General features: G+C 45.5%; 2 long non-coding RNA genes across 2 annotated transcripts; both read right to left on the bottom strand.

Annotated features, from left to right (window-relative positions):
- Positions 1-25,916: 25,916 nt before the first annotated feature.
- LOC148225152 (uncharacterized) lies at positions 25,917-27,160 on the bottom strand. Its single transcript, XR_015803288.1, has 2 exons — positions 26,858-27,160; positions 25,917-26,300 (listed from the first exon to the last, which is right to left on the bottom strand). It is a non-coding gene; the product is annotated as an uncharacterized LOC148225152 (long non-coding RNA).
- A 12,298-nt stretch (positions 27,161-39,458) lies between these two features.
- On the bottom strand, positions 39,459-58,339 carry LOC148225151 (uncharacterized). Its single transcript, XR_015803296.1, has 3 exons — positions 58,165-58,339; positions 50,946-51,184; positions 39,459-43,318 (listed from the first exon to the last, which is right to left on the bottom strand). It is a non-coding gene; the product is annotated as an uncharacterized LOC148225151 (long non-coding RNA).
- Positions 58,340-72,089: the final 13,750 nt, after the last annotated feature.

Raw genomic sequence — 72,089 nt, 5'->3', positions numbered from 1 at the left:
TGCGGCGGCAGCAGCGGTGCTGACATTGCGACAGCGGCGTGAGGACAGCGGTGGCAGCAAGAGCTGCACGACTGGCACAGGGCAAGGCACCATGGCCCTTGCTCTGCGCCTCTTCCTCCTGCTCCTCCTGGCACTGGCCCTGACTGACAGGGCTGCCCAGGCAGCTGCACGGCGAGCGAAGGGAGCAGGTGAGCCGACGGATCCCCTTTCCTGGCACAGCGCTCCCTTCTCCCCAGGAAGCGTTGGGGATGGTTTTCCATAGGGCTTTAGGGAGGCTTTCCTCTGGGAGAGGGAGAGAGCCCACAGGGGCCTTGGGCTGCCCCGCTTTCCTCTCCACGCATGTCGTCCAGGGCCAGCAAACAGTGTGGACAGGGACCAGAGGCAGCCCACAGCTCCCCAGGCCCCTCCGCAGCTTTGGCCATGTCCATTCACATCTGCCTCCCACAGCCTTAGCCGACCCCCTTGCAGTGCCCACTTCCCTAAGGCAGAAGGTGATTCTCGTCTCTCCTCCCTTCCAGATGAGCGCGTTGCAAAGGTTTCACCAACACCTTGGCTTTTGGAACATTTCATGCATCTGGAGCCTCCTGCAGGTATGTTGGAAATGTTCCTAAAAGACTCATCAGTGACAACCTGGCAGGAACCGGGTGACAGGAGCTTCCGTGGCCGTTGAGTTACAGGTGTGTCTGCAGAAAAGACTCCTCAGGGGCCCTTGCTGGTTGAGTCGCACAAGCCCAGCTCCCATCCCAGGGGTGAGTAGTGTCTCCCTGCTGACCTCACAGGCTGAGCGCTGCTTCGGTGGCATCCTTTCATCTGAAATGGAAATACTTTCTCTTAAGGTCCGCCGAGAGGGAGGAACAAACCTGAAGGGCACAAGAAGTCCCTGAAGGGATCCAAAAGCCTGAAAGAAATCCTCAGTGATGTGGAGAGACGTCGTGGTGGGTGCATTTCCCTCAGCCTTCCCCTGAGAATCAGCAGCTGGGGCCTTTCTCTGCACATCTGGACACGCCGTGCCCGGCACAGAGGGAAGGGATCCATGGCAGCCTCGCTGCCGCACTGCTGCTGTCACACCGTGCAGGGCTGGTTCCCAGGCTGGCCTGGATGCAGCTCCTCCCCAGGCTCTGCACGAAGGCATTTGGCATTGGCTGACAGGGAGCCCAATCTACACCACGGGCAATGCACACCCTGAGATCCCCAGAAATTTCCCAGTCTCGGGGTCCATCAGGTGTAGGGGCAGCTGTTTGGAGGAGGGAGGGGCCTGGCCCAGCTCCAACGCTGGACTGACTTCCTGAACCTTAGACATGACTTCAACAAGCATTGCCTCCTCAAGATGGCATCTTCCCCTTGGGAAACAACTCCATCGGATGCAGCTGTCCCTTTTCCTTTGTCCAGAGATGCAAGGAGAGACTGTCCTGAAGGAAGCATTTCCCGGAGGAAGCAGTGGCTCATTGGGAGCCTCTGCTGCAGGAAGGGAGGTGATGCCAGGACCAGTCACAGCAGGTAATTGCTGTGCCACTGGGCCTGAGGCCTGCTGAGCCTTCAGCTGCCATCTCTGCTGCTTGGCAGTGCAGACACAAAGCATTCGCTCACCCCCCTGAAGTGCTCAGCTCCCTGTAGAAGGGCATGCCAGCACACCATGGAAATGGTTCTCACCTGTCCTCCCTTCTAGATGAGCGGGCTAGGAAGATTTCTCCAGCACCTTGGCTTCATGAAGATTTTCAGCCTCTGAAGCCTCCTGCAGGTATGTTCTCAGCATCCCACCAAGAAATAATCCTTGACATAATGGCAGGAACCAGGTGACAGAAGCTTCCGTGGCTGTTGAGTTACAGGTGTGTCTGCAGAAAAGACTCCTCATGGGCCCTTGCTGGCTGAGTCACACAAGCCCAGCTCCCATCCCAGGGGTGAGTAGTGTCTCCCTGCTGACCTCACAGGCTGAGCGCTGCTTTGGTGGCATCCTTTCATCTGAAATGGAAATACTTTCTCTTAAGGTCCGCCACAATGGAGGAGCAAACCAGAAGGACAAAAGAAGTCCCTGAAGGGATCCAAAAACCTGAAAGAAATCCTCAGTGATGTGGAGAGACGCCGTGGTGGGTGCATTTCCCTCAGCCTTCTCTTGAGAATCAGTAGCTGGGGGCTTTCTCTGCACATCTGGACACACTGTGCCGGGCATAGTGGGAAGGGATCCATGGCAGCCTCGCTGCCCCACTGCTGCTGTCACACCCTGCAGGGCCCGTTCCCACCCGCTGTAGGAAGGCATTTGGCATCAGCTGACAGGGAGCCCAATCTGCACCATGGGCCACGCACAACCTTAGATGCCCAGAAATTTCCTGGTCTCCCAGCACATCAGGAGGGGCAGCTGTTTGGAGGAGGGAGGCCCTGGCCAGCCCCAATAGCCTGGCCTTCCTCCTGATCCTTATACGTGACTTCAGCAAGCATTGCCTCCTGAAGATGGCACCTCCCCAGTGGAGAACAAGTCCATCTGATCCACCTGTCCCTTTTCCTTGCTGCAGTGATGCAAAGAAAGACTGTGCTGAACACTGAGTTTCCCGGACAAAGCAGTGGCTCACTGGCAGCCTCTGCTGCAGGAAGGGAGGCGAAGCCAGGCACAGTCACAAGAGGTAATTGCTGTGCCTCTGGGCCTGAGGCCTGCTGAGCCTTCAGCTGCCATCTCTGCTGCTTGGCAGTGAAGTGCTCAGCTCCCTGGTGAAGGGGATCCCAGCACACCATGGAACGCTTCCCATCTGTGCTCCTTCTAGACTGGGGTCGTGACTTGCAGCATTTGCAAACGCTGGTAACCCGTGGTTTCAGGTTCTCGGAGCTTGGTGAAGGTCAGTTTTCAGCAACTCTTTCCTAACACAATCATCATTGTCCAAGTGTAAACAGTGTCCAGAGCAATATTCATGTGGCGTTGCCCTTAAGATCCTCTGAAGTTGGATGGATTCTGGAAATCTTGGCCTGGAAATTTCTACTCTTGTGTCCAGGATGGCTCTCAGTGGGAGGAAGGAGCATTTAGCTGTCAATCCTCTTCCCATGTGCAATGCCAGTGTCTCCTTCCATGTGCTCTGTGCAGCCCCGGAGAAGAGCAGAGAGGGAAGGGGAGGGAAGGGAAGGGAAGGGAAGGGAAGGGAAGGGAAGGGAAGGGAAGGGAAGGGATGGGATGGGATGGGAAGGGCCCAGGCCTGTGCCTTGCGTGGCTCCTTTGCCCGCCCCAGGCAGCCTGAGGATCTCCTGCAGTGCTGGGAGCTGTTCTGTCCTGCCTTTCCTTGTAGGTCAATCTGTTGATGAAGGTCATCGGGAATCACAACTCAGATCCATTTCTAAGCCTGATGATGAGGAAGATGAGGAGGGTAGGTGAAGGCCTTTGCCCCTGGGGGACCTGCCAGCTCAGAGCCCAAAGCTGGGCCAGGACAGAGCTGCGCCCTCGGCCTGTGCAATCCCCTCACAGCTCCTGCAGCTCAGTGCTGCCCGTGCAGATCAGCAGAGATGACAGAAGCTTCTCTGGCTGTTGCATGACAGGTGTGCTTGCAAGGAGGACTTTCCCGAGTCCTTTGATGGATGTTGCACGCAGGCCCAGCTCCCCTCACAGGCGTGAGTAGTGCGTTCCTGCTGACCCCACAGGCTGAGCACTGCTTTTGTGGCACCCATTCATCTGAAATGGAAATACGTTCTCTTCAGCTCCCCTGAGAAGGAAGAACAAACCTAAAGGAAACAGGAAGTCCCTGGAGGAATCCAAACACCTGGAACAAATCCTCAGTGAAGTGGAGAGACATCAGGGTGGGTGCATTTCCCTCAGCCTTCTCCTGAGAATCAGCAGCCAGGGGCCTTCTCTGCACATCAGGAGGCGCCATGCTCGCCACAGAGGGAAGGGATCCATGGCAGCCTCGCTGCCGCACTGCTGCTGTCACACCGTGCAGGGCTGGTTCCCAGGCTGGCCTGGATGGTGCTTCTTGCCAGCCTCTGCACGAAGGCATTTGGCATCGGCTGACAGGGAGCCCAAAGTGCCCCACGGGCCATGCACGGCCTTAGATCCCCTGAAATTTCCTGGTCTCCCAGATTATCGGGGGCGGGGGGGGGGGGCAGCAGTTTGGAGAAGGGTGGGTCCTGGAGCAGCTCCAAAACCCTGGGCATTTTCCTTATCCATGTCTGTGGGACACATATTGCCTGGAGAAGACCGGCATAACACAGAGCAATTGTCGCACGCAGTCTCAGGGCTTTGGGGAGTGAGCAGCCCTGTGCCAGGACGTGGCAAGGTGCCTGCAGGCCCCAGCTCTGGGGGAAACAGAGAACGTCCTGGCCGTATCCACCGTGCTGCCAGCTGAGCAGTGGAGCACGGCACGGCCTCACACTCCTCATTGCCCCCACAGACGCAGTCAGCACGTCAACACGTGCTGAGAAGACCTCGGAAAGCATGAGAAGAGTTTTCTGCTGGGGAACACCGTGCTTGATGAAGTTCATGGCCATCGTGGCTGGTGGAGCACTGTTCCTGATGATATGCTGTGCCGGAATCTGGTATTGCTGGAAGAGGAAACGGTGAGTGTTTTGCTGATCTCTGCCTCAAACAGCTTCTTTTAAGGGCTGCTGATAGGAAACACTCCCAGTCAGGCTGCTGTGGAGTTGAGGATGGTCAGCGCTTGTCCAAATAACTCTGCTGAGGCTTCTGCTGCTGCCCGGTGCCTCTTCATTGCTGGGCCTTCTCCTGGGGAGCCCACTGGGGCTGCAGCCAATGCTGGCTCCCACTGAGGCTGCGAGGCCAAGAGCAGCCCCACGAGCAGCGGGCAGAGGCAAAGCAAGGTGGGGAGGAGAAAGAGCAGGGACCAGATTGGCCTTGAAAGGCAGACGCGCTCTGGGGCCCGCTCCTGGCCAGGGAGCCTGCCCAGAGCCATGCCCTGCTCGCCGGGGCCTTGAGGAGCAGCTGTCCAGCTGGGCCAAGCTGGGCCTGCAGCTCCAGCCGTGCTGGGGAGCCTCGCCAGCTCTGGGCCCTGTGTGCCAGCGGCAGCTGGAGCCTCAGACACTCCTCTCTCCACAGGTGCTCCTGTGAAGATTCAGAAGACCAGCCGAAGAGCTCAAGCACTGAGAGCTTGAGCCATTGCAGCTCTTCACGGCTCTCCCCAGCTGCCCTGGCGTGGATGTACCCCCATCTTCAGCACATCCCAGTACTCATGCCTCCAAAACGAGAACCCCTGCCCCCAAGCCCCCTGGCCCTGCTCTCCCACCCCCACTGAAGTTGGACAGCCCCTGTCCACCAGGGCAGAGGTTAGCCCTGGTTTTTTGTTCAAATAAAGAAATTGAGTTCTCACAGCTGTGTCTCAGTGGTACCACCAGCAAAGCCCACACGGCACCGGCACCAGCACCAGCTGAGCTCCATGTCCCCGAGCAGCCGTGGATGCCCACGGTGTGGGCAGGCAGGAGCCAGGCAGGGGCTGCTGTGACCAGCAGCGAGGCCTCTAGGGGCTGGGGGAGCCCATGCTGAACGTCCCTGGGCTGAGCGCACATCTCCTTCAGTGGCATCATCTGGGCCTGGACCTCCTCCAGGGCCATGGCCAGGAAAAGAGGCAAGCACTCACTAAGTGCTTGCCTTGAGGAAGATGCAATGAGGCTGGGCTGCGCACCACAAGCAAGTCCTTCATAGCCTGGCGTCGCTTCAGTGGAACCCATATACAATGCTGACATCTGAACATCTCACACGTGAAAAGCAAGGGGATTGATCATATGGGCTTTACCTCACAGTCATCTCTCTAATGTACAGCAACAGAGATGAATTGAAGTTTTGTCTATGTTTTCCTTTGCTTTATTTCCATGTAGTTCCAGCAGGCCGGTATTTATAGAATCTGTCACTTTCTGATGCTTGTTTGATACAGTCATAACATATACCTGGTACATTTTTTATTTCTTTCAAGACAGTATTTAGATAAGTTACTTCTGTAACCACAAACTAGTTGAAAGAATATCACTTGGATTCCCTCTGAAAACATAAATCAGCATTTCCTTCAGGAGTGGACCACTCACTTTACTCCAAAATGCATAAGCATATCCGTTGCAGACACTGTTACACTCTTTGACATTTTAACACTGTTTTCAATTCTTTGATTCACCATTCAATATTCGTCAGTGGCGTATACTTCTCTGGTTCCCTATTTTACTGAGATCACAGCGGAACAAGTCTCCATTCTTGTTTTACTAAGGAAATTCCATTTAGGTATGCTTTGAAACCAAGCTGTACAGTGACTAAATTTAATTCCTCAACACATCTCAAGATTGAAGGAACGATTCAGAATCCCACCTTTTCTTACATGGAATAAAGTAGACTTCTTGCTACAATTTTTATTTATAGCTAGTCATAAAACAACACACACACACAAAAAATAAACCCGGAAAAAAGACCCCCACCAAAAATACGCAAAACAATTTAGAGGCCAAGGTAACTATGAGAGAGCAGGCATTCTATGACTTAGGAATACTGTGCACCTTCCATCTAAATGCTGGTACTAATGCAGCTCACTCTTCCTATGACCTGCATAAACAAATGCAAGGTGCCAACACTGCTAGGTCAGTTTATGCTCCAAGTCCACACCTAAGAGAGTGGGAGGTAAAGAAAGGGAACAAATGCTTCAAATGATGAGAATTATTCCTTCAAATGAAGAGAGGTTGAAAATTCCACCATTGCCGAACTCTTTTCTACTGAAGCTTTTTAAAAGAAGCACTTAAGGCAACATAAGTTACTTTTGTCTCCAAGTTCAAATCTTGTATCCTCTTGGCTTCCTTCTTTTAAACACCAACGCTCTTCAAGTCCTTTCATCCACACCTCTTCCTTTTATGTCGTATGAAGACAGAAGCCATTCTTCTTCAATCCCCAAGTCAACCAACAAGACACAATCCCAGTGGAGCTGCTGTGCCACATGATACTTTCCACAATGTAAAATCTTAGCCCAACGATCAGTTTTTTCCCCTCATTTAGGCTAACTCCAAAGGTGTGCAGGGGCCGAGGGACACCTCGAAGTTAAGCAGGGCTCTGGGGTCTCTCGTGAGGCACACAGGGGGATTTTGGGGTGGCTGAGGACACCCATAAGGTGTGCAGTGGGTTTGGGTCTCCTCTAAAGCATGCAGCTATGCTGATGGCCAGTGTTGCATTCCTTTTAAAACTTAGGACATCAAGTCCTTCACTTTTTAAATATGGGCCAAAGGCCAGCAGAGTGCACGGCACGGAGTCACTCTTGGCATGGGGCTGGTGCTGCCTGCAACAGTGGGAATCAGCAATGCGAGTTGAATTTTGGACTTGACATTGCTATTGCAGGTAGAACCATGAAATATCTCACTTGGCCAATGTCAGATAACTCTGGTCTTGGGAAACAAAATAGAGATTGCATGCAGCTGCCTGCAGACACCTACTCTCCTCACTGGAAGGGCAGCTCTTGAGATCCATTCTCACAAAATCCTGGCCCAGCCTTGACGTCACAGCAGGCTCTGAGGTCACAGAGGACCCAGAGCCCTGTGCTTGCACAGCACCACAACCACCAAGCAGTCAGTCCTTGCCCACAACTGTTGCGGCGGCAGCAGCGGTGCTGACATTGCGACAGCGGCGTGAGGACAGCGGTGGCAGCAAGAGCTGCACGACTGGCACAGGGCAAGGCACCATGGCCCTTGCTCTGCGCCTCTTCCTCCTGCTCCTCCTGGCACTGGCCCTGACTGACAGGGCTGCCCAGGCAGCTGCACGGCGAGCGAAGGGAGCAGGTGAGCCGACGGATCCCCTTTCCTGGCACAGCGCTCCCTTCTCCCCAGGAAGCGTTGGGGATGGTTTTCCATAGGGCTTTAGGGAGGCTTTCCTCTGGGAGAGGGAGAGAGCCCACAGGGGCCTTGGGCTGCCCCGCTTTCCTCTCCACGCATGTCGTCCAGGGCCAGCAAACAGTGTGGACAGGGACCAGAGGCAGCCCACAGCTCCCCAGGCCCCTCCGCAGCTTTGGCCATGTCCATTCACATCTGCCTCCCACAGCCTTAGCCGACCCCCTTGCAGTGCCCACTTCCCTAAGGCAGAAGGTGATTCTCGTCTCTCCTCCCTTCCAGATGAGCGCGTTGCAAAGGTTTCACCAACACCTTGGCTTTTGGAACATTTCATGCATCTGGAGCCTCCTGCAGGTATGTTGGAAATGTTCCTAAAAGACTCATCAGTGACAACCTGGCAGGAACCGGGTGACAGGAGCTTCCGTGGCCGTTGAGTTACAGGTGTGTCTGCAGAAAAGACTCCTCAGGGGCCCTTGCTGGTTGAGTCGCACAAGCCCAGCTCCCATCCCAGGGGTGAGTAGTGTCTCCCTGCTGACCTCACAGGCTGAGCGCTGCTTCGGTGGCATCCTTTCATCTGAAATGGAAATCCTTTCTCTTAAGGTCCGCCGAGAGGGAGGAACAAACCTGAAGGGCACAAGAAGTCCCTGAAGGGATCCAAAAGCCTGAAAGAAATCCTCAGTGATGTGGAGAGACGTCGTGGTGGGTGCATTTCCCTCAGCCTTCCCCTGAGAATCAGCAGCTGGGGCCTTTCTCTGCACATCTGGACACGCCGTGCCCGGCACAGAGGGAAGGGATCCATGGCAGCCTCGCTGCCGCACTGCTGCTGTCACACCGTGCAGGGCTGGTTCCCAGGCTGGCCTGGATGCAGCTCCTCCCCAGGCTCTGCACGAAGGCATTTGGCATTGGCTGACAGGGAGCCCAATCTACACCACGGGCAATGCACACCCTGAGATCCCCAGAAATTTCCCAGTCTCGGGGTCCATCAGGTGTAGGGGCAGCTGTTTGGAGGAGGGAGGGGCCTGGCCCAGCTCCAACGCTGGACTGACTTCCTGAACCTTAGACATGACTTCAACAAGCATTGCCTCCTCAAGATGGCATCTTCCCCTTGGGAAACAACTCCATCGGATGCAGCTGTCCCTTTTCCTTTATCCAGAGATGCAAGGAGAGACTGTCCTGAAGGAAGCATTTCCCGGAGGAAGCAGTGGCTCATTGGGAGCCTCTGCTGCAGGAAGGGGGGTGATGCCAGGACCAGTCACAGCAGGTAATTGCTGTGCCACTGGGCCTGAGGCCTGCTGAGCCTTCAGCTGCCATCTCTGCTGCTTGGCAGTGCAGACACAAAGCATTCGCTCACCCCCCTGAAGTGCTCAGCTCCCTGTAGAAGGGCATGCCAGCACACCATGGAAATGGTTCTCACCTGTCCTCCCTTCTAGATGAGCGGGCTAGGAAGATTTCTCCAGCACCTTGGCTTCATGAAGATTTTCAGCCTCTGAAGCCTCCTGCAGGTATGTTCTCAGCATCCCACCAAGAAATAATCCTTGACATAATGGCAGGAACCAGGTGACAGAAGCTTCCGTGGCTGTTGAGTTACAGGTGTGTCTGCAGAAAAGACTCCTCATGGGCCCTTGCTGGCTGAGTCACACAAGCCCAGCTCCCATCCCAGGGGTGAGTAGTGTCTCCCTGCTGACCTCACAGGCTGAGCGCTGCTTTGGTGGCATCCTTTCATCTGAAATGGAAATACTTTCTCTTAAGGTCCGCCACAATGGAGGAGCAAACCAGAAGGACAAAAGAAGTCCCTGAAGGGATCCAAAAACCTGAAAGAAATCCTCAGTGATGTGGAGAGACGCCGTGGTGGGTGCATTTCCCTCAGCCTTCTCTTGAGAATCAGTAGCTGGGGGCTTTCTCTGCACATCTGGACACACTGTGCCGGGCATAGTGGGAAGGGATCCATGGCAGCCTCGCTGCCCCACTGCTGCTGTCACACCCTGCAGGGCCCGTTCCCACCCTCTGTAGGAAGGCATTTGGCATCAGCTGACAGGGAGCCCAATCTGCACCATGGGCCACGCACAACCTTAGATGCCCAGAAATTTCCTGGTCTCCCAGCACATCAGGAGGGGCAGCTGTTTGGAGGAGGGAGGCCCTGGCCAGCCCCAATAGCCTGGCCTTCCTCCTGATCCTTATACGTGACTTCAACAAGCATTGCCTCCTGAAGATGGCACCTCCCCAGTGGAGAACAAGTCCATCTGATCCACCTGTCCCTTTTCCTTGCTGCAGTGATGCAAAGAAAGACTGTGCTGAACACTGAGTTTCCCGGACAAAGCAGTGGCTCACTGGCAGCCTCTGCTGCAGGAAGGGAGGCGAAGCCAGGCACAGTCACAAGAGGTAATTGCTGTGCCTCTGGGCCTGAGGCCTGCTGAGCCTTCAGCTGCCATCTCTGCTGCTTGGCAGTGAAGTGCTCAGCTCCCTGGTGAAGGGGATCCCAGCACACCATGGAACGCTTCCCATCTGTGCTCCTTCTAGACTGGGGTCGTGACTTGCAGCATTTGCAAACGCTGGTAACCCGTGGTTTCAGGTTCTCGGAGCTTGGTGAAGGTCAGTTTTCAGCAACTCTTTCCTAACACAATCATCATTGTCCAAGTGTAAACAGTGTCCAGAGCAATATTCATGTGGCGTTGCCCTTAAGATCCTCTGAAGTTGGATGGATTCTGGAAATCTTGGCCTGGAAATTTCTACTCTTGTGTCCAGGATGGCTCTCAGTGGGAGGAAGGAGCATTTAGCTGTCAATCCTCTTCCCATGTGCAATGCCAGTGTCTCCTTCCATGTGCTCTGTGCAGCCCCGGAGAAGAGCAGAGAGGGAAGGGGAGGGAAGGGAAGGGAAGGGAAGGGAAGGGAAGGGATGGGATGGGAAGGGCCCAGGCCTGTGCCTTGCGTGGCTCCTTTGCCCGCCCCAGGCAGCCTGAGGATCTCCTGCAGTGCTGGGAGCTGTTCTGTCCTGCCTTTCTTTGTAGGTCAATCTGTTGATGAAGGTCATCGGGAATCACAACTCAGATCCATTTCTAAGCCTGATGATGAGGAAGATGAGGAGGGTAGGTGAAGGCCTTTGCCCCTGGGGGACCTGCCAGCTCAGAGCCCAACGCTGGGGCAGAGGAGCATCGCTGCAGGTGCCAGGACAGAGCTGCGCCCTCGGCCTGTGCAATCCCCTCACAGCTCCTGCAGCTCAGTGCTGCCCGTGCAGATCAGCAGAGATGACAGAAGCTTCTCTGGCTGTTGCATGACAGGTGTGCTTGCAAGGAGGACTTTCCCGAGTCCTTTGATGGATGTTGCACGCAGGCCCAGCTCCCCTCACAGGCGTGAGTAGTGCGTTCCTGCTGACCCCACAGGCTGAGCACTGCTTTTGTGGCACCCATTCATCTGAAATGGAAATACGTTCTCTTCAGCTCCCCTGAGAAGGAAGAACAAACCTAAAGGAAACAGGAAGTCCCTGGAGGAATCCAAACACCTGGAACAAATCCTCAGTGAAGTGGAGAGACATCAGGGTGGGTGCATTTCCCTCAGCCTTCTCCTGAGAATCAGCAGCCAGGGGCCTTCTCTGCACATCAGGAGGCGCCATGCTCGCCACAGAGGGAAGGGATCCATGGCAGCCTCGCTGCCGCACTGCTGCTGTCACACCGTGCAGGGCTGGTTCCCAGGCTGGCCTGGATGGTGCTTCTTGCCAGCCTCTGCACGAAGGCATTTGGCATCGGCTGACAGGGAGCCCAAAGTGCCCCACGGGCCATGCACGGCCTTAGATCCCCTGAAATTTCCTGGTCTCCCAGATTATCGGGGGCGGGGGGGGGGCAGCAGTTTGGAGAAGGGTGGGTCCTGGAGCAGCTCCAAAACCCTGGGCATTTTCCTTATCCATGTCTGTGGGACACATATTGCCTGGAGAAGACCGGCATAACACAGAGCAATTGTCGCACGCAGTCTCAGGGCTTTGGGGAGTGAGCAGCCCTGTGCCAGGACGTGGCAAGGTGCCTGCAGGCCCCAGCTCTGGGGGAAACAGAGAACGTCCTGGCCGTATCCACCGTGCTGCCAGCTGAGCAGTGGAGCACGGCACGGCCTCACACTCCTCATTGCCCCCACAGACGCAGTCAGCACGTCAACACGTGCTGAGAAGACCTCGGAAAGCATGAGAAGAGTTTTCTGCTGGGGAACACCGTGCTTGATGAAGTTCATGGCCATCGTGGCTGGTGGAGCACTGTTCCTGATGATATGCTGTGCCGGAATCTGGTATTGCTGGAAGAGGAAACGGTGAGTGTTTTGCTGATCTCTGCCTCAAACAGCTTCTTTTAAGGGCTGCTGATAGGAAACACTCCCAGTCAGGCTGCTGTGGAGTTGAGGATGGTCAGCGCTTGTCCAAATAACTCTGCTGAGGCTTCTGCTGCTGCCCGGTGCCTCTTCATTGCTGGGCCTTCTCCTGGGGAGCCCACTGGGGCTGCAGCCAATGCTGGCTCCCACTGAGGCTGCGAGGCCAAGAGCAGCCCCACGAGCAGCGGGCAGAGGCAAAGCAAGGTGGGGAGGAGAAAGAGCAGGGACCAGATTGGCCTTGAAAGGCAGACGCGCTCTGGGGCCCGCTCCTGGCCAGGGAGCCTGCCCAGAGCCATGCCCTGCTCGCCGGGGCCTTGAGGAGCAGCTGTCCAGCTGGGCCAAGCTGGGCCTGCAGCTCCAGCCGTGCTGGGGAGCCTCGCCAGCTCTGGGCCCTGTGTGCCAGCGGCAGCTGGAGCCTCAGACACTCCTCTCTCCACAGGTGCTCCTGTGAAGATTCAGAAGACCAGCCGAAGAGCTCAAGCACTGAGAGCTTGAGCCATTGCAGCTCTTCACGGCTCTCCCCAGCTGCCCTGGCGTGGATGTACCCCCATCTTCAGCACATCCCAGTACTCATGCCTCCAAAACGAGAACCCCTGCCCCCAAGCCCCCTGGCCCTGCTCTCCCACCCCCACTGAAGTTGGACAGCCCCTGTCCACCAGGGCAGAGGTTAGCCCTGGTTTTTTGTTCAAATAAAGAAATTGAGTTCTCACAGCTGTGTCTCAGTGGTACCACCAGCAAAGCCCACACGGCACCGGCACCAGCACCAGCTGAGCTCCATGTCCCCGAGCAGCCGTGGATGCCCACGGTGTGGGCAGGCAGGAGCCAGGCAGGGGCTGCTGTGACCAGCAGCGAGGCCTCTAGGGGCTGGGGGAGCCCATGCTGAACGTCCCTGGGCTGAGCGCACATCTCCTTCAGTGGCATCATCTGGGCCTGGACCTCCTCCAGGGCCATGGCCAGGAAAAGAGGCAAGCACTCACTAAGTGCTTGCCTTGAGGAAGATGCAATGAGGCTGGGCTGCGCACCACAAGCAAGTCCTTCATAGCCTGGCGTCGCTTCAGTGGAACCCATATACAATGCTGACATCTGAACATCTCACACGTGAAAAGCAAGGGGATTGATCATATGGGCTTTACCTCACAGTCATCTCTCTAATGTACAGCAACAGAGATGAATTGAAGTTTTGTCTATGTTTTCCTTTGCTTTATTTCCATGTAGTTCCAGCAGGCCGGTATTTATAGAATCTGTCACTTTCTGATGCTTGTTTGATACAGTCATAACATATACCTGGTACATTTTTTATTTCTTTCAAGACAGTATTTAGATAAGTTACTTCTGTAACCACAAACTAGTTGAAAGAATATCACTTGGATTCCCTCTGAAAACATAAATCAGCATTTCCTTCAGGAGTGGACCACTCACTTTACTCCAAAATGCATAAGCATATCCGTTGCAGACACTGTTACACTCTTTGACATTTTAACACTGTTTTCAATTCTTTGATTCACCATTCAATATTCGTCAGTGGCGTATACTTCTCTGGTTCCCTATTTTACTGAGATCACAGCGGAACAAGTCTCCATTCTTGTTTTACTAAGGAAATTCCATTTAGGTATGCTTTGAAACCAAGCTGTACAGTGACTAAATTTAATTCCTCAACACATCTCAAGATTGAAGGAACGATTCAGAATCCCACCTTTTCGTACATGGAATAAAGTAGACTTCTTGCTACAATTTTTATTTATAGCTAGTCATAAAACAACACACACACACAAAAAATAAACCCGGAAAAAAGACCCCCACCAAAAATACGCAAAACAATTTAGAGGCCAAGGTAACTATGAGAGAGCAGGCATTCTATGACTTAGGAATACTGTGCACCTTCCATCTAAATGCTGGTACTAATGCAGCTCACTCTTCCTATGACCTGCATAAACAAATGCAAGGTGCCAACACTGCTAGGTCAGTTTATGCTCCAAGTCCACACCTAAGAGAGTGGGAGGTAAAGAAAGGGAACAAATGCTTCAAATGATGAGAATTATTCCTTCAAATGAAGAGAGGTTGAAAATTCCACCATTGCCGAACTCTTTTCTACTGAAGCTTTTTAAAAGAAGCACTTAAGGCAACATAAGTTACTTTTGTCTCCAAGTTCAAATCTTGTATCCTCTTGGCTTCCTTCTTTTAAACACCAACGCTCTTCAAGTCCTTTCATCCACACCTCTTCCTTTTATGTCGTATGAAGACAGAAGCCATTCTTCTTCAATCCCCAAGTCAACCAACAAGACACAATCCCAGTGGAGCTGCTGTGCCACATGATACTTTCCACAATGTAAAATCTTAGCCCAACGATCAGTTTTTTCCCCTCATTTAGGCTAACTCCAAAGGTGTGCAGGGGCCGAGGGACACCTCGAAGTTAAGCAGGGCTCTGGGGTCTCTCGTGAGGCACACAGGGGGATTTTGGGGTGGCTGAGGACACCCATAAGGTGTGCAGTGGGTTTGGGTCTCCTCTAAAGCATGCAGCTATGCTGATGGCCAGTGTTGCATTCCTTTTAAAACTTAGGACATCAAGTCCTTCACTTTTTAAATATGGGCCAAAGGCCAGCAGAGTGCACGGCACGGAGTGACTCTTGGCATGGGGCTGGTGCTGCCTGCAACAGTGGGAATCAGCAATGCGAGTTGAATTTTGGACTTGACATTGCTATTGCAGGTAGAACCATGAAATATCTCACTTGGCCAATGTCAGATAACTCTGGTCTTGGGAAACAAAATAGAGATTGCATGCAGCTGCCTGCAGACACCTACTCTCCTCACTGGAAGGGCAGCTCTTGAGATCCATTCTCACAAAATCCTGGCCCAGCCTTGACGTCACAGCAGGCTCTGAGGTCACAGAGGACCCAGAGCCCTGTGCTTGCACAGCACCACAACCACCAAGCAGTCAGTCCTTGCCCACAACTGTTGCGGCGGCAGCAGCGGTGCTGACATTGCGACAGCGGCGTGAGGACAGCGGTGGCAGCAAGAGCTGCACGACTGGCACAGGGCAAGGCACCATGGCCCTTGCTCTGCGCCTCTTCCTCCTGCTCCTCCTGGCACTGGCCCTGACTGACAGGGCTGCCCAGGCAGCTGCACGGCGAGCGAAGGGAGCAGGTGAGCCGACGGATCCCCTTTCCTGGCACAGCGCTCCCTTCTCCCCAGGAAGCGTTGGGGATGGTTTTCCATAGGGCTTTAGGGAGGCTTTCCTCTGGGAGAGGGAGAGAGCCCACAGGGGCCTTGGGCTGCCCCGCTTTCCTCTCCACGCATGTCGTCCAGGGCCAGCAAACAGTGTGGACAGGGACCAGAGGCAGCCCACAGCTCCCCAGGCCCCTCCGCAGCTTTGGCCATGTCCATTCACATCTGCCTCCCACAGCCTTAGCCGACCCCCTTGCAGTGCCCACTTCCCTAAGGCAGAAGGTGATTCTCGTCTCTCCTCCCTTCCAGATGAGCGCGTTGCAAAGGTTTCACCAACACCTTGGCTTTTGGAACATTTCATGCATCTGGAGCCTCCTGCAGGTATGTTGGAAATGTTCCTAAAAGACTCATCAGTGACAACCTGGCAGGAACCGGGTGACAGGAGCTTCCGTGGCCGTTGAGTTACAGGTGTGTCTGCAGAAAAGACTCCTCAGGGGCCCTTGCTGGTTGAGTCGCACAAGCCCAGCTCCCATCCCAGGGGTGAGTAGTGTCTCCCTGCTGACCTCACAGGCTGAGCGCTGCTTCGGTGGCATCCTTTCATCTGAAATGGAAATCCTTTCTCTTAAGGTCCGCCGAGAGGGAGGAACAAACCTGAAGGGCACAAGAAGTCCCTGAAGGGATCCAAAAGCCTGAAAGAAATCCTCAGTGATGTGGAGAGACGTCGTGGTGGGTGCATTTCCCTCAGCCTTCCCCTGAGAATCAGCAGCTGGGGCCTTTCTCTGCACATCTGGACACGCCGTGCCCGGCACAGAGGGAAGGGATCCATGGCAGCCTCGCTGCCGCACTGCTGCTGTCACACCCTGCAGGGCTGGTTCCCAGGCTGGCCTGGATGCAGCTCCTCCCCAGGCTCTGCACGAAGGCATTTGGCATTGGCTGACAGGGAGCCCAATCTACACCACGGGCAATGCACACCCTGAGATCCCCAGAAATTTCCCAGTCTCGGGGTCCATCAGGTGTAGGGGCAGCTGTTTGGAGGAGGGAGGGGCCTGGCCCAGCTCCAACGCTGGACTGACTTCCTGAACCTTAGACATGACTTCAACAAGCATTGCCTCCTCAAGATGGCATCTTCCCCTTGGGAAACAACTCCATCGGATGCAGCTGTCCCTTTTCCTTTGTCCAGAGATGCAAGGAGAGACTGTCCTGAAGGAAGCATTTCCCGGAGGAAGCAGTGGCTCATTGGGAGCCTCTGCTGCAGGAAGGGAGGTGATGCCAGGACCAGTCACAGCAGGTAATTGCTGTGCCACTGGGCCTGAGGCCTGCTGAGCCTTCAGCTGCCATCTCTGCTGCTTGGCAGTGCAGACACAAAGCATTCGCTCACCCCCCTGAAGTGCTCAGCTCCCTGTAGAAGGGCATGCCAGCACACCATGGAAATGGTTCTCACCTGTCCTCCCTTCTAGATGAGCGGGCTAGGAAGATTTCTCCAGCACCTTGGCTTCATGAAGATTTTCAGCCTCTGAAGCCTCCTGCAGGTATGTTCTCAGCATCCCACCAAGAAATAATCCTTGACATAATGGCAGGAAGCAGGTGACAGAAGCTTCCGTGGCTGTTGAGTTACAGGTGTGTCTGCAGAAAAGACTCCTCATGGGCCCTTGCTGGCTGAGTCACACAAGCCCAGCTCCCATCCCAGGGGTGAGTAGTGTCTCCCTGCTGACCTCACAGGCTGAGCGCTGCTTTGGTGGCATCCTTTCATCTGAAATGGAAATACTTTCTCTTAAGGTCCGCCACAATGGAGGAGCAAACCAGAAGGACAAAAGAAGTCCCTGAAGGGATCCAAAAACCTGAAAGAAATCCTCAGTGATGTGGAGAGACGCCGTGGTGGGTGCATTTCCCTCAGCCTTCTCTTGAGAATCAGTAGCTGGGGGCTTTCTCTGCACATCTGGACACACTGTGCCGGGCATAGTGGGAAGGGATCCATGGCAGCCTCGCTGCCCCACTGCTGCTGTCACACCCTGCAGGGCCCGTTCCCACCCTCTGTAGGAAGGCATTTGGCATCAGCTGACAGGGAGCCCAATCTGCACCATGGGCCACGCACAACCTTAGATGCCCAGAAATTTCCTGGTCTCCCAGCACATCAGGAGGGGCAGCTGTTTGGAGGAGGGAGGCCCTGGCCAGCCCCAATAGCCTGGCCTTCCTCCTGATCCTTATACGTGACTTCAACAAGCATTGCCTCCTGAAGATGGCACCTCCCCAGTGGAGAACAAGTCCATCTGATCCACCTGTCCCTTTTCCTTGCTGCAGTGATGCAAAGAAAGACTGTGCTGAACACTGAGTTTCCCGGACAAAGCAGTGGCTCACTGGCAGCCTCTGCTGCAGGAAGGGAGGCGAAGCCAGGCACAGTCACAAGAGGTAATTGCTGTGCCTCTGGGCCTGAGGCCTGCTGAGCCTTCAGCTGCCATCTCTGCTGCTTGGCAGTGAAGTGCTCAGCTCCCTGGTGAAGGGGATCCCAGCACACCATGGAACGCTTCCCATCTGTGCTCCTTCTAGACTGGGGTCGTGACTTGCAGCATTTGCAAACGCTGCTAACCCGTGGTTTCAGGTTCTCGGAGCTTGGTGAAGGTCAGTTTTCAGCAACTCTTTCCTAACACAATCATCATTGTCCAAGTGTAAACAGTGTCCAGAGCAATATTCATGTGGCGTTGCCCTTAAGATCCTCTGAAGTTGGATGGATTCTGGAAATCTTGGCCTGGAAATTTCTACTCTTGTGTCCAGGATGGCTCTCAGTGGGAGGAAGGAGCATTTAGCTGTCAATCCTCTTCCCATGTGCAATGCCAGTGTCTCCTTCCATGTGCTCTGTGCAGCCCCGGAGAAGAGCAGAGAGGGAAGGGGAGGGAAGGGAAGGGAAGGGAAGGGAAGGGAAGGGAAGGGAAGGGAAGGGAAGGGAAGGGATGGGATGGGAAGGGCCCAGGCCTGTGCCTTGCGTGGCTCCTTTGCCCGCCCCAGGCAGCCTGAGGATCTCCTGCAGTGCTGGGAGCTGTTCTGTCCTGCCTTTCCTTGTAGGTCAATCTGTTGATGAAGGTCATCGGGAATCACAACTCAGATCCATTTCTAAGCCTGATGATGAGGAAGATGAGGAGGGTAGGTGAAGGCCTTTGCCCCTGGGGGACCTGCCAGCTCAGAGCCCAAAGCTGGGCCAGGACAGAGCTGCGCCCTCGGCCTGTGCAATCCCCTCACAGCTCCTGCAGCTCAGTGCTGCCCGTGCAGATCAGCAGAGATGACAGAAGCTTCTCTGGCTGTTGCATGACAGGTGTGCTTGCAAGGAGGACTTTCCCGAGTCCTTTGATGGATGTTGCACGCAGGCCCAGCTCCCCTCACAGGCGTGAGTAGTGCGTTCCTGCTGACCCCACAGGCTGAGCACTGCTTTTGTGGCACCCATTCATCTGAAATGGAAATACGTTCTCTTCAGCTCCCCTGAGAAGGAAGAACAAACCTAAAGGAAACAGGAAGTCCCTGGAGGAATCCAAACACCTGGAACAAATCCTCAGTGAAGTGGAGAGACATCAGGGTGGGTGCATTTCCCTCAGCCTTCTCCTGAGAATCAGCAGCCAGGGGCCTTCTCTGCACATCAGGAGGCGCCATGCTCGCCACAGAGGGAAGGGATCCATGGCAGCCTCGCTGCCGCACTGCTGCTGTCACACCGTGCAGGGCTGGTTCCCAGGCTGGCCTGGATGGTGCTTCTTGCCAGCCTCTGCACGAAGGCATTTGGCATCGGCTGACAGGGAGCCCAAAGTGCCCCACGGGCCATGCACGGCCTTAGATCCCCTGAAATTTCCTGGTCTCCCAGATTATCGGGGGCGGGGGGGGGGGGCAGCAGTTTGGAGAAGGGTGGGTCCTGGAGCAGCTCCAAAACCCTGGGCATTTTCCTTATCCATGTCTGTGGGACACATATTGCCTGGAGAAGACCGGCATAACACAGAGCAATTGTCGCACGCAGTCTCAGGGCTTTGGGGAGTGAGCAGCCCTGTGCCAGGACGTGGCAAGGTGCCTGCAGGCCCCAGCTCTGGGGGAAACAGAGAACGTCCTGGCCGTATCCACCGTGCTGCCAGCTGAGCAGTGGAGCACGGCACGGCCTCACACTCCTCATTGCCCCCACAGACGCAGTCAGCACGTCAACACGTGCTGAGAAGACCTCGGAAAGCATGAGAAGAGTTTTCTGCTGGGGAACACCGTGCTTGATGAAGTTCATGGCCATCGTGGCTGGTGGAGCACTGTTCCTGATGATATGCTGTGCCGGAATCTGGTATTGCTGGAAGAGGAAACGGTGAGTGTTTTGCTGATCTCTGCCTCAAACAGCTTCTTTTAAGGGCTGCTGATAGGAAACACTCCCAGTCAGGCTGCTGTGGAGTTGAGGATGGTCAGCGCTTGTCCAAATAACTCTGCTGAGGCTTCTGCTGCTGCCCGGTGCCTCTTCATTGCTGGGCCTTCTCCTGGGGAGCCCACTGGGGCTGCAGCCAATGCTGGCTCCCACTGAGGCTGCGAGGCCAAGAGCAGCCCCACGAGCAGCGGGCAGAGGCAAAGCAAGGTGGGGAGGAGAAAGAGCAGGGACCAGATTGGCCTTGAAAGGCAGACGCGCTCTGGGGCCCGCTCCTGGCCAGGGAGCCTGCCCAGAGCCATGCCCTGCTCGCCGGGGCCTTGAGGAGCAGCTGTCCAGCTGGGCCAAGCTGGGCCTGCAGCTCCAGCCGTGCTGGGGAGCCTCGCCAGCTCTGGGCCCTGTGTGCCAGCGGCAGCTGGAGCCTCAGACACTCCTCTCTCCACAGGTGCTCCTGTGAAGATTCAGAAGACCAGCCGAAGAGCTCAAGCACTGAGAGCTTGAGCCATTGCAGCTCTTCATGGCTCTCCCCAGCTGCCCTGGCGTGGATGTACCCCCATCTTCAGCACATCCCAGTACTCATGCCTCCAAAACGAGAACCCCTGCCCCCAAGCCCCCTGGCCCTGCTCTCCCACCCCCACTGAAGTTGGACAGCCCCTGTCCACCAGGGCAGAGGTTAGCCCTGGTTTTTTGTTCAAATAAAGAAATTGAGTTCTCACAGCTGTGTCTCAGTGGTACCACCAGCAAAGCCCACACGGCACCAGCACCAGCTGAGCTCCATGTCCCCGAGCAGCCGTGGATGCCCACGGTGTGGGCAGGCAGGAGCCAGGCAGGGGCTGCTGTGACCAGCAGCGAGGCCTCAAGGGGCTGGGGGAGCCCATGCTGAACATCCCTTGGCTTCAGTGACATATGGTATATGTTTATACTGGCAAAAAATTTCTTCAGAGGACCCAGTATTTATTGGGCACCTCTGGAAACAAGCAGCTCTGAGGATTCACACCCATACACCAGAAGTCACTTGCTTCCTTAAAGATTCTCAAATGCCTACCACCTCCAAGTCTCTTTAAGAAATGTTTGGAGGAACCTCACACAAAAATAAAGCAACCTCCATGCTAACTGTCAGAGTAGCTAAGAAAAGTTCACAGTATTCTTAAATCCACTTTGAACTGCAAGATGGAAGTTCATTTAACAGAATATTATGGGAAATGTTTTAGGATATTACATAATAGGAAACTAGAGCTAATTGCACCGAGGAAAATATTATGGAAAAACAAATGTCACCCCAAAATCCACTAGATACAAACAAACGTCATATAAATTAGTTCACAAATCAAGTATCCAGTAACCTTAATCCCATGGATGCACATTGTATCATCACTATTGCCTCTTGAAAAATCAGAATCTAGTAAATACAGAGAATAATAAATAGAAAGTGAAAAAGTCTCTATAAGCACATATACGTAGTCCCTGGCCCTCAAATTTGGTTCAACAAAGGCAAGCAATAAAATAGGCTATTCCATTAAAATTGCTACAAATGAAGACTACAAGCTTTAATCCTTTCAGCATAAACACAGCTGATACATGAGACTGAAGGGCCAAGTAAAATACTATATATAATGACTGTGTTACTTTTTCCAGTAATAGCGGCTGTACCACCTGTCATCGTCCTAGGTGACACCTTAGCCTCGAAGAGTACATCATCTTACACGAAACAAGAAAGAAAAAGTCAAAAGCAGGTGCACAAAATAAATATGACAGAAATAATATGGAGCTACTGGAAAAAGGGAACAGAGACTGCAAGTAAGAAAGGAAAGGGAAAAAGGCAGCAACTTCTCTTCTCAGAGCTATGAAAATAGACAGCCAATGGAAGCACAGACTGAAACCAAAATAAAACACAGATCTGTGCTCCCGATTTTCATGCACAAACATGTGGATCTAAAGCATTTAATCTGAACTAGAACTATTATTCAAATGTCAATTGTCTATTTGTGACCTAAACACCTACACCAGTGTCCTGGGGTACAATGCAAAAATGTGTATTCTATCACCATCTGTTAAAATGTGGGAGGGGTGGTGATCCTTATCTCTGTGGGAGATATCCTCTGCTGATGTGCCATCTGATAAGATCGGGGATGATCATCGTTATCTATTCACAACCCATCCTTCCTCCAGAAGATATATTCCGTTAATGGGCCATTAAGTCCTATTGTGTGACTGATAAGATTACATCACCCCAATTGGGAGATGCCCCAACCAGGGGCAGGAGCCAAGCCTTTCCTACCTAGATAAAAAACTGGGGTTTGGGACCCGAGGGAAAACCTTTCTACTGGATCCCAGAGGAAAGTCGGACCTTTTTTCCACATCATCGCTGGATCTTCGGAGGAAAACTGCACCTTCTACAGGAGCACTGCTTCAACAGAACCACATCTGTCATCCAGGAGGACTGCAGCCACCATTTATAGGGACTGCTACCAACACCCTGACTGACAGGGTGTCAGGTTGTATTTCTGACTGTGTTGGTGGTTGTTTCTTTTATATTATTGCATGTATTTTATCTTTTTTTCTCTTTTCTCCTATTAAATTGTATTACTGACTTGGAGTCTCGCACTGGTTTTACTTTCAAACCAACACAACCAGTAATTGGCAGACACAGTATTTAAGTATCAAATATTCCATAAAGGTGCATTTTATAGATCAACTGCAAAGTCATGTTTTGCATGAATGTATGAAATCTACAACTGCAAGGAACAGACCTGCTCCTTGAGGTTGCCATCTTCTTTAAGAGCAGTTTTAGTGATATAAGCTATTAAAAGCCCAGAAACACTTCCCAAAAGCATATTACATCTTACTTTTTCCACTCTTTACAGACTTCTGTTCTGCAAGAGCAGGCAAGAAGCATCTTAAGGTTTACTACCCGTGCCAGATGTTCCGGAATGTTTCATAGTGAAAACCAGGCACCTACACATCTAGACTCTAACCACCTGAACTGCTGAACTAAGCAAGAAGAATCATATTCAGAATATATTTAGACAAGTGATTTTTCCCAAAAGTATTAAAACAGTCATATCTAAAATAAATATGGAACGCATAACTTTAAATGCATTGTTGTTACATTTTTCCACTTGAGATAATTATTCAAATAATAACACAAAGTTTTAGTAATCAGTTCTTGTCTGCTGCACAGATTACTGTTCACATCTGCAAAACGGTATTCAGCAGCAATAATAGTAGAAAGTTGAATAATTTTGTATTCCAAAGTGTTATCATTGCTGTAGAAACTAAGAACCTTGACTCGAGTACCTATGAATTCAAAACCTATTTCCTTATCTCATGCTTCTTGATCTTAATATATCACAAATCCCTAGGTACTGTGACCTTGCTTGGTCCCCAGAGAGGCAGAAGGTTGCTGTATAATTAAATCATACACTACAAAGTAGTACAACAGCATGGCACACCCTGCAAACAACACCACTGTCTTTCTTGGGCTACCACAGAAGAAACAAGAAACTGTTAAGAAGTATCAGACCTATTAAAAAAAAAATCTCTGGCAAATCCAGCAAATATAGTTATTCCAATACCAAGCTCAGCTGCCCCTGTCCATTGTTATGATTTCTTTAGCACACACACACAGGTACACGCCCAGCATCACTGCTCAAACAGGAAGGGTGGGTACAGCCTGTCAAATGTGTTCAAATGCTCACTGCCCTTGCTCTCCCCTTGTTTTTTACAGCAAGGCCCGGGAGACAGTAACACAACTTTCAATACACTACTAGTCTTGATATTCTACATGTTTTTCTATCATCCAATCAACAGAACAACAGAGGATATGGACAAAACAACGACTGATGATGTGAAACTTACATTCTAACTGTGGTGAACTGCATGTGTTCTGTTTGGTGTTGTGATGTTGGTGGTTTTTATTTTGGCATGGGGAATTCTTTTTTGTTGATGTGACTGAAATTTGTGAAGATCGTATGATGGATGTGGATTTTAATGATAAGGAGTGTAATGTCTCTTGAGTTTGCATGACAAGATTTTGGCAGCAGGGTGGCTCCTGTGAGAAGCTGCCAGACGCTTCGCCTGTGACCGACAGAGCCAATGCCAGCCGGCTCCGAGATGGCCAAGCCAGTGCCACCAGTGACTGTGGTAGAGCCCCTGGGATAACAGACTTAACAGGGTAGGGAAAAAAACTGATTGGAAGCACTTGCAGCCAGAGAAAGGGGGGCACAATTGACAAGTGAAACAACACTGCAGACACCAAGGTCAGTGAAGGGCTGGGAGGAGGTGCTCCAGGTGCCGGAGCTGAGATTTCCCTGCAGCCCACAGAGAGACATGGTGAGACAGGCTGCTCCCTAGGGCAGGAGGACTCCATGGCAGAGGAGGTGGATGCCTGAACAAGGCTGCAACCCTGTGGAAAACCCACACTGCAGAGGGCTCCTGGAAGGATTGGTGATCCCATGTGGGAACCACACTGGAGCAGCTCATGAAGAACACACCCTGTGGGCAAGACTCAGGCTGGAGAAGTTCGTGGAAGTTCTCCCTCCCATGGAGGAGACCCAATGCTGGAGCAGGGCAGAAGTGTGAGCAATCCTCCCCCTGAGGAAGAAGGAACAGCAGAAACATGTGATGAACTGACCACAGCCCCCATTCCACATCCCCTGCACCACAGGAGAGGGGCAAAATGGAGGGAAGGTGTTTTCAACATTTGGCTTTATTTCTTGTTATCCTATACTGATTTGATTAGAAATAAATTAATTTCCCCAAACTAACCGTAATTAACAAATTACTGACATGTTTTGTCCATGACATTAATTTCTGAGAGATCTCTCCCTATATCCTTTTCTCGACCCATGAGTCTTTTATTTCTCTTCCGTGTCTACCTGAGGAGGGGAGTGATAGAGTGGCTTTGGTAGGTATCTGGAATCCAGCCAAGGTCAGCCCACCACAACTGATTTTGGAAGCTTATAAATATCTAAGAAGACAACACATCTAGCTTAATTTAGATCTAGCTGATCTTGATTAAATTCAGATTTTAAGTACTTGAAGTTGTGCCTCATTTCACAGCTGTTACACCATTGGAGCAGTGTCTATGTTCTCTCAACCTTTTCACTGGGATTGGGAAAGCTAACCCAACACATATCAGAGGAACCATGGATTTAAGAGACCAAAGTAAGCCTATTTGTAGAAATAATTGTATTTTTTAAAAAATGCATTCCTTTTTGCCCAAGCTACATTCTGCCACTGATGCTCCCCCTGCTTTCCAAGCTGAAACCCAAGCGTTCAGAATATGCAGAGCTAAGTATAAACATGTTTCTATAGGTGAAGTACAACTCAGCCTACTGCTAAACGAGCTGTCATTTTTAACAAGAAGAATGTTCCCTATTGTACCGTCTCCCACCCCCAGCCCAATGAGATCCTGAATCTCTCATCACCTGCTGTGTGCCTGTCACACACACAAGCCAATGGAGCCACTAAATTGCTCTGCACAGGTGCATCCCAAATAACAAGCATACTGTGCAATTCATATCTTTCCCTGCCAGGCTGGTGCCCATGTTGTCTTGTCACAAGCCAGCTAGTTTATCTCGCCTTCCCCAACAGGAGTTAGAGCCTTCTACTTTAATAAACCTCAAAACATGACGCCCTGCTACCCTCAAGCGTGGCTGTATACAAAGCCACCCTCTCACTGCTGTCCACTTCTGACAAAGGAAAAATCAAGTCCCCTCGCCACAGGGGGGAGGAAAAAAGAGAAAGGAAAAAGCTGCCTGTCCTTTCATCTAGGGCCAAGGCTCAACGTATCGCCCGCATCTCCCCGCCTCTGTCACAGAGAAAAAGACCCCGATGGGGAGGAGCAAGAGCTCTTACCTTAATTATGCTGCTCCTCCGGGGGATGCCGGGTTTGTCTTCTCGTTGTTGACTGCTGGAAAATCCTTTCTCTTTGCTGCTGCTCTCCGGGCTTGCAGGAGGAGCTGATCCCGGCTCCTCACCGGCTCCCGGCTGGGCACAGTCCCCGTTGGAGACCCGGCTGCCCGCACTATCAAAGCGGGATCTCCCGCCACCGCCTCCTCCTCCTTCCCCATCTCCTGCCTTGAACGCCACCTTGCCTTGGACCGGCCCCGGGGAGGAGGGCAGCCCCCCGCCGCCGGTGCCGCCACCGCTGCCAAACTCCGCCATCAGCCTCCCTGGCTACGGCAGAAGCACCACCGCTGCCCCCCTCCCCTCCTTCCGCTTTCTCTCTTATTTATGTTATAAATGAGAGACAAAAGTTTCGATATTCAGCAAAACTTAGGTTGTTTTATTTGATATAGACAGAGCAAGCAGCGCGCTGGGCAACGTGAGGGGTCACCGCCCACTCCACGCTCCACCGAACCTTTGTTTGCAGCCTCTTCTTATACTGTGGTTTCTCGTTGTAATCAATAATTTTGAGGGGTTTTTGCTGTCATAATTTTGCCAGGTAAGCGGTGGTGGTCGAATAAACATCCTTACATAAATTTACAAGGCCTCCGGGCGATAATCAGTCACAGATAGCCATCTGGTCCTTGTAGATAACCACTAGAGAAGTTCTGGAAGTGTGCTCCTTCAGATAGGCAGCATTGATCACACAAAGGCATGAAAGGCTATAGGGAAGTCTGATTTTGCAAGCTGGTAGCCGATACAACTTATTTGGAAAATATAACATAATATAATGTCACATAATACAACATAATATAACATAACAAGGTGATTTGAAACAGAATTATTTGATCATATAATCTCCTTTATTTAGTGTCCATGCTTCACTTCAGAGCTTAGTATTCTGGTTTATACAAACCCCAATGCTTTTGTGATTAACACGAATCTTTTATCATATTTACGATCGGGGGATTTTGAGCCAAAGTCTCTCCCCCCCGCGCATATGGCAGCCGAAAAGAGAACTTGCAGAACACGCCCCAAAGCCTCCGGCCCCGGCCCGGGGGAAAGCCCGTCCCACGCACGGCGGGGACGATCCGTCGCAGCCGCTCTCGGGCCACGAGCGGCGGCCAGAAGCGGCGGAACACGAGCAGGGTCGCCGCCCCGCCGGGCAGCCCCCGGGCGCCCTCGGCAACTTTTCTCCGTTCCCGCTGCCTGCCGACATGCAGCCGCCCCGGAGCGCAGACAGCCCGGCCGGGCAGCGGCAGCCCCGGCAGCCCCGGCCGCAGCCGCCCCCCGCCCACACGCTGCGGCCCCGCTACCCACCTCGGCGGCGAGGGGAGCCTCGGCTGCCGCTGCTGCAGGAGCCGCTTTTCCCCCTCTCCCCTCCTCCCCGCTATGGTCGCCGCCTCTGCCCGGAGCCGGATACAGAGAGAAACTGATTCATGTGGCTGCTTCCCTCGCTCTCTGCTGGTGCCGCCGCCTTCCCCGGCCCAACGCTCGGCAGCAGTCCTGGGGGGGAAACGCCGGCAACGCTGAGAGGAGAGGCAGCCCCGGCCGCCCCCGCGAGCAAACTCTCCGGGGAAGGCAGAGCGAGCGATCCGGGCTCGCCCCCCCGCCGCCGCCGGCAGTCACAGGGCCGGCCCCGCGCGGATGGGCGGCCCCGCCGCCAGCACCCCCCTCCGGCAGCTCGGGGGCGCTCCGCCGGAGGGCAGGACCCGCGCCCGCCCCTCCCGCGCCCCGGCTCACCGCGGCGTTCCTCCGCACGCTCCCGCCCCGCGCTCTCGCCCGCGCTCCGGGCTGGCTGGCACAAGGCAACCCGCTCGCCGGCCCCCCGCGCCCCGCCGCATCCTCCGCTCCTCCCGTCGGGGCCCCGGGCCCTTCACCCGCCCTGCCCACCCGAGGGGCGCAGCAAGGGCGGGGGGCGGCGGTGGAGCCGCTGTTCCCGCGCCCTACCGGGAGCCGACAGGCCAATGAGAGCCCAATTAGTCCAATTAGAGCCTTTAATTTAAAAAGGAACGAATGTGATGGAGTGCTGGAATATTAAAAGCTTAACGGAAACTGCAGCTTGATGGTTACCCTCAAGCGTGTCCACAACACAGCGTGCCCACAACACAGCGTGCCCGGCCGGAGTGCCCTCACGTACCCCAAAAATTGGTTTAGGTTTGCTATGAGACGAACTGGAGGGACTCGGTGGAAGAGCAGTCTCTTAGAGAGCCACGTATTTATTTTTACCTCTTAACACGGCTGCAAGAGCTTGATATTTCACGATTAAGTTGAATAAAGGGAAATGAAATGCCAGAGTTGAGGCACTTGGCCCTTTGCTTGAAATTCAGAAATTGAGTCAGTTGGGGAGACAATACATTGAGAACACGAGTAAAATTTGAAATTGTAGAAATAAAAGTGCAAAGAGTCACACTGAGCAAAGAGACACCTAAGACGACCCACACCATCTGACCTTCAGCATTTGGCTGAAGTGCTTAATGCAGGAGCTTGACTCAGATTATAGTCGAATGAAAGCGCTACACTTTTAATTTAGGTTCCCCCAGTTGCCCTCAGGAGATCACTGACTGTGCCTGGAACCGCTGGCACAGACATCAGATACCTACCCTAGATAGCTTGAATAAGGCAGCAGAAATATCCCCCTTCAGCATACTGGTGGTGAAAACTCTGGATTGAAGGGTACATTTTCAGCCCTGTCCCCCAGCTCCAGGGCTTTACCATGGACTGCAGAGCAGTGCCATCACATCTTTGTATGAGGGCCTACTGCCCTGAGCTGTCTCCAGCTTCTCCTTCAGAACACCAAGGGACAGCTTACTACTCCAAAACACAGAGCCACAGGGATGATGTCTTCTGTCTGTTTTTACTGTTTAGATCACTTGGCAGATGAGAGCCCTCATTTCAATCTCCTCTTCCTGAAGAGATTCACATTTGTGTCCCCATGGTCATTGAACAGCCACCAGCTTACAGACTGGTGCTGGTGAGAGCGTTTTCTTCAATATTCTGTCTGCAATCTGAACAATGGTGCTTGTCACTGCAGCAGAAAAGGAACCGTAAGGTGTGATGCAGATTGGAGGAAAGTATGACACTCTTTGGACAATATTACTTATCCATTATCATTTCTAGTGGGTCGAGGAAGTTCAGAATCTGACCCTGCTACATGACTCATATATGGTCCCAATTTAATCAAACTATTAACAAAGCTTAAGGTTAAATGAAAACCTGCACATTTGCAGGATTTAGGCTGTAAACACTAGGGATATTAATATTAAACTTAAGATCTGAAATAGCCAAAGTTTGTGGTTTTCATGAACTGATTTTACCATTTGCCCTTATGTGAACATCTCTTGCCTGAACAACTTGCCTTGCCTTTTAATTAGGAAAAGTCATCCTTGAATATTAAATATTATCCAGTATTGTATCTACAGATGTGGACATCACAAACCATCCCTACAGGAGACACTTTGTCATTAGGAGCGTCACTGTTTCTTCTGAAAGATGAAATTTATACGCAACAGGCACAAAATATTATTAGAATCATTTGTCACAGAGTGTTGCCAGTAAATTGGTGAGGAAGATGTGTGCTTTCTGTCATCTTGCTGCTTAAGATGTGTTATAAATGAGAGACAAAAGTCTCGATATTCAGCAAAATTTAGGTTGTTTTATTTGATATAGACAGAGCAAGCAGCGCGCTGGGCAACGTGAGGGGTCACCGCCCACTCCACGCTCCACCCACTCCACGCTCCACCGAACCTTTGTTTGCAGCCTCTTCTTATACTGTGGTTTCTCGTTGTTCACAAATTCACAAAGCCTTTGGGTGACAATCAGTCACAGATTGCTATCCGGTCCTTGTAGATGACCACCAAAGAAGTTCTGGGAGTCTGGTTTTTGGGATAGGCAGTATTGATTAGACAAAGGTAGGAAGGGCTTTTTGGGAAGTCCGATTTTGCAAGCTGGTAGCCGATACAACTTATTTGAAAAACATAATATAACATAATGTAATGTAACATAATACAACATAATATAACATAACAAGGTGATTTTAAACAGAATTATTTAATCATATAATTTCCTTTATCTAGTGTCCATGCTTCACTTCAGCTTAGTATTCTGGTTTATACAAACCCCAATGCTTTTGTGATTAACACGAATCTTTTATCAATTGTCACAGATGCACATAGCAGAATACCAGTTTTAAGGCCTTTAGCAAAATTTGATCAGTCCTGTCTCAGAGAAAAAAAAAAGGATTGAAAAAACCCTTTTCAACTCTGCCTATCTGTCCAACCTGTATAGAAACAAGATAACAACACTGAAAAAGAAATCATTGAACTTTAGCCCTGGCAATTCCGTAATGAATGATATCAAGACCTGCAGACATTGCCAGACTTTTGACTGTGAAGATGATGATCCAATGCAAATAGGAAAACTTCTGAATCTAGTCTTAACATGAATCAATGTAATACTATCTGTATTATGCTTCTTCTAAGTAGTGAAATTCAATTACTGATAGAAACATTGTATCAGACACTAAACTAGAAGGGTTATGCTAGCAAGACAGAAGTAGCAAATAATTAATTCTCCAAATCTAAGATTTCTTCTGATGACCATTCACTGATTTTTCTTTTTGTCCCATTCTGTTTTACAGGACTTCTTTAAATTAGCATGGTGTTTATTCAAATGCATTTTGAATGCTTAAAGCTGAAAAATATTTCCATGTACAAAAGGAGGCATTTCTGATAAACTAAATCCCAGAAATGGTCACCAAGACTGAGCTACTCCATAGAGACCTTGTTTATCCCTGTGAGATCAGGATTCCAAAGTAGTTCATGTGATACTAATGTGAACTGTATACTTTCTTTGCCAGAACTTTTTGAAGATCAAGAGGTGAAGAAACGTTTTCATTATCATTATTCAGTAGTGGGCTCACCAGGCTCTATTTGTTTAATTGTTAAATGAAATAAGGATTATACTGGAATCAAAAGACCCTTCTATGACAATATTTAACTGTGAGGACTTGCTGTCATGTGCACATATTAGCCTTTTTCATAAAATCCTATTAAATATCAAAGTTCCACAGCTAAGCTAACATTACCCATTGAACTTTTCTAACTCAAATAGTGTGGCAGTAGAAACATGCCAAGAAACAGGATATGTTTAAACCCTTAACCAGTGGCTACATGGCCAGTGTTTAAAGAAGCCAAATACAGATTATTGCTAATACACCAAATACTTTTTATTCAAACATGAAAAACTTTAATTAGCAATTATCTTGTTTAAATGTTGCTTTTCTGACACCTCTGCTTGAAATATGTTTTTTCATTATTGTAAGTATCTCTACAATTCTGGTGATAATTTAAATTGCTTGACTTGATTGTTCAGGTGACAGTCTAGCACATACTTGTTTGTTATACTTGTTTATAATAAAGTATGCATGTTTAAGCTGTCCCATTACAGTTGGAATCTGATTAATAATTAATCCAAAGCCAAATTTATCTCTAAATAATGCATTATTGTATACAACATCTGTAAGGTGCAGGTGTGTTATATGCCCATAAAATGTGCAGGCAGTACAATGTACCCTAAAGGTGTCAGAAAGAGGTAGGAAAACATAAATTGACAGATGTGTCTACTGCAGAGCATTTATTAACATTGTGTACATTAAAATAATTCTTTTTTTGCGGTTTTGGAAAGTTCATTATGCTAGCAGTGACTATAGGAGTTCCCTGGGAGTTGGACTTTGATGATCCTTATTGGCCCTTTCCAACTAAGGATATTCTATGATTCTATAACTCTGAGGATTTTTTTTTTTTTAATCAAGCAGCTCAACCATTTTAGCCTATTAAATACAGCTTAAGGAATGTTTGCTCTCTATCCTACCTATAATGCCTTTTAGTTTGGCTACCAGCCTACTCAGTGTGATGGTTGAGAATTAAAAAGAGCTTAAAAGTAAATCTACTCTTCCCCTACAGGCTCTTGAATCCAAAAGGAGTGCTTTTCTAAATCAAGGTAATTCAACAGTTCTTCTCTAAACTGCCTGTTTTCAAGACTATCATGCTGCAGTGGTTAGTTGGTTGCAGCACAGCTTTAAATCATATTGCAATGAGAATGAGACTCTTTGTATATGTTATGAATGATGTTCTATTTTTCCCAATTTATCAAGCAACAAGATTAAATTTAATAGTAAGTTTTTAATAGTAACAAAATGAATACAATCAAAGTATTGGAGATGACAATTAAAGTATTGGAGATGAAACAATCAAAGTGCATATATTTAAGAATATACAAAATTTGGCAGTAAGTAATTTAGTATAATTGAGGTTCGTATAAAGCATAAGCAAAACCGACCGGGGAGGGGCCCCCCCTCCGACCGGGGATACAGGGAGTGGTTCGCCATTCCTCACGTATCAAAGCATCCAGGCTAACAATCCCACTTATATACTGTAGGCTACAGAAGTTTCTAGAAAGCTCCTCCTAGTTTCTATTCCTAAGATCTACGTAACTATACTGCACGGCGCATGCTCTACTAATGGGTTAGGGGGTCTCTTATCCTTTTAAGGGTCTTATTTCCGGTGAAGGCCCATCATCACCATCAGTGACCGAGGTGTGACCTGCAGGTAGCGCAGGCGCCCTGTGTGACTGAGCAGATGTTTTCCATAACATGACTTTAATTAAGTCCCATGCTTGTGATCATTCCATTTTTGACAGCTTCAAGGTTGAAGCTGTATTTCTAGATGCCACTTATCAGACCTTCGTCCTTCGACTCTTCTTATCTGATTTTCTTCTAACCTCTTTCTTCGACTCCCAACATCTGTAAGATGTCTTTTATCCTGTCTCACCCATCTCCCCCTTCTCACTCTGTAACAATTGTCTTCTATTGATCTAAATACAATTTTGTTAATATAGTTACAACTTAATTAGCACGAATCACATTTATCACAATTCCCCCATTTCTCTTTTTGATTATATTGATTCGTGCTCTAAAAAGTTGCTACTTGGTATCGTCTATGTTTCTTTATACTAGCTTCTAATTTTTCTAACATTTTTCATGTGGCATTCAGCTTTTCACACTTTTTCTCAAATTTGGTTAACATTTCTCATGCCAGGGTATTCTCTTTGCATTCAGTCACTATTTTCTCGATTTTTCTTCTTCGAGTGCAAGTGGATTGTGCTTTCAGTACCATCAAGGAATTTAATTTTTTTTTTTTTTTTCTGTTGATTTTAGATCCATGGGCATGGCTGTAAGTTGCATTCCTTGAATTACTGAGTGGATTAGTTTGATTAGATAGGATATCATGCAAGGCAGAAACAATAGACTTAAAACAGAACACAATAGCATGAATCCTAATTTTTTCCACCACACACCCTCAAAAAGATTATTCCACCAGTCAGCTTTCAGGATAGAATTCCATTTTTAAACTGGTACATGTGCCACTTTTTCGCCAGCAAGTTTGGTGATGGTTTCCCCGTGGTCATCCATTTCCACACAGCACTCAGATTCATTATACCTCCTACAAACTTCTCTTTCTTCTGCCAACAGATAGTCTAGGGCAATTCTGTTTTGATATACAAATGCTCGCATTTGTGAATGCTGTTTGGCCAACAACTTTAAGGCGTCCGCTGTGTGGTTTGAGACGACTTCTACTACGGCCTGGAGCCTTATCAACCGGTTTAATAGGTAAATTGGAGTTCTATATCCTCAAGACCCATCCTGAGCCCAAGTAGCAGGTTCATAGTATGCTATAATTCTTTCTGCAGGCCATTCTTCATCTTTCCATTTTTGGTTTCCTCCCGCCATCGGAAAGTCGAGATTTAATTCTCTTTTTTTTCTTTTTAAGGTTTCATAAAGTGGTGTTCCTAGTACATCGCCCTTAGACCTTGGTATGACAAAGAAGGAGGGTCGTATAATCCCTAAGGTACAAGTTCCCTCCCATTTTCGGGGTAGTTCACTATGCTCGTTGCCCACAAATCCAATATATTCCATCAGGGGCTTTCCATCTTTCTTTTGTATTTTCTGGTTGTTCCCAATAAGATTTCAAGTCTTTTATGGATTGGTAGGGGTTAGCTCCAGAACTGTTATGCCAGCACAAATTAGTTTGATTATTCCACTCGCAATTCATTTCTTTTGCTATTCCCCAGTATCCAGTAGGACTCTTGGGTCGCCAGGTCTTTGTGTTATTGTCTGAATTTACTACTAAAGTAGATAGGCAAGGAGTATATCCTACCACTTCAGTGTATTTTCTCCCTTCCCGAGTTATACAAACTGTTCCAATGACTTGATGACTCAGGACCCAGCCTTCAGGCCGTCTTAGGGTCTTAGAAATTTGTGTATGATTCCATTTTAAAAATTGTTCTGGAGCCAAACCTTCACCTCTCCATGGCCATCTTTCAGCCATCCTAAGTCCTCCACAAACAAAACATTTAGATAACCCTAATTCGGTGGCAATTTCTTGCATCAGATCTACAAACAAATTTTTGTTTGAAGTTGGCAAATCCCAGTCGCTATAGTGCTGTTTTAATTGTTTATACAGCTCATCCAGTTCTTCTAACTCTTTCTTTTTGATTATTTCCCTATCCTTCATTGTTTCTTTTTGTTTTCCAATTAGTTTTTTCTTTGACCCTTTTCCTTTTTCATCCTTTTCAAAACACAAAAAAATGTTCGTATCTAGGACCGAGTTGATTATCATTAGGGTAAGGAGCTCGTCCCCTGAATCCCAAATTTTTTCTTACCCAATACAATTTTGAACTTTTTACACAAATTTCTAAGAAGCTGCTACGATCATAACAAGCTGCACTAATATATGGGTGTGCCACAAATACTGATTCCATCTTATTCTTGACCCACATGGATTGATTGCATTTGTCACAGGGATCAGGAAGGGTTCGTGTCTTTATTTCTGCTTCTTGAGTGGTTTGTCGTCTTGTAATTTGTTCCTGCATGGCCTGTTCTTTTCCATTCCATGCAGTCTTACGGTTCTGGCCAGCTGCTAGGGGTATTATTGTAAGCACCATGAAAAGAATCCTCAGGAATTTTAACTTTCTACCTGTCTCAAGGCCCCTTGGGTTGCAGCCAAGGGCCGAGATGTCCATCTTCTCGGTAGCAAAGTTTTCATCCTGGGATTTCTTTTTTCTTTGGTACCCTTGGCCTCATAAGGTTCGCACGATCTATTTTAACTTTTTCTGTTCCAAAGATGGCACAAAATATTTATAGTTCTGCAGCACTGCCTTATCTCTTTCCCTAGATTGATTAGCTAATAATTTTTTTTTTTTTTTTTTTTCCCCAATTTAGTAAAGCTCCGGAGATATGCCAACCACAACAAAATTACACTATTTCAATTAAATAATTCTTCTTTTTGGTTTTCTAAAGCTTCTTTTCCACCAATAGATATACTCACGATGCCAATTTGCTGGTGAGACGTTTTACTACGTGGCACATAGACTTCTTCTCCACAGCAATTGCCAGTTATGATACTCTGATTTATAATATTTTGGATTGCTTGTTCTTTAGCCTGCACAAAAGTTAATATGGCAAGGAGTAGCTGGTCCTGATTCTCTATTAGTTGAATTGCGGCATAAAAGGTCCCGTTTTCATGTCTTAATGGTTTCCCATAGAAGTCACTAAAAAATCCTTCTGTTGTTAGCTGATCATGCATACGCCCTGAACAACTGAAACAAAGCAATTGTCTCTCTTTTTCTTTTGCCCTAGTTACTCTCCACCATGAATTAAAAACAGCAAGTGCAAAGAATACAAATCCATGGGCGGCATTCTAAGCCATGAGTACGACATTGCCAATGTTCTAATTGTTTTTGGGCCTCCTCAATAATAGGTGTTACCAGTCTCTTTCTCTTGAGTGGTAGTTCTTCAAATAAATCAGTTAATGTTGACTGTTGGAGGCTTTTGGAGAAATTTTTCAATCCTCCTGGGCTGTTTTCATTGATCAACTAGGTGTCTGATTCTTTCTCATCAGCGCTGTTCTGCCTTCAGGTTCAATGAGGTTGCAGCAGGCAGTTAATTCAGGATGTCCAGACTTTGATAATGCACCTTTTAAAACAACTTTAAACTGGTATTTCAAACAGCAGTAAAATAATATTTTTTTTTTCACTGCACATACAAAAATCACATTCTCCCTTGGTCCCAAAGTACAGTGGTTCTATGCTAACTCTATATGGACTGTAGCTTTTGGCACCCAGTACTCTCCTTAGTTTCATTTGATTTATTACAATTTTTTTTGAGTAATTTGTTTTTTTTGGTTTTTTTGGGTTTTTTTAATAAAATTTTACAAAAATGGTCACAAAGTGCTCTCGTGCCCCAGTGAATCCCCCCATGTGAGCTGTCTGGGATCTGTTGGGCCAAAAGTCCTGGCACCACTCTTTTACTATTGGGCAGAAAAATTCATCCTTTTTTCAGGGTTACCCCCAGCTTTTTCACAGCTTTCACTTCTGCCAAGGAAAAGCATGTTGCCCCACCCTGTGCTTTTGCTTCCCGAAAAGCCACACTCACACTGCCGTTTTTTCCTAGGGCTCCCCCCTGCTTTATTATCAGCCAAATTGTTTCTTTTTATTTTATGATGCTTGTATCTTTAAATAGTCTGTTCAGTTGGTGTTGAATATTGAATTCTGCAGCTTTAAGACTGATTCCAGGAGTGAAAGAGGAGAGACTGAGTGCAGAATTAGTTATCAGAAACTACACTGACTCCCCCGCATTCCTGCTCACAGACCTAGTTGTCTGCAGTGGACAGCGGGAGAGAACTCTCTTTTACTTTTTGGTTAGGTTTTTTTTTTGTTTTTTTTTTTCTTTTTAACCAATTAAAATAAAAAAAATTCCCTGGAGTGTGTTTTTCTTCTTTTTTTTTTTTTCTTGAATTATTTAATTTTGCTCTGGACTGAAAACCCAAGAAAGCACTGGAAGCTCACACCGTAGCCCACCTAGCCTGGCCTGGGCCAAGGCATTTCCCAGCACTGAAGGAACTGATACTAGACTAAGTAAGTTAAGCTGCAACTTACAAAAAAACCCTTCTTTTGAATCTGTCATCTTTTTGAAACAATAAGAAGTTTTGTTGTTTAATATTGTTCATTTTTATACTGAAAAGTATTTTGCCTGTTAAATAAATAGTTATTTTTTCCACTTCTCTCTGAGGAAATATTTTTTTTTTCTCTAACTAATTAAAAAAAGATTGCTTAAATTTGTTTCCCAGAAAAATTCTATTCAAAAGTTTCTTTCTAAATTTACCTTAAACTAAAACAAAGTCCTTGTGTCTACTAAAAATATGATTTCTTCATTTTGAGAATCTACTTTCAGCTTTATCAAGGGGTCTTCTGGTATTTTGGTTCATATTAAATAAATGAGCTCCTGACCCCCCCTTAGTTTTCTTGAATTAATATTTTTTTTCCTGATAAATTCTTTGTGTTTGTGGCTGTTTGTATTTCTTGGATTGCTGTTATTAGAATCCTGGCTTTAATTTTCTTTTCCTCATCTCTCCGAACATACGCTTCTTGTGCTTCCTTTAACAACTCCTGAAGCTCCTATCCTGCTAATCTTCCAATTTTTCTAATTTTTTCCTGATGTCCCCCCCTAAGACTTAGCTACAAATTGTGTTTTCAAAAGGACCTGCCCTGCTGGTGTATTGGGGTCTATGCTTGAGTATAACTGCAAATCCTTTTTTTTTTTTTTTTTTTTTTAGTCTCTTTAACCATTCTGCCAGGCATTCATCTTTCCCTTGGTGCTCACTCAGAGATTTCCCTATATTTTGTCCTCTGGGCATTGCTTCTTGAATACCTTGGATAATCATTTACTTGAAATCTCTCATATTTTGCCTATGTTCTACCTCCTGATTATTACAATTTGGATCTGCCATAGGCCATTTCTGATCTCTTTGGTTTGGCTTCTAATGATCTCTATTCTAAGCCTGTATTCCTGACTATCTAATCATTTTTCTCTTCCACTGTAAACAAGATTTCTAAAATAGACTGCAATTCCACTCAGGTGTAAATATTCAGTCTTAATAACTGATCTAGTTTCTTTGCTACCTCAATATGATCTTCTGGCATCCTGCCCATCTCTTTCTTAAATTTCCTAACGTCCCTAGTATTCAGGGGAGCACTCACGTAAGCAATAGGTCCCTGTCCTGGGGCCAGATTTGCCATTGGAACCTCTCTAAGAGGGTATAATCTATCTTCCCTTCCTGCTTCCTCGCCTTCTTTGTCACTTTCTTCCTCTTGTTCCCTTCTGCCTCTAGTTCTGTGTGCTACTGGCTCGTCTTGAATAGGGGGTGCATCGGGGACCAAGGGCTGGACAGGCTGGACAGGCTGTCTGTATGGGGGTGGGAGGTGATTTAACGAGTCCCATGGCTTTAGCCAGTCCCTTCTTGCTGCCCGTCCTTTAGTTTGCAAAGGGTATAAGGAATAACCTTCTTTTTCTTGCCTTTGAACTATAAATTTACCCCCCACACACTTTTTGGAAGCCACAAAGCAGCATATTAACTTTTTTTTTCCTAATTAAAACGTTGTTTTCAACTCATATATAGATTTAAAACCTGACAAATCTAATCTTCAAATGATTTAAACTCTGGCCAGTACAAATTATTTGCACAAATCTTTTCTTTTCTCCACTCAAACATACAGTACTGTATAATTTTCTGCTTACTTTTTCTCTTTGGGATTCCCTTGTACTTTAGTATTGTAACACTATCCCCAGGGGGCTGTCCTGAGGAATCTCGCTCCCCTTCTGGTAAACCCCCTCTCGGTTCCCAGGCACACTGGGTTCTCGTGAACTATTCTCATAATTCACAACCCCTGGGTCAGAGATTTTACTTTTCCTCTGACCCATCTCTGGCAGCAACATTTCCCTTGCTCTCTCTCATTCGTTCTGCGGTTCAACTCCTTCGCTTAATATACCAATCTCACTTCTTTTGCCAAACACTTGTTTCACACCTAATTCCTTCTTTTCTTTTTATTCTCTCCCCAACCTCTCTTTCTGACTATTTTCCACAATCCTTTCTTAATCACGTACTGAAACTTCCATCTATTATCCTCCCAACAGATAGTTGGACCTGACTCATTCACTCCCTTCTTAAATCACTTCTTCCGAGCATCAGCTCCCTTCTCAAAGACTTTTCTCGTGAGTTCTCGGGCTGGGACTTTCCCTCCCAGTCCCTCCCGGGGTATTCACTCGCTCTCCCCTTTCAGACATTCCTCACTCACACACAAGCACACAGCCGCCCCCTTTACCCAACCCCATGGTACTCACACAGCCCATTTTCGCACAGGGTTCTTGTGCACAAGACGTTTTACAGGCTCCTTTCCCTTTCTGCCGGCGTTCTCACGGGAGCCTTCTTCTTCTGGCATGCCTCCTTGTAGCTAGCTTCTTTTGCTTATGCTTTATTTTAATTTGGAACTCCTTTTCCAAGAGAGCCTGGTCTAGCCTTGGGACCACCTTAACAATTGGTGGGGAGCTCCTTCCCAAAACTAGCCACTCTTCACTTGGACTGGAGTTCCCGGGTTTCGGCACCAAATTGTTATGAATGATGTTCTATTTTTCCCAATTTATCAAGCAACAAGATTAAATTTAATAGTAAGTTTTTAATAGTAACAAAATGAATACAATCAAAGTATTGGAGATGACAATTAAAGTATTGGAGATGAAACAATCAAAGTGCATATATTTAAGAATATACAAAATTTGACAGTAAGTAATTTAGTATAATTGAGGTTCGTATAAAGCATAAGCAAAACCGACCGGGGAGGGGCCCCCCCTCCGACCGGGGATACAGGGAGTGGTTCGCCATTCCTCACGTATCAAAGCATCCAGGCTAACAATCCCACTTATATACTGTAGGCTACAGAAGTTTCTAGAAAGCTCCTCCTAGTTTCTATTCCTAAGATCTACGTAACTATACTGCACGGCGCATGCTCTACTAATGGGTTAGGGGGTCTCTTATCCTTTTAAGGGTCTTATTTCCGGTGAAGGCCCATCATCACCATCAGTGACCGAGGTGTGACCTGCAGGTAGCGCAGGCGCCCTGTGTGACTGAGCAGATGTTTTCCATAACATGACTTTAATTAAGTCCCATGCTTGTGATCATTCCGTTTTTGACAGCTTCAAGGTTGAAGCTGTATTTCTAGATGCCACTTATCAGACCTTCGTCCTTCGACTCTTCTTATCTGATTTTCTTCTAACCTCCTTCTTCGACTCCCAACATCTGTAAGATGTCTTTTATCCTGTCTCACCCATCTCCCCCTTCTCACTCTGTAACAATTGTCTTCTATTGATCTAAATACAATTTTGTTAATATAGTTACAACTTAATTAGCACGAATCACATTTATCACATATATATGTTTTCAAAAGGTCAAGGTTTTTAAAATTTGAAAGAGAGTATTCCCTTCCTGCCCATTAAAAGAGAAGACTTTAAGGGAAAGTTAAAGAGCAGACAGGAAGGACTTTCTGGATATCAGAGGCCTTCCTTAAGGCCTCAGTTTGCAAACTAGAAATTAAGTCTTTTTAAAAAGTCTTGACCTAGGCACTAAATCTGAGTAACTTTTTTGGGAATCCTGGAGTTATTTTAACAGAAAATTACAGTTTATCCTATTCTAATAGCATGCTGTTAGTTTGCCATTCTTGAAAAGGCTGAAAATCAAATCTTTGTCTTTAATATCACCATTTGCAAAATTTATTCTGTAGCAAGACTATTTGAGGTATTCTTGGATAAAGTTTCAGTGAAGCAAAATTTGCATTTTCTTCTAGGAGGAAAGGCAGGCACCCTGGAAAAGACTTGCATCATGCCCATTTCAGCAGAGGCACACACGTTTTATCAGAGGGACCAGGACAACAAACCTGCTCTTGAAGTGTTTCTGAGGAGTCATTAAAAAGAACATACAGTGTTTCCCATCTCTTGGCCTTGCACTCTGCTCTCTAAGGAGAAGTTACAGAGTTACAAAAACCAGATGAGAGCCGGGATTCTGCAAAGGATTGGATTTCATTCTTTCCCTCCTTATATTTGTTAGTAAGCACTGCATATATATAGAAGCGTTTGACTTGTGAGACATAAGACATTTCATAAGTCATCTACTTTTGTCATTTGAGGCATCTGACTCTGTTATTACAGGAGCATGCCAATAAAATAGCCCACAATGAGCTTTTATAACTTCTTCAAACCCAAGCTTTTTTTAACTAACAAAAGTGTTAATAGTGATCAAAAGCTTTCATTAAATTTGCACAAAGAAAAAGACATAAAACTTTTGCTTTGTAATTTCAGCATTATATGCTTTGTGAATTCTCATTATAGTAGAATATTAAACACTTTCACTCCTTTGAGAAAAACTGCATCTTTTCCATTATAGGGGAGTAAGTAAATAAAATCAGCTGAATTTTTTTGGCAGCCCGAGTTTCTTCTATAATTGTCTTCATTTGATCATGTCCATGGGGGTAAACACTGGGCCTACATGTGCTAAGTAGGAGTTGCAGTGTGTTATGTCTTCACTTCTGAAGGTTTAACGGGAGAGTTAACACACACACACTTCTGCTGATAAACAATTAACTGTATGCTGGTGTCAGCTTGTCCTGTTAGAAACCTTGCAACACAATACCACAAAATGAGGAATATACATGTACAAAACAGGAAAGAAGTGCCTTCATTGAATGGCAGTCAAAATCCACATAATTTACTTTAGCTTAGCAACTTTTCTGAATTACTGATTGGATAAGTAGCCTGGCTTAAAAGGCCAGCCCCCAAAGAACAGAGATAGGACAGAATTGGAGACAGACAAGGATTTAATCCAGGGAGTTCCAGCCCTGGCTGCAGAGAGCTACTGGTCAGGGAGCTGGGCAGCCTGACCTGGGAGCCAATCACAGACACTTGCCCGGGAACATTGAAAGGGGTATAAAAACCGAGGTTAGAACTCAATAAAGGCTTTTGTCACATGGATCACAGAGTGTGGGGTTTTCTGTCTCGGGTCGCCGTTCGAACTCTACACATTAGTATCTTTTCTTAATATGTGTTTTTCTTCTGTCTTAGAGTTCAATTAAAACCATGGAATAAATAGAAATATATTTCACTCAGTGTGGTTTCTTTTAATTGATTTTTGCCTTTTTTTCTGGAACAAATTATTAAAACAACTCTTTCAAGGAGCATGATCTACAGAAATACTGTAGGAAAAAAGAAATATTTTTTCCTTTCAGTAAAAGACAGGCACCAGGATGCAAGGCTTGACAGCCTGACAATTGACTGTGTAACCTAGACAGAGTTAAATACTTTCTTGCTCAGAGCAGATGTTCTATAGAGCAATAGAGCTGATTTTGGACATGCAACCTTAGCTTGATTCTTCTGGGTGAGCATACTTGATTAAAATCAAGATAACTTCTGTGTGTATATTGGCTGATATTATTTTATACAAAAAACCTCAACAAACCTCCCAGAAATTCTGGGAAGTGAAAATCTAGTTAGTCGTACATCACATTCAAAATTTTACTGTGAGAATTACACAAGCATCATGTCTTTACTCTAGGTTATTTACCAGTCTTTTTGAATGCCTTTTCTGCTATTCTCCCACTTTCTTTTTACTCTAACCATATTTTACTGCCGGATCATGAACATTTAGTCTGTGTAAGTGCATAATAAGGACACTAAGTCCGTAATTAAAATCCTTCTGAGCAAAATGATTACTTAGTCAATTAATAGAAACCAATACTAAAAATTGTTCCTTGATTTTAATCTATTGTCAGTGCAACTGGTGCTTCTAGTGGTCTTTCTGTATGCATTGACTCTTCTAGTCAGCAGTATTACATCAATAAATGTGTATGGCTGCCATGCCCTGATTGAATAACAAAACTAAACACCTGATTATTATCCAAAACCTTCTATCTCACTTAATTTAAATTTTACTTTTCAACAGTTTGAACTTCAGATAGCTACAGTTAAAGCAAGAGACTTTTGAAATTATAGGAAATATTAAATACTGAATACTTAGGAAAAAGAATAGATGTTATTTGTTAGTTGCAACAACTGCCCCAAGATCAAAGTACAATTTGTTCAGTAAGTTGTAAACACTTTCAGAGGAAGCATATGAAATTGTTAAAGTAGACAGTACACTGCAAGAGAAAACCATCTGATTTTACTTTGTCAGAAATTCAGCTGGGATTTCCATTTACTGCCATCAGAGAAAGCATTATATAAATAGCTGAAACAATGTTATTTTTAAAAGATATATGACACAATAGTTGAAAATACTGAAACGTAACTTCCCATATGAAGAAACACATTACCATACAATAGTGAACTACAAGAAAGGACAGGCACGGTTTTCAATAAAATGATGAATGGCAAGTATATGGTTTCAAGAATTTATCATGTCAGGTTTACATTCCATCATTCCAGTTAACTCTTCTCACAGAGATTTTCCTATTTTAAAAAACGTCTTCATAAATAGTTCAACAAATTGTATATAAAATTAAAAGAGAAACTATATTATACATGTTGGGGGGAAAAAAAAGAGACAGTAGCCCCCAGAATGCTCTTCAGGACTTCAAAAAGCACTGGAATGTGGTCAGGGCAATGTCTGCTTTTCAGGGTTGATCATCTATTCACTTTGAAATTTTGCAGACTTTTAAACACATAGAAACACCACCTGGAGTAAAACAGAATTTATGAGCAAACCTTATGAAAGCTTTGAAGTCTTTGGGCTCCCTCTTGCATTTGAAGCTATTGGTGCTATGCATGCATTGCAAGTGTGTCAGCAGCTGTCGGAGACACCCGATACGCGGCATGCTGTGATCTACGCACTTGGTACGAGTGCCCTGAAAGAGGGGTGAAGGAAAGCAGGGGAGAAACACAATGACACAGGATCAGGTTTTTAGCTTCTGCCTCAGGACAACGTGTTTACACACCTAAACTACACAATTTTACTCTACAGAAGTCAGGAAAGCATGAGTAGCTCGAGCCATCTCTGGGGCTCACCTTCTAAGAGTTTATTCCCTCACAGAATATTGCTATGAGTTTATTCCCTCAGTCTGTCCATAACGGATGCATGTGAGGAACTGCACAACGTAGCTTCTCTGGAAAAGAAACTGCAACCCAACCACCTCTTCTCATGTTGATATAGCTGCATGTTGATCAAGCTGTAACAGGGGCAGCAATTTGCCAGGGCTAAGAGCGTCCCTGGGGATCTCAGAGAAAGGAAAAACAGTCACGGGAAGAAAGACCAAAAATATATTAAAAAGCATCAAAATTGACTTAAGGCTTAAAGCTAATATATAAAATAAGCCAACACTTTAAATAAAGGCAGATAATAGGTGAGAAACGAAAGATTAAGTGATTTTCTAATTCAGGAAGTGCCCAAAACCAATTGGGGAATTGAGTGTGTGTTTTTTATGGTTTAGTGACTGAAAATGATGATACAAATGAAACCACTGAGCAAGAAAGCTCATTTCAGGCTAATGCACAGAGCTAGAAAAACTCGGGGCTCTATTGTATTATAAAAGTAGTAATGGCATTCATCTCCACCTGATGTAGCATGCTTTTCTGGTTAAACAGCCTTACAGATGATGAACACAGCCATAATTTTTCAATAGTGGAGACATTATTCACAAATTCAAACACAATTGTAAAAAAGCGGTTTGCCAAAGACTTACTTTTCAAAACTTGCAAGAAGAAGAATGTCATTAGTTAGAAACAGAGAACTGCCCATCCTGCCTCCAGAGATCAATGTTTGTCACTCAAGGTATGACCCTGTTACAATTCTGTTCACTTAGCTGGGAGAAGGAATGATAGACAGGAAAATGCAATTACCTTTTTCAAAAGAACCCTTTGTTCACTGCTAATCACAACTAAATGAAAGATAGAGTGTAAAACTTCATTTTTGCTGATCCAAACAGCATTATGGAAAGGCAGCCAGAGAGAAGGTGAGGGCAAGATCAAGGACCTGCACAGCCCTCATTGCCCTGTGCGTGCCCCAGCTCACTGTGACAGCATAACTGCAAAAATCCCTTTCCTCCAGTCACTACATTGTGGCCACATCAATCTCCAAATCCATTTAAAGCAGACCATTCACATCAGTAGAAATGTCTGGTTGTCACAGAAGGGAATTTGTCTCAAACATGCACTCCTCTAAGTGTGTGCTGCCCAGGCTCACATACAGGCTCCAAAACACAGAGGTGGCTGTGCTCATGCACACAGATCCCATTTCCCCTGTTCTCCTTGCCGTCCTAAAACATTTTTTAACCCCTGTCTTTTTCCATTCCAAGTGACCAAAAAAAAAGTGAGGACAGTGTTATTGTAACATGATCTGAGGGCATGTGCCATGAGGACATGTAGGGGTTGAGATGGGACAGCAATGGAGGGCTGAGGAGAGAGCAAGGAGCCAAATTTAGTGCCGTCACTACTGCCATCTAGATCAGTAACTGAGGTGGAGCCTCCAGGCACAGCCAAGTTCTCTCCCACAAGGAACCAACTGCTTTGATCCAAAAGAGAAGCTGGCTATGAAGCAACGTGTGAGCAGTGTGCACAACAGACCCAGGAATTAAGCAGAAAACTACAGCAGACACACCCTGTTGTAGCTCCCCACAAATCCACAGTGCAGGGACGAGCTTGGTATCATCCTATCCCATCTAGCAGAAGACAGTAAACTAATGGAAAATGTAGCTGGAAAAATTCAAACCAAAGCAAGATAAGCATGGTAAAGGCAGAATTAATTACTCATGCAAAATTAGATATTAATTGTAGCTGTATCTGGTTTGACATTACTGAGCTCCTTCTAAGACTAACATAGAGTGATGGGCACAGGATAACTGTTTGTGACAGAATGAAGATAAACACCCACCACTAAAGCAGCTCTGGAAACCAATTACCTAGCTATGTAGGTTTGCATCTGTCTTCTATAAAATATTATTAGCTATATATGACACTAAATAAACTAAGAATGCCTCCACAGTCTGAGAAAACTTCTACCACTATTCAAAAGAAGGACATGCTGTTTTTCTCTGAAAAGTCCCTCTGCTGATGTGCGAATCATATTATTATCTGATACATGAGAGATTAGAGGGTGGAGTAGCCAAATACAGTGAGAGAAACACTAACCAGGAGTATAAGACAAAGCACAGACATGCATTCTCATTAACCTCACTTCACATTCAATATAACGACTCCATTTTACTGACACTTTAAGTCACAATGACAATTGTTACAGATGACAATATAATGCCGGCTTTCACATTCATAGATCAGCTTTTTGCCTCACAAGTATTTTGATATGGTGCAATTTACACTTACTTTTAACTGCTCCTGTATAGTATAATCTGTCAGTCTATGTCTGCACTGTATAGTTTATATGAATAGTAGTGTGATAAATATATTATATCATAGATTAACTTTAGCAAAATGTTAAAATAGAGACTAAATTCCCTCTATGTAACCAACTCAGAGAATGGTATAAAGCAATTATTTTTCGTATACGTGTGGACTGGCTTGTCCAAGTGATAACAGTGACAGAAAACAGAGTATAAGCATCTGGGAAGGATTTTATTGACTCCTCACTATCAGGGAGTGTGGACAACAGCATGGAAACACAGGAAGAAATAAGATATATTGACCTAATCTACAGAACGTCCTGCAGACAAGTCAGAGGTTAAAACCAAACAAGAGAGTTCCTGGAACACCAAAAACTCAAAGGAGTGTTTGAATAAGGCATAAACTCACGAATATGCATGTACCCTCAGCAAGGTAACAGCAACCATTGTTAACAGAGAACGATGTTTTAAGTTGAGGTGTGTTCTTTGGCTAATAGTCAAAAATATCCCAGAGCTGGATATTTGTCTCATATTAAGACTTCCGAAAATTCGGAAGCGTGAACTTTGTTTTTCACACAATGAAACTGAAGATTCCTACTGACTTTAATATAACTATCCAGCACTTTCCTAATTTCTTCCAGCAGCTTGAATATATTCAGAGTAATAAATAAAAATGTGTGTTAGAGCGGATGTAAAGTTGCAGATAATGGGGTTTTTTTGTAAAAATAACGTTTTTTTCCAACCTTCAAACAATTTTTTCAATTCTATTGGGTTAGTAAAGGTCAGAAAAGACAAAAAATTTGTAATATCTTTGCAATATCTAATCCTTTTCCAGAACAATTCAAATCGTGTGACACCTCCTTATGTCTCCTAGCCCCTACTTGAGCAGTAATAGCCTTTTATAAAGGATGGAATGCAACAAGCTGTCCCCTATTGCCAAGACATTCCTTCTCTACAGCAGTGCAGGATCAAAGCATAAAGCCCAGGGAAAAAATATTTGGGTAGTAAACTAGTTCTCTTTCTAATTAAAATGCTTGAAGCCTACATGTGTTAAAACTCAATTTTCTAAGTAATGACCTTTGTCTCCAGGAGCATTCAACGATGAACACTTCTATGAATACATAACTCGAAGCTTGTCTGCTCATACACCCCTGCTTCTGTCCAAGCATCTGCATCAAGTACCACACCTACTTCAAAAAGCTCCTTCAGGCTGCCCCACTATAGCTTGATTTTGGTGATGGCAACTCATTCTGCTTTTCTGGCGTGGCTTTAGCTAGATTGTCTGATAAACAGATGGTCTTTGTCTTGCAAACAGCGGGCCAACAACTGAGGCAAAGCTGGGTATGGCAGGTGATTGCTAAACATCCTGGAAGTCTTACTAGGATATGAGCCAGCTTTATCTGCATGTGAGAAACCACAGCTGGATCACTCATTGCTTGAATAAGAGAATTCAGCCTTTTGTAAATCTTTTCTTCAGAAACATCAGATTTAGGAGTGCAAGTCCAATATTTAAGAAAAAACAACCCTGTGTCTTTAAAGCTACTCCACTATGGAATGTCAGGTGCACACACACACTACAATCTACTACAATCTACTACAATTTCTTTCCCATTCATTGCCCACCCAGGAGTCTGGCTAGCACTCTTGGATGTCAGCTTCCATACAGTGGAGTTGTGTAACTTTGAATCAGACTGCTTCTGAAAGCACAGTGTGAGAACGAGCTGTGAGATGTTATCTGGAGCCTCTGCCCTTTGCTCAGGGGCTGCATTGCTCAGGCCCCTGCTATCATTCCTTGCCTGTGCTGCATTATAGATATGGCTGTGCCTGCCTGTTTTCTTTGCTGATCCTGAGATTGCTTTCTGATTTGAATTCGAGGCTTGGCCTCAGACCTGTCTCGCCATTATGACTGCGTCTGTGTAATTTGGTACTTTGTCATTCAACAAGCAGTGGAACCAGTGAATTCTGGTCTATTATGGGTCCTCACATGCTACAATTACTCTCCTCCACCCAGCCCATTCTTCACTCAGAAAGCAGCAGAGCTGCCCTGGCTGTGTCTACAAGAGCTCACTTATAGCAAAAGCCTGAGCTCCCGACACACATTAGCTCCCCATCTCCACCATGCCTCTAAATCTCTGATGGTATGCAGTTTTTTGAGCTTCTTTCTCTGCTGAAATGAATAAATGGAAAGTCGTGACCAAAGCAGATGGACCTGTGATAGAGGCCATTTAAACTCTGGACATTTACTGAAGAAATCCGTTAATATAACACCATAACTTTTGCTAATGGTAAATGAGCAATAAAATCTGTAGTCAGCTTCTCAACTAAGAACCCAGCTGGCATCACCGGTACCAACTCATGCTTGTTTTGTCAAGCAAGAAAAACTGTTGGAGCAACTGGAGCATCCAGTCCTCCATACTGATGGAGAATTTATAATCAGTGTTAGGACAAATCACTGATGTGCATCATGAACAAAGGTACTGATTTTGTCTCTAATTCCTCCAGAATGATACATTTATGAGTTATTTTCTTGACTTGCAGAGAAACTTCAGTCCAGCTCAAAACATAGCAGAGATAAACTAAATTTATTATGATTATTAGTCTATTTTGCTGACAGGATGCCATGTAATTTCTGCTCAACAACACAGACTAAACAAGCACTTTTATATAACTCTTCTGAAATGGCAGTGAAGACTTAACCAACTTGTTCAAATGCTTCCATAGCAGAAGACAGTATTTCTGTGTGTTCAGAGTATTCAGGGAAGATAAAAATTAGCAAAACAAGAAGTCAAACATCACATTTTTAATCTCCTGATTTGTCTTCTATGACACATATAAAGAAAATAATACTACTTCACACTCTCTAAGTCTTTTCAGTGTTAACTGTACAATAATGGGCAAAGGAACATGATCCAATGGAATCTGAATTTATGGCCAAAAGAGGGGGTGTCACTCTTCCTATTACTCCCGTGCAAGTCAGTATTTCCTCTCCATGGATGAAACACTTTTTCCTTGGCTTCTATAACTGTTCTTGAAGAACCTGTAATGGATGACTTCATATCTGGGTAAATGTGGCTACAAAACACATATTATCCCCAGATATTTCTAACTCATTCAGCAAAGGTAAAGTAGCACATCATTTTAAGCCCCGGTCACTTGTAACTACAATTTTCACCAATGCAAAATGGAGCTGCACTACATTAGTTCAGGACATTTTAGATTTCATGCTTTAAACAGTTTTACAGATGGAACATAGTTTGGAATGAGGTTTTCATATTATTATATAAGAAAAAAAGGAAGATTGAAATACTTGTAATGGGCTTAGTGGTGGGGCTTGCATAATTATAGCAGTCTATATTGAACTTGGTCCAGTTCTAGTGGAGAAAGTATGTTCCCCTGAAAAAACAATTTTATCTGAAGTGGCATTTCAGAAAGTGAAATTTCATTTCTACTAAGCTGATATATTGCAACATGTCCTGTAAATGTTCTCCTTATTTCACAACTCATCAGCTAACACTGGATTTCAGGCTGCTTATTAAAAACACTAATCATTACTTCATTTAAAACCATTAGATTCCGTTTCAAATATATGGCATATGTTTTGAACACCAAAATGATCCAATGAGCACCATTTGAGGGCTTCGAGGGCTCTGTTAACTTGAAAAACACAGTGCAAATCAAGATTTTAAAACATCTTTGTACCTTGAACACTTGCATTAAGCCTATGTAGACATGGTTGTCTTGCAATCATCACAACTTTATTTACTCTCTCGAGATCTAACCAAGGACATTTTCTTTACTCCTTGTGAAAAATTGTGAAAATACCCACTGAGGAGACATGATTTACTTGATAGAAATGTTCAGAACAGATCTTTAAGCTCTGACAATGCCTCATTCCAACAGAAATTGACAGCGACTGAGAGTTTATTGCCTGGTTATCACATGAAGTCAAATTCTAAGGCTGAATAATGCTCCACATGGCTGTAACTGCTCTCTGAACTACCTCATGTAATTGATTAAACCTGAATCACTGTTATGGGAGTCTTTTACAATGTGGAAGCTTTTCTGCTTGTTCAGTGTAGCCAACAAACTCACCCCCTGTAGGAATATACAGGTCAGGGATGCCAGCAGCATGAGTCAAAAATCACGTTTGCATACAGGCAGTCAAGCACAGGATTTGTTTCCTTGGTGGTTTATGAGTTTCAGTCTTGATAAAGTGACAACCTTCAAAATCATTGATTTGATCAGAAGGGAGACTCGGACACACATCCCCAACATGAAATCTGTAAGTTCCCAGACACTTTTCTGAATGCAGCACAAATAAAACCAGCACTGCTCACTCACAGCACACTGTACTCAGTCCAGGGACAACTAACTTCCAAATTGTGCTGTCCATGCAGCCGAAATTAAAGTGTCCATAGAGCTGTGTGAGGTTAAACTTTTGGGTGCTTTTAGGCACCCAACTTACTGCGTTGGTTTTTTAATGAGCTAAGTAGCTAATAGTTGTTAGAAAGTTGTTTATTGCAGAAGCACATTAGTCTCAAAGCAAAAGTCACAGGCGCTAAAGTCTATGTTAAATTTTGGTATCAAGTTTTAAACAGAAGCAGAAACAAAGCAAAAGCAAATGGCAAAAAGCAAATGGTAAAAGCAATGGCAAAAAGCACCAGCTCTCCCCAATGTACATTTTTATATAGAAACTTCCTATCAAGCTAAGACACAAACTTGGACTACTACTTCTTAACTTATTAGAATTCTAGTTTCTTAGCATGCCAGGCTACATATAAACTACATATATGTTTACCTTGTTCTATTTGAAAAATGTAAGCAATATTTTTACTATAGCTTTATTAGGTTTAAGACTAACTTCTTGAAGCCTCCACGGAACCCCTAGTGTTTAACACTATGTTTTTCAACCTTTACTAGAACTCGAACTTTTATACTGGTATCTAAGACCTTTTACTTACTAAAAGCACTTAAAACCTATTCTACTCACTTATTTACTTGCTTGCTTATACTAAAACTTAAACTTACACCTCTACTTTATGTGTGAATGGTTTAACACACTTTCATCTATTCCAAGGCTTTAATTTAATCTTTGCGCTCTGATTTCTCTCTGAAGAATACAGAGACACTCCTGACTTACCGACTCTAACCCAGCCGGGAGGGTGCGAGTGAGCGCTGCTCCAGCCTGGGCTTCCACAGCCACGACTTTCCAGCCGTGCTGGGAAAGTTCTCGTCATGCCCCGGGACTCTGCCGTCCTCCGGCTGCTTCCAGCGCCCACAGCCGAGGTCCTTTTTTGTCTCAGGCCATCTGAAGGGCGCCCTCTTCTGTCCAGCACCCAAACTGCAGCACCGCAGCGATTCCCCCGATGTGTCTCGAGCCTACGAAGGAAAACTGCAGTACTGAGCTTTTTTTCTGTAAGATTAGTAAATACCACGACCCAGCCTGCCCCATGGTGGATGGAAGATTGTTCTGCATATGTTAATTGAAGACAACAGGAAAATAAATGCAAATGACAGGAAAAGTAGGAAAGTTTAAAAAGGGTAGGATTGATACAACTATTTTTCCAGTGGAAATATAGACACCTGAATTATAAGAACTACAATGAATGTTTTTTACTGCATAATTCTCTGATGAGATGTCCTTGCCGACTAAATGCAAGAAATTTCCTGGGGGTTGGGGAGCGGGGGGGTTGGGTTTTAAACTCCAAACTTTTATTCGAGAAGTCCAGGACTAGGAATTGCCACATCTACTTCCAAAACAGGTTATTTTGCTTGGTTTTGTCAAAATTTTGGAGAGGAATTGTCTTTCATAGCCATCCCCACAGTGATGTATTTATTTAATTAAAACAATCAAAATGTTTAATTTAAGTTACTTCATTTCCAGGTGATTTTTAAGTGGCTGTCCTAAGGGAACAAGGCTTCTGTGGCTACTTTATATCTCCACTGACTCCTGGTAATGATGGAAACCACTGGCCCATTTCAGCCCAACCGGGCAGATGGACAGAGATCTCAAATACAGTAAGTTCTGGCAAATTTTCTGATAATCAGCAGCTGGATAGAAGAGTCAAATAACAAGGAGCACCTTAATTAGTGCCCCCACTCAGCACGAGTCCAGAGTCTGGCTAGTTCCCAATCAGCCAAGCCATGTGTGATCCGTGTCCCCAGTGACTGCAAAGGGAGAGGAGAGAGAATGAAGGGGAGGTGAGAGGAGATATGGAGGAGGACGAAGGTTCATGACCACATGGATGTGAAATGCAAATCACCAGGAAAGGAGATTCCATTAGGTCAGCCAACAGATGAACTTCCTTTCTCACTCCCTTATGCCTCATAATGTTATTTGGATTGACTTTGGCAGCAGGTAACTAGAAGATCAAAATGCTGTCTGTCCATCTGTTCTGTCAATTACTGTAATTTCTTCCCCTATGTGTTGTTTATATCATGTTTAGATGTCATTTAGAGATTTTTTTATCAATAAACATGGCAATAACTACCAGGGCATACAGATCTGTGACGATGTAAAGGGGGAAAATAAAAGCTAAAAGGATGTGTTTGGTAATGTTCAATGAATTAAGAGATAGCTTTTCTAAGCACAGGGGTTTTATGAATTGCTTGAGTGCTGTATAATAACAGTTGCTAGGAGGAAAAAAATATTTCGTTTTTATCAACTTCGGTATTTTTCAGATTTTAGGAGGGAATAAACCTAGAGAGCATCAGTTGAATATTTTTCACTGATCACGTCACGCCAGTTTCAAATCTTTTCTTGGAAAACAAGGTGACCTTTACCTTCATGTCACATATAATGCACCAAGGCAGCCAAGGTCATTTTACAGACTTTACTGTAATTTCAAGATTTCATAACATAACTCTAGATAATAAGAGACAAGCTGCCTATATTAAAAAGAGATGCACTGACATGCAAATGCATAATCAAGCACTGACCTTACTGAATTTTTATAATATTTCATTGCTACATCCTATGTTATTTTAGATCAGGTCTAAAATACTATACTCCTTGGATAGGATATGAAACAGGACATGTCTCTTTTGATCCTGCAATTTTTCATTTTATTACAGACACCTAATCATACGGTTAAAGTCAGATTTCTTGGGAGGATAAAGAAAAGTTCCCTATGTTTTCCACAATTACAGGAATTTAAACATTTCCATTAAATATTTTCCTTTGCACAATTTTTCTTCATAGTAGTAGTTAAAAAGAAATAATTTTAAATAATTTCAGAATCGGAAATTCTATCCTTATGCTTATAAAGAACATTTCCGCAATGTGAAAATGTTCTTTCTAAATGTTAAAGACAGAAATTGGTAAAAATGTCTATTGTAGCTAAAGAATAGCAAAGATAAGTCTCCTTGCTGCCAGAGTTTATAGGCACCAACCAGCCTTGGATGAAGTTAAATGATGCACTAAACTGTGTGTTTAGCACCTGAGGGGCGCTGGAGGGGGCCAAGGTGAATGTTCCTCCCTTGGCTAATGCGCTTCTGCACACACAGGGTACTGAACTCCAGGAGGCAGACTGGGAAAGTTTGGCTGCCCTTAATGAACGGAATAAGAAAATGGAATGAAACGTTGTAGTGCAAATGCTCTGTCATGCTGCTGGGAACCAACGAGAACAATCTTCACGATGAGCTGCGCTGGAAATACAAGGAAAAAAAAAGACAATCACAGAAAACCGTCAGCCACTCCAACTATGAGGCAAAATGTGCATAGCTGTGGAAAACGCAAATATCATAAAGAATGTAAAAGAGAGGTGTTTCTGGTAAATACCCGAATACTGCTATTTTTAAAATGATGAATTCTCATTTCAAATGCTGTGTACCCTCTGTGCACTCTTCAGCAGAGATGAATTCACGCTGGACCACAGCTACTTGGTTGACAAAAAGAAGTGCAGACACCCTCTCTGACATGTGACTGAAAGAGTGCAGGTGACCTTTGTCTGCAAAAATAAAGGGAAAATGACTATACAGAAATCAGCTAGTAAATGACATTTTGGAGAAAGAGACCCAGTCTAAAGGACAATGGTTTTTATATGAAATGTAAAATGGTATAAATGGATTACGAGTACATTTAACCTAGCAATCAGAAAAATACTTTTAATCTCTGGGGGCTCTGAACAGCTTTTCATTGGGAGTAAAGGCAACAAAAAATAATTTCAAGATAAAGAATAATAAATCTGCAAATCACGGGATAATATATGTGGTGTGATCTGCATTAGGTATAGACTAATGTCTGGTCTATGTACCATGTAATATGTGGAAAATCATTCCATGAAAAGCCAATGTCGGCAAAGGAGACAGAGGAATCCTGCAACTTTATTCGAATAAAAGGAGTGTCCACTGGGGCGTCCCCCATGGGGCTTCTTTCTCGAGGTTTTGGAGGACCCAGCAGTCTCCTTTTATCCTGAACTCCCGCCCACATGTTGTCCTTTCCTTTCCCTACTGGCTTAGGTAGTAGAAAGGTACAGCTTACCCGAATCACATGTCACATACTGCCCTCTTGAAGATGTCATATTTCTCCAAAATTTGGAAATCCAGCCTATGTGGGTCCTGCAATAGACTTTGTGCTGACCCGTTTGACTATTACCCTAAAGTTCGGGAGTCACACTGGCTGGGCTCCGTAACAAGTTTGTGTGTGTTGAGGTTGGTAAAGACATTATCACCCATTTCAAAGACATTAACACCCATTTCTCCTAAAGACTCTTACTCATGGAATTGTTTGTAAAGGCATTAGCACCCATCTTTCCTATCAGTATCAGCATGCAAAGAAAAACAGAAGCTGTGACTAGTAGAAGAGTGCTGTAAAAAGCTCTGAAACATATTTTGGAAATCCAGGTATCACCACAATGTTTTAATTATGATACTGCTGCTTATTCTAGTCGAAATCTCTGGGCAACTCAGTCTTATGTCAGATATATTCACTTCCAAACTGAAAGACTGAGTTACCTCCGAGCTATCAAAGTTCCTCTTTTCTTGGCACTCCTCCTGTCTTGCACTTCTTAAATTTTAATTTACTTAGTTTCTGGACATGCTATCTTCAGTTTTAAGTTTTCTTGTGAAAGGCTGGTGTTTCTCTGTGATCTTATTTTACCTCCAGATTTTTTTTACTTCAGAAATTTTCGGAATAATTCCTCATAACTTTGCATATTTGTCACTATCAGTATGGCTTAGTGGAACCATTTAGACTCTTCTATGTAAAATTATGGGCTAGATTTGTGCAGAATTGTAAAGCAGAGATTCAAAGGTTTTTCCTTTAGTGCCACTTCTCTAATTGCTCCAAGGACAACTTCATAATATCTGCAATTCCAGTAGACAATAATATCTGCAATTCCAGTAGGCAATAGCACGGAAGGAAAAGCCTCAGCAGCTTTGTTTTTCAAAACCTGCCATGTACTGTAAGCAGTGATGACTTCAGTTACAGAATATCAAAAGACACACACAGCGTTTCCCTTCATTAAACAAACATTTGGTTTTAAAGCATGTATTGGCTGCCAACTACAAATATACTGTTTTCTAGATCAAAAAATCTCTGTGAGGCACAAAATCATTGACGGTGATTGTCATCACAGCACTGCACACACATATTCTTTCAGGATACTTTAAACAGGTGCAGCCAAATGCATAACCGGGCAGCAGAAGAGGACCAGCTTGGCAAGAAAAATTAAGCTGTCTGAGCTCCGTGCTGCTGCCGCTGGGATATTTGCAATACCTGTGCATATACACGGCTAAGTAGGTGATTGATGAAACCACTGCACTGCGGTGTGCAGCATAAATATATCTGCAGATTTGGGAGAAGAAAAGGGAGTAGATGGTGATGCTGAAAATGACTCACTGGGTTTCAGGCAAGCAGCTGGGATGCTGACTTAGCACAAGAGTTGAAGAACAGAATGGAGGTTATCCATCCTGCACCATCCCTGCAAGAGGACAGGCAGTGAGCTCTGGGACTGAGGAAGAAAAAGTAAGGAAAATCGGGATTTTAAGGTGAGACAAAACTGCTGAGGTCTCTGTTGCCCGACGGTTATCAACTCTCTTTGAAACAAGGATAGAAATGGCCAATCTAATGGATGATCACTAGTCTGCTAACAAAGAAAATGGGTTCAAGATTGTCAGCTTGAGTGAGCAGAAGTTTCTACAATTAGCAAAGAAGTTACTGCTTTGCTGATGGCCTCTGTAGATATCAGCAATGGCATTTGTTTTTATTCAATATGCATGGATAAAGCCAGACAATGGAACATTTTAAAAAAGTAAAATATCTTCAATACAAAAGAAAAAGGTATTTTACAATGTTTAAAATGCCAGGATTGTCTGTGATGCCTTATTTCAACTTGTTGTGTGTATCCTTTTCACTGTTAATTTGTGTATCAGTCAACATCAGGGCTGGTTGTTCTGGGACACTTGGGATGTGGAAGGTTTGAAATTGCGAACCTGAGGTGACACCGTTGAGATTTCTGAAAGGTGTAAGATTGTTTCCATAGTTAGGGTACAAACTGATCCTCAAAAGCAAGCTGACTGACAGACTGATGTACACTCAGTGAAAACAGAGGGCTGAATTAACAACCAAAATATTAAAAATTATATCACAGTGCACACACCTTAGATGGCTTAAGGCAATTGCTGTTACAACATGAGCAAAGCTTTGTGTAATTTTTGTGCAACTTTGCAATACTTGTAATGTTCTTTCAACAATATTTGCAAGCTTAAGACAACTAAAGGTACTAAAGAATTACAAAATATTGTTATAACATTAGGCTGAGTTACAGCAACACAAACATCTTTTAGGACACATCCATTAGGATGAGAAATGGATTATAGAGTTTTAGGTTATCCAGTTATGCCAAGAGTTATAATTATACAAATTATATTTCCTTGAACAAAGCAGAGATCCATCTTTGATTGCCCAAGCAAAAGAGAGTAGCAGGTCAGTTGGGATATAGTAAACAATTATCTTTTTGTAGTATGACTAGCTTCAGGAATTTTCAGTACTATAAGAGGTTAATAAGAATTATTTACATTTTCAGGTGTGCTGCAGTTTGGCTATATTGTCTGATATTACTCTACACTTTAAGATAGATGTTACAGATTTATTCTCATACTATATTTTAAAATCTTCCTGCTTTGACTGCTGGAACTCTGAACCAATGCTGAAATTTCAATCTTTTTTGCAAAAGACAATACTTTTACTATGTATTTGCACTACGAAACAGTGGTGCTGTCCTGTGATGCCTTTAGTTTTAAGTTTTCCTATTCTCCTTGGATGTGCTTTTCTGATGTGCTAGGGTGATGAAGACAAAACAATCCTACTCTAGTTATGAACTCAAGGACAGTTTCTCCAAACTTCAGGCCCTAAGGAAAAACTACATGGAAAGGTGGAGGGTGGGTCCATGCAAATTAACCAGAACTTATAAAGTGGAAGATTTTGTGACCAACTCCCTCCTTTGCTTCCATCTTGGAGCCATCCAGGCAGGGGCCACGACTGTGGCACTTATATTGCTGGGGTGTGGCTTTTGTAGGCCTTTGTAGGCCTCACAATAAATACCCATTTTATTCTCCTTAACTCTGTGTGTAGCCTCTCTTCCAGCTCCTCAAGGCATCACAGCTGGCACCCCAGATGGGACAGGGAAGGCACCTGGAAAACCCCCTGGAGTGAAGTTCTGCCAGCAGCCCCGGAAAGGCCCAGCAGAGATCCAGAGGTATCAGAGCCAAGACAGAGGCATGTGAGTGACCGAATAAAAGGGTATTCTGTTTAGCATCTGGGTTAGGTACTAGGAGGGTTTGTGGATTATAGTTTTGTAAATTGTAAATTTGTTTGGGGAACCTTTGAGTTCCAAGTGGAATTGTTTTGCTCTTTATCCCTCTTCTTAAAGAGCAGGTTTAAACTGCAGCATCTGGAGCCAGAAGGTGGCGTAGCATTTGCGCTGTGACTCTGAGAGTTGTGAGTTCTACCCCGAGTCTCTGTTTGTGTCTCTTACTCTTTATTTTGGGCATCAGAATGGGTTGTGTATTTTCTGGTGAACATGATAATGGTAGTATTCCGAGAGATAGCCCCTTGGCGTTAATATTGAAAAAGTGGGCGAATCTAATCGGGGAAGAGTCTATACTTTCAAAACCTAAACTTACCAGACTCTCAGAGAAAATCTGGCCAACATATGAACTAGATAATGGAGAAACGTGGCCTAAAGTTGGGAGTTTAGATCGAAAATTAATATCAAGTTTAATATCCCGAATACGCGGAGATAGGTTCTTTGAAGAATTAGAGTATGCCCGACTTTTTATGGTATTAGCATGTGAGCAGGACCAAGATAAAAAGAAAGAACATATATTAGTCTTAAAAGATAAAAAGAAAGCGCTACCTTTCAGTAGTATATATAAAACCCCAGAGGAGGCGGAGACAGATCTGGTTGCTCCTGCCATGAGGACAGGCTCGCTCCGGGCCGCGCTGGGCGGGGGCTCGGGCCGGGCCGCAGGTTCAGGCCAGGGCACGGCCCCTCCTCCGGCACTGCCGCAAAGGGGGGCCAGGGGAGCCACAGCTCAGGCGGGGCCCCGGTCAGTGAAGGAGGAGGAGGAAGGCGGGCCGGGGCAGCAATGGACACTGCCCCCGCCGCCACCTCCGGCAGCAGGCCGAGGGGAGAGGAAGGGGGGAGGAGATAGCCGGTGTGTGCAGCCTCCGGCACCCTCCCGAGGGGAGAGGCTGGGGGGCAGGGCCTTTTACAGGGAAGGCGGAGAGGGAACCTCCCATGGGGGGAGCGGTGCCCCCTCCGTTCTCAGGCCTGTGAGGTGCCACGGCAACGCCGGAGGTCAAGAAGCTGCCTCGGAAGGTGACATCACCAAAGATCGCAGACACACAGCCCGGCAGTGGAATCGCAACAGGTGTTGTATGATGCTTTCTAGGACTGGGACCAGCCGAGATCGACTCTTGGCTACTATGGAGACAGACAGCTCTTACTCAAATGAGTCTGAGGAGGAAGAGGAGGATGAGGAAATGGACGAGATTATTGCTGCCTTAAACAGACGGAGAAGGGGAAAGATAGCAAAAAAGGTCCTGAGAGAGCGTAGCCCAATTGCTCACCGCACTAGATCAAAAAGGGAGAGAGACAGAGAACCAGTTTTGCAAGCCCCTTTACGACAGGCAGTTGGTAATCAGGGGCCAGTATACGTGAAAGTACCATACTCCCTTATAGAGCTAGAACAGTGGAAAACTACTGTGGGAAAATATAAAGAGAACCCAAATAAAGTGGCAAAATTGGTGGAACAGGCTATTAACTCACAAAACCCTGACTAGGCAGACTTAAACTCCATGTTAGATACATTACTCAACCCCACTGAGAGACAGATGATTAATAAAGCCATCACAACCTCCGTGGAGGGGAACATAGCCAGTGGATTGCTTCAAGATACTGTCACTCAGATATTTCCCCTTGAGAATCCTGGGTGGGATCCAAATATACCCAAACATATGGTGAGGCTGAAATGATATCAAAGTCTTGTAGTATATGGGTTAAAACATGGAGTACCTAAAGCTATAAATTGGTCAAAGCTTTATGAGGTAAGACAAAATTATGACGAATCACCATCTGATTTTTTGAACAGGTTAAGAGAAACTGCCATCAAATATACTGACCTAGACCCTGAATCAGCTGATGGTAAAGCACATTTGGTTTTGTTGTTTATGGGTCAGGCTTCAAATGATATAAGAAGGAAGCTGCAGAAGATAGAGGGGGTCTGAGATATGGAGAGACTGCTAGAGGTTGCCTGGAAAGTATTTCGAGATAGAGGTTCAACTGAAAGAGTTAAATCCCAACCCAGTAAGAAGGCAACTCAGGAAAAGTCACCCAGAAAAACCTCCCCTACGGAGAAGGACCAGTGTGCATACTGTAGAAAGTGGGGACATTGGAAAAAGGATTGTCCAGTGTTAAAAGAAAAATCCTCAGTTCCCCAACTCTCAGTAGTACAAACCTCAAGTGGCTCAGGCTCTGAGTGATGGCAACCAAGGGCTATTTCCCCAGCAGAGCCCTTGATTATAACTAAGCTGGGAAAAGTTGCCATCAAGTAATTCGTGTAGATTGTGAAGCAGCATATTCTATGTTAAATACCTTAGAAGGGAAACTGAGTCACGACACTGTACATGTTATTGGGGTAACTGGGGTAAGGAAAACTGATTTTCTTCTGAACTTTGGTATTCAAATTGGAGAAACATCAATTCCTTTACATGCCTAACTCACCAAAACCATTGTCGGGGAGAAGAAGAATTGGAGGCTTGAAGCTTGTAACCAGACTGTGTTTGGTAACTTAAATATGTGTATTTGTAATGTAACTACAATTAGAGACCATGGTTTTTGTGTATAAACACAAACACTTGTAGAAGAAATGTCAGAGCATGCAAATCTGCAGCAGCTGCTGGAAAATGCCAAGGCCAAAGCTAAAAAGATCCTAATAACAGTACACCACGCTGGTAAAGTTATAAACAGGGAATAGAACAAATTAGGAGGGCAGGAGAACACCACTGGTGGGAAGTTGCTTTTGGCTGGTTCCCCATGGCCACTGGCATTTTCAATGAGCTGCTGCACCCCATTGTAGTTACACTGTTAATGCAAATTTGTGTGCTTTGGTAGGCACTTGTTGCCGGATGAGGCAGGTGAAGCTCTGCTTTGATAACTAGGTGAAAGGAGCAGGGCTGGCCAAGACCCTCATGAAATAATCAGGGACAAGACTGGGTTGGCCTCTGTGTTTGCCACCAGGAAGATCTTATGGCTCCACTGTTGGCTGCAACCCAGTAGGTGTTGAGCGGTGGAGACACACGCCATGCCAGACCTTGATGAAAGGGATGACTTCTCTGTTACCAGAGGGCCATCCAGGAGGGGAGGACAGGCCAAACAGCCTGCAGTTGGTCTGAACCAACTTGCTCAAGTAAGGTCACCTAGAACAGATTGTCCAGAACTGCATTCAGCTGGACTTTGACCATCTCCACAGATGGAAACTCCACAACCTCTCCGGGCAAATATGTTTCATTGTTTGATTGAAGCAAAAGTTAATATATGGTAGACCATGTAAAACCCCATATATTCCAGGTGAAATTAATTCACATGAAGAGAAAACGTGATTTATAGTGTTATTTAATGGCTCTAAGTTTCACTTTGCAGAAGTTCCAAAAGCTTCAGAGTTACATCGTGCTATCCAGACCCATAGGACTGGACACCCCTGCACATCCGTTCCAGTCTGGAGAGTGGGTCTATGTGAAGTGGTGGGACAGTGATCCTCTGCAAGCCAAGTGGAAAGGACAATTTAAAGTCCTGTTGACTACCTTCACTCTAGTCAAAGTTGCTGGCAGAGGACCCTGGATTCACTACTCCAGAATTAAGAAAGCTTCTGCTTCTGAACAATTGTAACAACAAAGACTGGTGGAAATGATGATAATTTTTCTTCTGGGTCTAATTACTTTTTCTTTTATATAACATTTGGTGGTATAAGATATTACTCTTGTTAGGTGTTTATTATTATTAGGTTTATGTTTACATTTATTATTAAGTATGTATTTACTAGTATGTATTTATCTAATATTAGGTATTTATTATTATTGGTCACTTATCTGTAATTAAATACTTGTTGGTAATATTTAGAATAGAGACTCGACAAGGTAAAGGCTTTGTCAAGCCTCTAAAGGGGGGAAATGATGCCTTTAGTTTTAAGTTTTCCTATTCTCCTTGGATGTGCTTTTCTGATGTGCTAGGGTGATGAAGACAAAACAGTCTTACTCTAGTTAAGAACTCAAGGACAGTTTCTCCAAACTTCAGGCCCTAAGCAAAAACTACATGGAAAGGTAGAAGGTGGGTTCATGCAAATTAACCAGAACCTATAAAGTGGAAGATTTTGTGACCAACCCTCTCCTTTGCTTCCATCTTGGAGCCATCCAGGCAGGGGCCACGACTGTGGCACTTATATTGCTGGGGTGTGGCTTTTGTAGGCCTTTGTAGGCCTCACAATAAATACCCATTTTATTCTCCTTAACTCTGTGTGTAGCCTCTGTTCCAGCTCCTCAAGGCATCGCCTGATACAACAGCAATAGAAGTAAACTAATAGATACCACCAGAAAAAGCAAAATACAGTAAATCACTATTACTCTTAATCACTTACTAAATCTTAATTTAATCTGTTGGATTTTCTAAGAACTACAGAAATAGGGTTTTTTTTCAAGGAATTAAAAAATATTCAAGTATGCAGACTAGTAATTTTCAATGGAATTCAATTGGTATAAATTAGATGATTATCAGGCCAATAGATAAACATTTACCCTTGGTTTACTAACATAAATTCTTACAGTACTGCAAATAGAAATGATATCTGTATTTCAGAAGTGAAGAGAGAAGGAGCAAGCAATTTGCCCCAGCAATCAAACAAATTCTACATCAGAAGTACAGAAGCTCAGCTGCTGCAAAGAATATGCAAAATGCAAGCATGGAGACATATATATATGAACATTCTACTCTGTGTAGGAGTATATTATCTATATTAATTCAGAACATCAGAAGCATTTTTAATCTCAGTTTGAATCCTTGCAGTAAATCATTACTGCAATAAGAATTAAATTTCTGTTTTAATTTATGTCAAAGAAATTGCTTGAAAGAGGACTCACTCCTACGGGTTGAAAAACATTGTATTAACAGTTGTTCCGATTATAATTATACACATGCTATGCTTAAAACTTTGGTTGGTGAAGCTTTTTTTTTTATTTTGCTTTGAAACAAATTTTTAAGCAAACCACATGTGAGTTGGTGTCAAGAGTGAAGAGAAGCATTTTGCTTTTGAATACATGAGCAAATGAAGAAATACATATAATTCTTTCAAATGAAGTGACTTGCCAACATGCACAAATTTAAGGAAGTCAAAACATGCATGTCAGTACGAATAGCCAGGAAAAGCCTTGGAAGGGCTGAAAGAACCAAGAAGCAAATGAAAATTAGCACAGATGTAGAAAAATAAACCTTGGAATCAAGTGATACAACAATAAGCCATTTAGGAAAATAAGAGTCGTGGTGAGAAAGGTCACAGGAAAGAAAGCAACTGAAATGACAAAATTAAAATCTGTCTATTTTTATGTACTTTTCAACAGCCCCCAAGAGGCAAAACATAATTCCATGTTAATATAGAGTATATTTTGGATTTAGCTCATTGTCAAAATGATTTATGAGACAAAGATCAGATACTAAGGGTGAATAAATGGTAAAGCAAGGTCTTATGGCATTAGAGGTAGAAAGGGATGTGTGGAGCTGCACAAGAAAATATTGCAGTGATGAATGAATGCAGATACATTCTGGTCTATTTTAGTATGCATTCAGTTTTATGATAAATACAAGTTTCAAAATGCAGCAAATTGTACACATAAAGGATAAGAAAGAAGCATCACTGTATGAAGATTTTACATTTATCTGAAGAAGTGAACTGCAAATTCAACATTAAAATTCTGTGTATTTCACTAATATCACCATTTTCACTAATAAATATCACTATTTTCACTATTATCTCCATCAGGAAAAAAAATGTCATGCTACACATTAAAATACATATTTTAATGCTATTTTTATATCATATATAAACGAACTTCATTCTACTGCTTCCTAATTTTATGATCTCCCAGTTAACAGACAACTCCTTCAGATCATGGACACACTCATCTGTGGGCAGTAATTTAGTAAATGGAAAATACCAAATAGCCACATATTCCAAATACATAATTATTTTAAACAGCTATTTTTTTAGATGGAGAGATTTGATTTACAGTATGGTTAACTACATATGCACAAAAGACAGGTCTGCCCAGCACTAAGGAGTATGATTGTCATGTTTACCAGTAGCCCGGGGACTGAATTGCCCATAGCAGTGCAGTTGCAACAGCACAGACTTCTCCCTCATGGAGCAGAAGACATCTACTGCCCTGGTTTAAATCCATCCACCACCTAAGTACCTTGCAGTTGGTTGCTCACTTCCTGCTTCCCTCCCCTGGTGAGACAAAGTGGAGAATCAGAAGAAAAAAATTGTGGGTTGAGATAAGAACAGTTTAATAACTGAAATTAAATAGAATGAGGAGGATGATGAGGATGATGACAGTGATGAGGATGATGATAATGATTAAAAGGGAAATGAAAAAAAAAGAGAGGAATAAAACCCAAGACAGACAAGTGATGCACAATTCAATTGGTCACCACCTGTTGACTGATGCCCAGCCTGTCCCTGAGCAGCCATCAGCCTCTCACAGCCAACTCCCCCCGGTTTATACACTGACCACGATGTTGTGTGGAATGGAATATCCCCTTGGCCAGTTTGGATCAGCCGTTCTGGCTGTGCTCCCTTCCAGCTTCTTGTGCACCTCCACACTGTCAGAGCAGAGACACTGAAAAGTCCTTTGACTTAGACTAAGCACTACTTAACAACAAGTTAACAACATCAGCGTCTTATCAGCATTATTCTCATCCTAAATCCAAAATACAGCTCTGTACCTGAGAGCAATGGGCAATTAATCTAGGAATGCTGACATCTTCTGCACTCACAAGTTTCTATGATCTCTAGATATGCCTTCAGAAAAACCCAAGGGACTCTAAGGGAGGTACTTGAGAAGACAAAGAAGAACTTGTGAGCAATGTGAGTGAAATGATAAAAGGCTGATTTGTAGTTCATGTTCTAAATGCTCCACTTATTCTAGCCTCTGAAGTTACCCATCAGACTTAACAGAACTTTTACATTTACAGTTTGCTTTTTAGGTGTAAATTCTGCTTGGAACAAAGCTTGTAACATTAAAGCTCTACTAAGTGATCCCTTAAGGATAACTTTGAAAAGAAGAGTCTGTAAAGAAACAGAAAGGATAAATTTACTCTGAGCTGAAAATACAAACTCACTATGTAGCCTGGTGTACAGTGTTAACTTCAAGTGGTGGAAGAGGGAAAATAAAATCTCCAGGACAACTATATTTATGGACTGGGACTTGTGTTCAGAAGAACACACAGTAAAAAAATTTTAAGCCTTGAAGAATTGTCTACCTTTGAATTTCTAAGTAGAAAACCTTACAAAGATATAGAAATGCCTCCAAGAGTAGGAGGATGAAGTAGTTCCCTAATGAAAAATTGATATTGGTTAAATTGTTCAAAATTAATAATAATTTTAAAAAATCTTATGGTACATGTTAAATGAACCATTACAAGAGGGCAGTTAGTCTAATGTAATGGTCTGCCTTACAGTCAACACTACATATGACAAACAAATCTAAAACCAACCTTATTTCACATTACACCAGGTACAAAGGTGGACATACACTTATTTTTAGGAGGCTTATTATCAAATTAAATAAAAGCCTTCTTTAAAGGAGTTTGGCAAAGTAAATAGAGAGAAATAACTAAGTATTTAATCTTTCCAAATATAGTACAGCATGAAGACTCATTATGAAAAGGGCACAATTAGTTCCTTTCTTTAAATTTAAATATAAAAGGAAGGTATTATATTTGGAAAGGAACTATATAAATTTCAGAGTAAAGCTCAGAAAAATAAAGGCAAGTGATTCAACTGATGTTATGTAAAAGAAGCAAGGACAGTAAGGTCATCTAGGAGACAAAAACATTCCTAGACATGTCCCAGCAATCTGCTGATAAGATGAATGTTCTTACTTGTTAATAATTTCACTCAGGATTATTTGTTCACAGAAGTACAACAACTAACTTGTTTTTCTTTTAATTATATGGGTCTTGCTATTTTACACTGTTTGGCTCTGTAGTGTCCTATTCTTTCAACCACTGTTTAGATGAAGTTTCCTTCTATTTCCGATGTATTCACATAAACACAGACTCACAGAATGGTGGAGGTTGGAAAGGATGGCTTGAGGTCATCTGGTCCATCCTCCATGCTCAAACAGAGCCACCTAGCAGAAGTCACCCTGGGCCATGTCCAGACGGCTTTTGAATATGTGTCTCCAAGAAGGAAGACTCCACAATGTCTCTGGGCAACCTGTGCCAGTGCTCAGTCACCCACACAGTAAAAACGTGTTTCCTGATATTCAGAAAGAAAATACTTTTCTCCCCAGGCAGCAGCAGGAATAACATGTGATGAACTGACCATAAACCCCACTCCCTGCACTGCTGAGGGGGAGGAGGTAGAGCTGGGAAGGAGGGAAAGGGAGGCAAGGTGCTTCTAAGATTTATTTTACTCCTTGTTATCTTGCCCTGATTTTGTTAATAATAAATTCAATTAACATGCCTAAGTTGAATCTGGTTTGCCCATGATGGTACTTAGTGAGTGATCTCTCCCCATCCATAACTCATGAACCTTCACTATATTTTCTGTTCCATGTCCTCTTGCAGAGGGCAGTGATAGAGAAGCTTTGGTGGGTGCCTGACATCCAGCCAGCATCAATCCACCATGGGGATGCCTGGAGTTGTTTCTCCCCAGGTGCAGAACTTTGCAGTTATCCTCATTGAACTTCATGAGGCTTCTACCATTTCTTCCTCATATAAATCACCATATTGGAATTCCTTGACAGCTGTAATCTACCTGATGCTGTTGAACAGCTGAGTACAGAGGTAATCTCACAAGTTTATTTCACCATCTAATGCATTTGAAAAAATAAAGAAAGTAATGGTTATAAAAATGTTACAAATGACATGATCATAAAAAATGCTTAGCATAATCCTTTTTCAAATCCATATAAACCAGAATTAATCCTCAAGAAGTAACAATAAATCATTGTTTCTTAAAGAGATTAAATTTAGGGCTCAGAGAACATGGCTAGGGCAAAAAGGCAACCATACTGAAACTATAAAAGAATCTGCTAAATTTCAGCCCTACCTTTATTTACCAAAACCCAATTACTCCTTCATGCTGATAATAATAATTACATTTATGTACAGCTTATATTTTCCACAAATGAAAGAATAAAAATACAAGATAAAACAAAACTGAAAAGTAGGTGTTACATTTTGACAAATATTTCAAGCTAAATCCTGGTCTAGTGAAGTCAGTATTAAAACTTAACACAGACTTCTACTAAATTAGGACATCTGGTTTCATGCCCCTGCAATGGGCAAATGGGCTCTGAAATCATGCAATCTTGGTGAAAATGGTAAAGTGTTGGGGGTTGAATGCTTCGCTTTTCTTTCTGTGGAATTTCTCCCATTGTTATGCTAAGTAATTGTGGCTACACCTTAAAACGACAGATAATGTTCTCTCGTAGGGGGGTGGCTGGAGGGGGAGGGGGGGGGAACCGGAAAAGGAAAGGTGGGATAGGGGGTCTGGAGCTGGGCTCGCGCTCTCGCTTGGCTCCTGGAGTGGGAAGACAACCTGGGCTCTGCTCTGGCATCTTCCCCTGCCATCCCAGCGCTGAGATCCACGCTCCCTGCCTTTGGACATCGCTCTGCTGCTCTCCCAGCTCACCCTACTACCTCCGGACACTCCGCTGAGCACCACGACCGACACCGTGAGGGGGGAGTAACTTTCCCCATCCCCTCTCACCCCTGGGCCGCGGCCGCCATCACCCAGCCCTCTTCAACTGCGCGGGACCTGCCCTGCCCCCACAGCACCGGTAACAGCACAGGGAGACGGCCTGCGGCCAGAAGGGACTGGAGCGGAGCTAGACTGTTTCTGTTGCCAATTTTTATAGCTGTTGTTGTTTTTTTTCTGCTTTGTTAAATACCAGTAAAGAACTGTTATTCTCATCCCCATATCTCCTGCCTGAAGGTGTCTGAATTGGACCTAAAATAATTAAAAGGGAGGGGAGTTGCACGCTGCATCGCAGAAAAGGGGCTCCTGCCTTTCCTTAGACCATACCTGTCTTTCAAACCGAGACAGATTTTGGCGCCCGGAACGTGGGGCATTGCCTGAGGGCATTGAGAGAGGGGTAGAAAAGGGGATAACAGTTCTTAAATTACCCAAGCTTGTGGTAGGTGACACCATGCTGTCCAGCTTACCCTGGATTGGCCTCCATGTGGTCACTGCTATATCTCTCCCATTTGCAAGCCCTTTTTTAAACATGAGTTTCATAACCAAGGTTACTGTGGCTATTATCCAGTTTATTATGTGGGTTAATCAGTTGAGGAATTCATGGATTTTTAATTTTCTCTGGAAGATGGCCACATGGATTCAGAGCTATCACACTCTAAGTGTGTGTTTCTGGGGCTACTTCAATAATGGTACTTACTGTGAGGAAGTGGCAGCAGATGAAATTTTTTCTCAACCCATCACAGGGTTTTTGAAGTTCACCCCACCAGTCTTCAAGGGGTTCCAATCCACTTTAAATGCTAATGACATTATATTGTGGCTAGTGTTGCTTATATCCCTGTTAAACCTGTTCTATCTAACATTCAGAGATAAGGGGAGATTGACTTGGATAACAACCCTGATACCTACCCCAGGGATTAGTGATGTTACCCCAGAGCCTGATCCTGTCCCAGAGACTAGGGAGGTTACCCCAGAGCCTGATCTTGTCCCAGAGACTAGGGAGGTTACCCCAGAGCCTGATCCTGTCCCAGAGACTAGGGATATTACCCCAGAGTTTGACCCTGCTCCACAGCCCACCTCGGAAAGGAACCACCCAGAATGGGTGGGGGTGCTAGCAAAGGAGATACGTGAGATGGGCCAGATGCTGAAGGAGTACCTCTCCCCAGCTGGTGAGAAACCCTCCCCCTGCCTTAAAGAGGGAGACTCTGGTGGTGCAGCAGTGGGACCCACAGATGTTACATCTGTCCAGGTTCCAGCTGAACTGCAAGGGCACTCACAGCCAGCAGCAGTTGCCCCTGTGGAAACTAGGAAGTCTAAGATGAAAACAAGGCACCTAGATAATAAGGGTCAGGAAGGGGGCCCCTCACAACCAGCAGGGGAGCCAGAAGTTGAGATCATCACCGAGTCCCTGTCATACGAGAGTCTCCGTAACCTGCGAAAAGACATTGTACGACGGGGCCGTGAGGCTTTTACAACCTGGTTACTGCGGGTCTGGGACCTTATGGGTACAGGTGTGCAACTGGATGGTACTGAGGCAAGGAATTTGGGAGCCTTGACCCAGGACTCAGGTGTGGACCAGGTATTTGTAAGGGAGACAGGTCTCCTTTCCCTCTGGGAGCGACTTTTAATGAGTGTGAGAGAGAGATTTGTCCACAGGGAAAGAATGCAGGAGTACCACCAGAGAACACGTTGGAATACCCTTGAGGAAGGGATCCAAAAGCTGAGAGAAGTGGCAGTACTGGAGGTGCTCTTTGGGAGGGATGGACAGCATGACAATGACCCTGACAAGGTCAGGTGCACAGGGCAGATGTTGTGGAATCTGGCAAACCTGGGCCCATCTCAATATACCCCCTTTATTGCAATGATTGATGCTGATACCAACCAAGTGACAGTGGGTTCTGTTGCCAACAGGCTCAGGAATTATCAGAGTATGATGGCTGGCCCAGTGCAGGCTCATGTCTCTGCTGTGGCTAAGGACCTCAGAGAGGAGTTTAAGGAGGAGATGAAGGAGATAAGGGAAGAGGTGAGGAAGATCAGTGCAGCACCAGTGAGAGTCATGGACCCCAAAAGTAGAGCCCAACGCCCCCCAGCTAGGGAGAGAGGGTACACCCCACGTGCTGACCTGTGGTTTTTTCTACGTGACCACGGGGAAGACATGAGAAGGTGGGATGGGAAACCCACTTCTGTCCTGGCAGCACGGGTGCGCCAAATCAGGGAGGGGAACACCAACAGAGGGAACTCCACTAAAGTGAGGGTAGCCTCAGCCTCCCATGGAGGTGCAGGGTATTACAGAAGGGAGGATGATCTGTCAGATCCCCTTGAAGGAACCTCCAGTATGTATGCCCAGGAGAGAAATAATAACCAGGGCTAGAGGGGCCCTGCCTCTAGCCAGGGAGAGGCACGGGAAAACCGGATCTTTTGGACGGTGTGGATCCGATGGCCTGGCACATCAGAGCCACAGGAACACAGAGCATTGGTTGACACTGGTTCACAATGTACATTAATACCATCAGGACATGTCGGAAAGGAACCTGTTTCAATTGCTGGGGTTACAGGGGGATCTCAGGAATTGACTCTGCTGGAGGCTGAGGTGAGCCTGACTGGGAAAGAGTGGCAGAAACATCCAATTGTGACTGGCCCAGAGGCACCATGTATCCTAGGCATAGACTTCCTCAGGAATGGCTATTACAAAGACCCAAAGGGACTCAGGTGGGCTTTTGGAATAGCTGCTGTGGCAGCAGAGGGCATTAAGCAGTTGAACACCCTGCCTGGGCTATCAGAAAACCCATTTGCAGTGGGACTCCTCAGGGTGAAAGAGCAACAGGTGCCAATTGCTACCTCAACAGTGCACCGCCGGCAGTACCGGACGAATCGAGATGCCGTGATCCCCATCCACAAGATGATCCGTGAGCTGGAGAGCCAAGGGGTGGTCAGCAAAACCCACTCACCCTTCAACAGCCCCATCTGGCCTGTGCGTAAATCGGAAGGAGAATGGAGATTGACAGTGGACTATCGTGCACTGAATGAGGTGACTCCACCGCTGAGCGCTGCCGTGCCGGACATGCTGGAACTGCAGTACGAGCTGGAGTCCAAGGCAGCAAAGTGGTACACCACCATTGACATCGCCAATGCATTCTTCTCCATTCCTCTGGCAGCAGAGTGCAGGCCTCAGTTCGCTTTCACCTGGAGGGGTGTGCAATACATGTGGAACCGACTGCCCCAGGGGTGGAAACACAGCCCCACCATCTGTCATGGGCTGATCCAGGCTACACTGGAGAAGGGTGGAGCTCCAGAACATCTGCAGTACATTGATGACATCATTGTGTGGGGGGATACGGCAATGGAAGTATTTCAGAAAGGAGAAAAGATCATTGAGATTCTGCTGGGAGCCGGCTTCGCCATTAAAAAGAGCAAAGTCAAAGGCCCTGCCCAAGAGATCCAGTTCCTGGGAGTAAAGTGGCAAGATGGACGGCGCCAGATCCCCAGTGAGGTCATCAATAAGATCACTGCAATGTCTCCACCAACCAGCAAGAAGGAAACACAAGCCTTCCTAGGTGCCATAGGCTTTTGGAGAATGCACATTCCTGAGTACAGCCAGATTGTGAGCCCTCTTTACCTGGTCACCCGCAAGAAGAACGATTTCCACTGGGGCCCTGAGCAGCAGCAAGCCTTTGCCCAGATCAAGCAGGAGATTGCTCATGCAGTAGCCCTTGGCCCAGTCAGGACGGGACCAGATGTGAAGAACGTGCTCTACTCTTCAGCCGGGAACCATGGTCTGTCCTGGAGCCTTTGGTAGAAGGTGCCTGGTGAGACGCGAGGCCGACCACTGGGGTTCTGGAGCCGAAGCTACAGAGGGTCCGAGGCCAACTACACTCCGACGGAGAGGGAGATCTTGGCCGCCTATGAAGGGGTCCAAGCAGCCTCAGAGGTGGTTGGCACAGAAACACAACTCCTCCTGGCACCCCGACTGCCAGTGCTGGGGTGGATGTTTAAAGGAAAGGTTCCCTCAACCCACCATGCCACTGACGCCACATGGAGTAAATGGATTGCCCTCATCACACAACGTGCCCGTATTGGAAACCCGAATCGCCCTGGGATTTTGGAGATAATTACCAACTGGCCGGAAGGGGAAGACTTTGGCCTTGCCGACGAAGAGGAACAGGAACAGGTGACCCGGGCCGAAGAAGCCCCACCATATAACCAACTGCCAGCAGATGAAACATGCTATGCTCTTTTCACTGATGGTTCCTGCCGCATCGTGGGGATGAACCGGAAGTGGAAAGCAGCCGTATGGAGCCCCACACGACAGGTTGCACAAGCTACCGAAGGAGAAGGTGGATCGAGTCAACTTGCTGAACTCAAAGCTGTTCAGCTGGCCCTGGACATTGCTGAAAGAGAGAAGTGGCCAAAACTCTACCTTTACACTGATTCATGGATGGTAGCCAATGCTCTGTGGGGATGGCTGGAAAGGTGGAAAAAGGCTAACTGGCAACGTAGGGGAAAACCAATCTGGGCTGCCAATGAATGGAAAGACATTGCCACCCGGGTAGAGAAGTTGCCTGTGAAAGTCCGTCACGTAGATGCCCATGTCCCCAAGAGTCGGGCTAATGAGGAACACCGACACAATGAGCAGGTAGATCAGGCTGCACAGATAGAGGTGTCGAAGATAGATTTAGACTGGCAGCACAAGGGAGAGTTGTTCCTGGCTCGATGGGCCCATGATGCCTCAGGTCATCAGGGCAGAGATGCCACATATAAGTGGGCACGAGACCGAGGGGTGGATCTAACCATGGACAGTATTTCTCAA

The sequence above is a fragment of the Sturnus vulgaris genome, chromosome 1 (assembly GCF_052056855.1).
Source record: "Sturnus vulgaris isolate bStuVul1 chromosome 1, bStuVul1.hap1, whole genome shotgun sequence".
Classification (NCBI taxonomy): domain Eukaryota; kingdom Metazoa; phylum Chordata; class Aves; order Passeriformes; family Sturnidae; genus Sturnus; species Sturnus vulgaris.
Note: the sequence above shows the minus strand (reverse complement) of the source record. Positions and strands in the feature narration are given on the sequence as shown.